The sequence below is a fragment of the Lissotriton vulgaris genome, chromosome 6, assembly GCF_964263255.1.
Source record: "Lissotriton vulgaris chromosome 6, aLisVul1.2, whole genome shotgun sequence".
NCBI lineage: Eukaryota > Metazoa > Chordata > Amphibia > Caudata > Salamandridae > Lissotriton > Lissotriton vulgaris.
This window is the reverse complement of record NC_141694.1, coordinates 1,887,352,333-1,887,424,421: the sequence shown is the minus strand read 5'-3', so window position 1 is coordinate 1,887,424,421 and position 72,089 is coordinate 1,887,352,333. Positions and strand designations below refer to the sequence as shown.

The following is a 72,089-nucleotide window of genomic DNA, read 5'->3' as shown; positions in this document are numbered from 1 at the left end:
AGACCATGTTCACTGCAAAATGATTCAAAAATAACCAATGCTCGCTGAAGGCCGCTTGGAGTTTTCGATAAGATAAGCGTATCGTCAGCGAACATTAGTATTGGGATTTTAATGGTGGCTAATGAAGGGGCATCCAATTCTGCCGACACCATGGGTGATACGACACCGTTTATAAACAGTGTAAAAAGAGTAGGGGCCATTGAGCAACCTTGCCGGACTCCCCGCTCTACCGGGAAGTCAGCTGTCTCCATGCCCTGAACCCCCCATTGTATTCTAGCAAATGTAGATTCATGGAGCCTCATTATTAGAGTCAGTAAATCATCAGGGACACCCAGGTTCCTGAGGACAGACGACAACTTCATCCACGGGACTAGGTCGAAGGCAGCCCGCAGGTCGACAAAAGCCACGTACAAGCTGCCTCCGCCCAGCACCACAGTCTTCCATTGCAGTAGATTGAAGCGGAAAACCTGGTCTACAGTACTTGTCGACCTACGGAAACCCACTTGGAATGGTGACAAAGCAACATTGTCCTCAGCCCAGTCAAAGAGCCTGTTCACAATCGCATGCCCTATTGTTTTTTGTATAGTGTCAATAAGGCTGATCGGCCTATAATTGCCGGACTTTGAGCGATCGCCTTTCTTGAACACTGGTTTGATTACAGCGCCCCGCCAAGATGCCGGTACCGCAGCACCCCTTGCAATACTGTTAATAAGGAGACTGATGTACCTGCACCACCTCTCCTTGTCATTAGTAAAGACATCGGCAGGAACTCCGTCCATACCTGGTGCACGGCCACTATTTACAGTACTCAAAGCCCCCAGGTTTTCTTGTGGACTGAAGAAATTATCTTTAAAATGGGTATAATTTATAACCGCGCTACATGCAAACTGATTTGAATCCGCATACTGCCTACTAAAAAATGTTATCCACTCTTCTTCCGGAACATTATTATTTGGGGTTTCGGGTATACCCTCTCCACCCCATTTAACAATGCTCCAGAACAATCTAGTGTCTTTCTTGTCACTGGCTCTTTTTAATTCAGACCAGTGTCGCTCATCCCAAGCTTTCTTTGCACTCGCTATACTGGCTTTATACTTCTTTCTAGCAGATTGAATAGCCATATTATCCCTGGTCTTTAGAGCAACACCCAAGGCGTTTCTGGCAACCCTACAAGGGGCATTATACCAGTTTACATTCTTGGGTACTCTCTCACCTTTGTCCTTTACCCGCTTTAAGAAATGGTGTTTAATAACTTTGAAAAGAGTATCATGAATTTCGGTCACACCCCTTTGCACATGCCTGGAGTGATTGAACTGCTCCATAGCTGTTATAGCTTTTTCAACCTCATTTATAATATCATCAATTGCCTGTTGGTTAGTGACAACGTTTGTCCATTTTAACCTACGCATATTATTACTAGGAACAATTTGAGGTGGGGCAAGGGCACTGGAACAGATTTGCCTATGTGGTATCGACCACCATTTATGCTTTATACACAGAGGATTGTGATCACTCTCACTCCTCCACACAAGCTCCATGTCACTTAGCAAAGGCCATAAATTCAAACTACAAAGAACATAGTCTATCCTGCTCTTATGCCTCCCGTTGTCAAATGTCATAGAACCACTTTTATCACTTTGCGTCCTATCATTTAATGCGCTTAAGCCTTTCTCTAAACAAAGTGCATTCATGCTAATCACATCTTTAGTCCAGCGCACAACTGGTTTCAACTCTAATTTCGGGACCCCCCAGTGGCAGTCCTCGTCATCCCCGAGGTAATCTTCGTCTGTCACTAGAGGCTCAAAAGTTTGGTTAAAGTCACCTGCAATGACAGACGGGTGGTCCTGGGAGAAAACATCAAGTAAGGAACCCAAGGCCACCAGAACCTCTGATCTCCCACCCCTGCACTCCTCGCATATACATTGTAGATGTATAGTAAACCCACAGCATCAGAATTGATTGTAATTAGTTTATTGTCTCTGTGCCCATTTACTATTGCTTTGATATCCAGTTTTAATGTCTGACGAACCCAAATGGTTAGGCCACCCATTGGTCTTCCCCTTGGGCCTTTAACGGCTGGCACAAAGTAGTTCAGATATCCTTGAGCAACAAGTGGTTCACATGACCAAGCCTCCTGAAATATACATATATCAAAAGAATTGACAAATCGAAGCCAGTCTACAGAATCTAATTTGGAACTCAAACCTGCAATGTTCCATGAAAAGAGTTTCCCCACAATGTCCACAGTGCCATCCAGGTCCATCGATACAGGATTTTAAACATAATTCTCCATCCGAGCCGACTGCTTGCAAAGAGGTATTCTCGATATTAGAACTCAATAAAAGAACAGCAGCACCCTTATTAGCCTCAAGATTGACAGGAAATTTGGAGGGTAACTTAGAGGATTCAATCTTTTTACTACTAACCAAAGAGTTTGTATCGTTTGTTAGACTTCCTTGGAGAATAGAATTAGCTTTAAAAAAACAAAATCCTCTGCAATAGGGGTGTAGATTGAATTCTTTTCAGCAAAAACATTAAGTCTAACACAACCCGTCCTCTCAAGTCAGTCGCAATCATTCAGGTCTGACAGTGCTGCAAATCTATTTTCAACACTAATACCCCACTCACTTGACTGTGGAACCCTACCCCAGTTATTTGTCACCAAGTTCATTTTGTTTTTAAAATATTAGGATTCACTGTATTACTTCTCCTATAGAAAAAATCCAAAGTCAGCGGAACAATCTCAGCACTCCTACGTTGGGGTAGAAATATATGCCTTAGAAGCTCAGGGAGTTCTTCTGGACTTAAAAAATGGAGGACTACACAATCTCCCTTTAGTTTTTTTGCGGTAGTCCCTATCCAGTCCACCCTTCTAGCCATAGTGATCTCCCCTGCTAGCTGTTGTTTCCCTCTCGGAGATATCAACATGTTATTACATAGCCGATGTTAAGCTTTACTAATCAGAGAAGAAGTAGATTCTGTTTGGCCTGATTTTAACGGAGGCAAATTTGCCAAAACCAGAACAAATGGGGAGTGTTACATCCTGCATTATACATCTTTCCTTTTATTACTTCCCCTTTAATGGCATGAGATCTTGTTCATGGTGTTCGGGTTCTCAGAACTTTCCTGGTGATGCATTCTGCATCCTTGAGTCAGTTGTACTTGGATTTTGAAGCTGCTTACATGATGCTGTGCTGTTGAATAAAGCTTCTTTAATTCAACCTCTTTCCTGGATTATTACAGGGAGGCCTCCACAATCAGTTGAACAGGGCCTTGATCTACACTATTTACTGTGGAGTTTGGTGGCATGTCTTTCTTGGCTGGTACCCTAATTCCTTTATCTGCTACCTGGTGGGTAGGAAGCAGAATTGATCTCACTTCCTCACTATTACTCCCTATCCCGTGACTAAGGGTGTTTAACATTGGTACAGCCTTAATTGTAGGTAAAGTTGGTATAATATCCCCCTCCCCCACTGTCTTATTTAGCAGTCCCCCTAGTCTGTTTACCTCTGCTGTTAGACGGACAATTTTGGATACCAAAGGTTTAATTATTGAATTGATCTTTAAGTCAATCATACTAGCTAATTTGTTAATGATATCATCACTTAATATCTCCTTCTCTAATTGTTCCCCGTTCACTTCAGATATAGCAACGTCTTTCTGTGGAGATACAATTCTCTTCCTACTGGAACGCAGCCCACCCCGTTTACTCTGGCCCTTCCTGCATGCTCTTATAGCTCTAGTTACAGGCACAGATACGGGGGAAGGTGAATCGACTTCTATCAAATTTGACTGGTCACCTGGGTCATCATCTAAATTAACAGCCAAAGGTAAGATTAAGTCAGAATTAGGATCCACGTTGAAACATGACTCAGAAGGTGAATCATCGCCATTATGTATTTGTGCCGGTACTTCTAAAACTACAGGATCTAGAGGTAAACTTTGCATAGAAGTAGCCGGTGGAGAGCTCAATCCCAATGATATACGCCTTGTGCTGTTAATTCTGCTCACCACCTGTACTAAATAATTATCTATAGTTTTAGGCACAAATGAAGACCTTTGTTTAGACATTATAGGAGGCGATAGTAAATGATTTAAATCAAAATGTCACCCTCAAACGCTAACAAAGTAGAAAAATCCACAATGTATACCAGAATATTTTGACAATGGTAATTCTTACTGATAAGTGACACCTTAAGTCTCAATAAAACGAGCAGGGGTCCTGGCCAAGGCCAATTACGGCCATTCACGGACTGTCACAGACTGTCCGCCCTTTGTACGGGCTTCGTCCGGCACGTCCGGCGTGCGTCCTCGCGGGACGAGGGACCTGGTGTTGTTTTATGCGCCTCCTGGTGCGCTGGGTAGAGGCGTCGTCAATTTCCCCCGTGGGATCCTGGGGATTGTAGTTGGACCGGCGGAGCCAAGCCCGGCCGGTCAATTCAGGCAATGGTGGGGCGGAGCCAAGCCCGGCCGCTGGTCAGGGAGGTGAGGACACCGCAGCGAGTCTGGAAGCAAGGGACAATGAAAAAAGGGGAACTCGGCCCCTGGCGTTGTTTTATGCACCTCCTGGCGCGTTGGGTAGTGGCGTCGTCGATTTCCCCCGTGGGATCCTGGGGGTTGTAGTCAGAACGGCGGAGCCAAGCCCGGCCGGTCGATTCAGGCAATGGTGGGGCGGAGCCAAGCCTGGCCGCTGGTCAGGGAGGTGAGGACACCGCAGTGAGTCTGGCAGCAAGGGACAATGAAAAACCTATTGTTATTAGCTTTTTAACCTTTATTGCATAGTTATATATATTCTTATTCTTCCCACCTTTCTCTGCCCATATGCACCTTATACATTTACATGTTTTGCAGCGTAACATGTTTTTTTCACCATACTCATATATTTCAATAGGATTATACTTGCTATGTATTGGATTTTACATTTATTAATCCTGTCCTAATTGATTTTCTTTGAATATGTCAATTATTATGTGCTTATCCTTTTTTTTTATTTCAAAGAATTTTATCACATTTTTAAATACATTTATCATCACTATACCATTACTGGGTATCAGCCCAAACTGGCTGTCTTTGCCAAGGATACAGGTAAGTGGTATACATGTTTGGCTGTTCCCCTTTCCACTGTCTTTCTAGGAGAATACGAGTGGATGAAAGGGAAAAGAAAGAGAATAGAAGAGAGAAGGGAGGAGATAGTATACAAGAAGATTACTTTAGTTGTAGGTCTTTTCTGGGACTATGGGGATATGCTTTGTGGGCATGCTCCCTTCTTCAGCTGAGTTCACGGGAGTTCGTAGGGGTCCAGGGACTCGTCCAGTGATGCCCACATTCCCCTGGTTGATGGTCTCCAGGGTGAGTTCTGCAGGGCGGTCCTGTCTGCGCCTCTGGGTACGTCACCAAATTCATCCAGCCTTTGAATGTCGCCTTAGCTGTATTCTTCCATTTGGAAAATACAATTTTCACTGCTGAGGTCAGAAGGAGATCCAACAGGTCCCTGTCGTGCTGTGAATCTAGCCCTACGGTCATAAACACGGTGGCAAGGGTAGAGAACTCTGGTTTTAGTGTGCACCCCAGCGCTTTTTTATTAAAATTTATATTTTCTCCCAGAACCCTTTAATTTTTGGACAGTAGAAGATGAGGTGTGCTAGGTCCCCCTTTTCGTTGTCGCAGTTCCAGCACAGGTTGTTTTCCCTGAGGCCTAGGGCTGCTAGGCGAGCCTGGGTCTTTTCGTTGTCGCAGTTCCAGTTCAGGTCTTTTCCCATGAGGCCTAGCGCTGCTAGGCGAGCTGGGGTCTTTTCATTGTTCTAAATCAACTCAAATTAACACAAAACAAAAATGAGTTTCTGTTCTAGAGGGATATTTCCACGTCGTAATATAGCGAGAATGCTATACCTCTCATTGTACACTAGCGCCATCTTGTGGCCTTTGATAAACAGTTCTCAGAGTTTAGCTTTTACATGTCCCAGCTAAGTGGGGAATTGGAACTACACAGTTTTATCCCACTTCAGGACATGGTTCAACACACAGTTTTATCTCATCAGCTCTGGAGGCTCTACCAAGTGTAATTCTGTTGCGTGACAATCTCAGGTAATGTGGGCAAATTACCGAAAGTGTGTTATTCTAACGTGAGATGTGTGGCACTTGGCAGGGATTTTAAATATTATATCCCTAAGATCATAGGGCTTGTGAAAGATCCAGGCGTCATACCAAAAACAGTGCAGCACATGTGCCATGCACCTTCAGCAGAAGAGTGGCATGGGTGTGGCATGAAGCTGGTGATGTATTTATGAGCACTAGTGTAGTAGCCCACTTTCATCTACAGAAAGCACATTTTCTGTTGAAATAATGTGTGGAAATTGTGTTTCATGAAAATTAATCATTTGCACATCACCAAGTAAAGTTGTTAATCTGAAGAAAATCTGTGTTTCAATCACATTGCAGAATTACAAAAAACATATTTAATTGTTGCTTTCCTAATTGCTGATATAATTTGAAACATGTGTAATTACTGTAATGATTACCTACAAATAGTAGGTGCAATCCCGATAGCTGAGCCCCATTAAATTGTGTTCAGTTAGACCTGGCTCATTTTGCAAGGTTATCCCCAAACTTTTTGCCTTCCGACACCTATTTTTCTGACTTCTTTTGTTGTCATTAGGACTCTGGGCACTTTACCACTCCTAATCAGTGCTAACGTGCATGTGCTCTCTTCTCTAAACAAAGTATGATGGGTCATATTTGATTTACTTGTGAGTCCCTTGTAAAATGGTATCCCATATACTGAGGGACTGAAAATTAAATGCTACTAGTGGGCCTGCAACACTGCCTATGCCCCCCACAGATGTAGCCTTTCAAACCTGACTCAGGCCTGACACTGCAGGGCCTGTCTGCGCAGTATACTGACACTGTGGCCTGGCATTTAAAACTTAGTTTCAAGCCTTAAATTGCCCTTTATTACACATAGGTCACCTCTAAGGTAAGCCCTAGGTCGCCCCTGAGAAGGGGGTGGTCAACATAAAATTTAGGACATGTGCCTTTATTTGTGGCATGTCCTGGTAAAGATAAACAGTCAATTCTCTCACTGATGTGAGACCTACTCCTCTCATTGGCTAACATTGGGAATTCCCTTATAGATTATTTTGTGGTAGCTCCTGATCTGAAGGGAGTAGTGTTGCCATGTTTGGTATGTATAGAATGGTGGTGATAACATCTGGTTAATGGTGTAGTTAGATTTTATATTACTATTTTGGAAATGCCACTTTTAGAAAGTAGCCAATTCTCTGTGCTTATGGCTCTCTGTGCTTTGAAGCCTGACTCCAATACACAGCTAGGACAGGGTGACAGCTACACGTGGTGCATACTTTCCAGACAGTCACAACACAGGAAGGGCAAAGAGTGACATGGTTACATCTGCATTCACCATCATACTGATGGTCTCCCTGGGCTGGGAGAGAGAGAGGTTGTTCACACTTTACATTTGAATTGGTTGTGTCCGGCCCTAACACAAAGGGCTGATTTAGCCCCTATTGATCTTCTGGAGCCAGGGCTGGGCTGAAAGTGATTGTTTTTGCGCATCCAAGGGGTTCTTTGAAGTCACCACTTCGTCAAAGATATTTTTGAGTATAAGTACTGGGGCTCTGGCCCAATGTTTTTTAGACACTGTGTGGACTACTGGCTTTACAAATTGCACATTGCCAGAGGACAGTTGTACTGCCAGGAGGAACCACCACTTGAACTACTTGCTTTGTTGTACTGCCCTGCTTCCTGCTGAGGTGCAAGAGAGACTGCCACTCTGCTACAAGTCACTGTGTGCGCTGGCCTGCCTGCTCCTCTTTGTGCCCTAAGTGTTCTCCCACGAAATATTGGCTTTCCCGCTGTTCTCAGAGTTTCAGGTCAGAAAAAACTTGCACCATTGCTATTGCTTTTGAACTTGGAGTCTGTCAATTAAATAAATCATCAAAACCCACCAGAGCTCTACCCTGCCCGAGCACCGTGCTTTGTGCTACCTGGAATTCATGCGCTCTGGCCTGATTGACAATGTGTTTTGAGGAGCACTGAGGTGCATGAGTTTTCATGAGGTCCGAGAGTACTGGAAGGTGAAGCTAACCCAAAAGCACCAAAGAATACTCGCCAGCGTGACCCACTCTGTGACAACTAGCCTTACGGGTGGGGGTAAAGTTAGTGCTGCCCGATTGCCAGGTGGGTGTATCGCTTAGTTTGTATTTCACCCCAAAGAAATGGACCTCTGCCCTGGGTCCCGATGACAGTCACCTCACAGGGACCGAGCACAACACATCTCCCACATGGACCTACGCGAGGAGGACACTCGTCCCATGGTCTGTAAGATACATGTTGTTTTTGATTCTTGCGTTGTATAGGATTACATTTGTGATGTATTCATTGTGTTTCTGTGTGAGTGTGATGCACTTTACACATTGCCTCTGATGATAATCCAGCCTGCTCTGCGCCAGCCCACCGGAGGGTTAGCACAGGTTATCTTCGGTTTCTAAGAGTGGTGGGTTAAGTCTAGTTAGTATTTTTCTGGGCCCACCGGCTGCAGGTCAATTGGCCATGCTGTGGCTTGCTGATGGCCTAGGATGCTTGATTCCGGTCCAGGGAAGTCATGGCTTGGCAGTTCGGGCTGGACTGTTCCCATGAGGCACAGGGTCAGACTGATTTGCATATGGCCATGTCTGAACTGGGGTGGTGTGGAGTTCAAAAAAACGATGGATTTAGGCCCAGATCTCTGTACTGGGGTGAATGTATGACATTGTTCTACATTCTGTCCATTAACTGTTGTTTTTGCATTTCTCACCCAAGCCTCATTTTTCTTCTGCCCCGAGGTCTTTTTGTTTTCTCCTTTCTGAAGCTGCCGTTGATAGTCTGTGCAAGTTTCAGACTATACTGCATGGCATACTATTCCCCTACTTGCAGTGCTTGATTTGTAAAATTAGAATCAAGTGCCAGGGCCTTCGTCAGGAGGCCATGCAGCTTGCACCGCCCATTGACCCTGGTGGCGCTGCCTGTGACAGTACCAACACAACAACTAACCCTCACATTCCTACAAGTGGTGTAATTCAGACTATTCCAGGAGCCCAACACTACTAGAATGGCCTGGGAGGCAGGTATTAGTTCTTCTTAATGTATATTGAAGTAATAAACAACTGTTGTTGTGCTAACTTCTAAATTAGACAGACAGAACCACCATGTGGCAGTCTCTTGTAAGTGCCGTTGTTGACAATTAAGTGCTGGTGCTGAGCACAGGAAACCACTGGTTCAAATTAAGCTCTATCTACAGGCATTATCTCTTCAGTCCTCTCTAGTTTCGACCTACTTGCCTGCTGCTATGGAGAGCTGCTTGGGTTCAGCGTTGTGAAAGCCTGGCATGTGCCACCTGTGCTCCTGAGGCATTTTACCTGAAGGCGTTGGGTCTGAAAATGACACATTTTAAGCCGCTGAAAGATGTAGAGAATCAGTGCCCAGCCCCGAGCTCAGGTATGGGCGACCTCTTGCTGTGTATTACTCTTACGAACCGGTCCTGGTTCCTCAGTAACTCAAGGCTGGCGCAGGTGTCTAGGCGCTATATTAGTGACAGGAAGGAGGGCCCTGTGAGTAGCCTGCCCTCTGTCCTGTGTACTGTTTGCCAGCGTCACCTTTAGGTTTTATGAAGCCCTGGGGGGGGGCACATGGTTCCCCGTTCAGAACATCATCACATGTGTTACTTATCTTTAGCTTATCCAAGCCCTTGTGATTGGTGAGTTGAGGTAACGAGGGGCGGGAACTGGGCATGAGGCAGAAAGAGGCGACATTCTACAATGAGGAGGTACAGAGAGACGAGGTGGAGGACGGTGAGGTTGAAAGAGAAGAGACAGACAGAAGACATCAGGACATAAAAGTAACTTGTAGGGAGGTAAACAGTAATGTATGGAGAGAGAGATGAAAGAACCAGCAATGAGTGTGGAACAGAAAGAGAGGTCAGTAGAAAGGTAGAGAGTGGAGCTTCGGGGACTGGTAGCGAGAGGTAGAGAAGGGGGTAGGTAGAGAAAGAGAAAGTAACTGAGGAGAAAGAGGTCAACATAGAGAGGAAGCGGGAGAGGAAGAGAGAGAAAGAAAAAAGATACAGAGAGAGAGAGAGAGAAAGAAAGATTCAGAGAGAGAGAGAGAAAGATACAGAGGTAGAGAAGGGAGTAGGTGGAGAAAGAGAAAGTAACTGAGGAGAGAGAGGTCAACATAGAGAAGGAAGAGATCGAGAGAGGGCCATAAACAGAAAGAGAGAGAGAAATAAAGATACAGAGAGAGAGAGAGAAATATACAGAGAGAGAGAGAAAGATACAGAGAGAGAGAGAGAGAAAGATACAGATAGAAAGACACAGAGAGAGAGAGAAAGATACAGAGAGAGAGAGAGAAAGATACAGAGAGAGAGAGAGAGAGAGATAAAGATACAGAGAGAGAGAAAGAGGGGGAAGATACAGAGAGAGAGAGAAGGATAAAGATACAGAGAGAGAGAAAGAGAAATAGGCAAAGAGAGATAGAGACAGAGAGAAAAGGAGAGCGAGAGAGATGCAGACAACAGAGAGAGAAAGTGAGATACATTGAGACAAACAGAACACCAGAGAGAGAGAGAAAAAGAAAGATACAGAGAGACAGAGGGAGACAGACAGGTAGAGAGTTCTGACCATGGGTTTCCCCAGCCCCCCCCACCCCCCCCACCCCCATTCCCAGGCAGTTACCATGGGCAGCAGGGTCAAGACTGGTTTTCATATGGGGTGCTTAATGGAATGGTGTGGTGAGCAAAGAACAATGGATTAGCCCAGACCTCTGTCCTGGGGTGAATGTTTCTCAATGTTCAGCATCCCGTCCATCATGTCTTTGAGTTGCTTTGTCTTCACCCAACATCTGGAGCTGCATGTACTGGGCCACGTTAACCTGACCGGTCACCTTTATGCTGTCCTGTGTCTTGCACCAGTCCCCGTCAGGGCACGGCTGCACAGGACACACTGCGTCAGTGGCATGTTTCTATGGCTGTCTTTATCCTGACCGGTCACCTTTGATACTGTCCGTGTCTTGCACCAGTCCTCATCAGGGCACAGTTACACTGGACACGCCGCATCAGTGGCACGGTTCCCGCCTCCCTTTTCTCTAACATCTTCTGATGTGCCGCGTCGGCTGTGGCTGGAGATCAGGGCGCAGTGAAGCTCCGGCTCCATCCCCTTTATGGGGCACCACAGGGACAGACTAAAGGCTTTCATCGCCTCCTCTGACTTCGATCTGTGACTCGCAGGTCATCTCAAGACAAAATCAGGAACCAGTCAACACAGCAAGAAGAGTTACCATGAACAGCAGTGCGGTGGGACTAAGGGGTGCCTAGATAGACAGGGATGGTGATAGTGAGAGAGAATGGAAAAGACAAAAAGAAGTGTGAGGCAAGTGGATTGAGAAAGCAAAGAAAGGATGGAGAATAGAATGCAAATAAGGAAAGAAAGATGAAAAGACAGAAGAGGAGAATAAAAACATGGAAGGAAAACAAAGGCAGGATACTATGACGGGGAGAAGGAAGGGCAAAAGCATGATGAAAGAAGAAAGGAGCGAAAATGGATGAGAATAGGGAAATATGGAAAGGGGACAAAGTAGGAATATAAAGAAGAACAGACAGAAAGAATGACAGACAAGATGAAAGGACACAAACAGAAAGATGGAAAAAAGAACAAAATGAAACTGGAAAGAAGAAAGAATAGAACATATAGCAGAAAGATGGACAGAAAGAAGGACAAGATAAAAGAAGAAAATAAGGACAAAAGAAGATTAAAAAGAAAGAACGAATAAAAGAAACGTTAGACAAATTTCTTTCATGCTTTAACATTCAAAATCAAATTCAAATTTCCACCAGAGGATCAATTCTCACTGGCGTCCAGAAGGAAGGCCAGGGCCGCTCACTTTGCTCTGGTAATTAGTGTCATACAAAGTGGCAAGTATGTTATTGTCCTGGCTACTCCATCAGTGTGAGAACCTCCAGGCCTTGATCTGGTATCATATACTTTCCTAAACTGGCATGAACCCATCCATAGGGGTTCTACCAGCAGGCAGTGGCATCTTAAAGATTTAGGGGGGCCCTGTTTGTACAGCTTAGAGCTTATGATCCAGTTGAGCTCTTTCATGCCCTCTTTGTCCAGGTCACTGACAGTGCACTGTCCAAATTCTGAATCTAAACACATCTGATATTCAGAAATTGTGACGTGTGTTTTCAATGTTGTAATAGCGCGTCCCTCAGTAATACTTCTGACAATAATCTCTGTGGCACCCTCCTATTTCTCTGATGTGAGGTCCTGTTTTGACCTGAAAGAAACTTTTTTATGGATGTTGCATGAAATATAAACAAACATTTCTCTGAAAAATGTCTGTAATAAACACTCACACAACGGCCAAAATAAAGATAAAGGAAAGGAACATGGTCCTTAAAACAAGCTTATCAGGTCAAGACTCTGTAGAACAGAGCTGGCTCTATCAGGGCCCCCTGGAAGGCTGGGGTCCGGGCCAGAGCCTACTTTGCCCATGTCAAAGGTCTCTGCCAGCAGGAGTGTTACCATCCCTGACTCTCGAGCTTTGCCCCTGTCAAAGGTCTCTGCCAGCAGGAGTGTTACCAGCCCTGACTCTCGAGCTTTGCCCATGTCAAAGGTCTCTGCCAGCAGGAGTGTTACCAGCCCTGACTCTCGAGCTTTGCCCATGTCAAAGGTCTCTGCCAGCAGTAGTGTTACCAGCCCTGACTCTTGAGCTTTGCCCACGTCAAAGGTCTCTGCCAGCAGGAGTGTTACCAGCCCTGACTCTTGAGCTTTGCCCATGTCAAAGGTCTCTGCCAGCAGGAGTGTTACCAGCCCTGACTCTCGAGCTTTGCCCATGTCAAAGGTCTCTGCCAGCAGGAGTGTTACCAGCCCTGACTCTCGAGCTTTGCCCATGCTGTGGGGTGTGTGTCTTACAGTGGAACTGCGCCCTGTGGACACATCCTGCTGCGCTCTGCTGTGCGCTGGAAATGCTGGCACCGGCTCCAGGACGTCACACACCGGGACAGGCGAGGACAGGGGGCGGGGACTCAATGGGAGGCGGAATCAGAGGAAGAAACAGGTCCACCCCCCGCCCCCATTGGCCAGCCTTGCCAAACACACAGGCAGAGAGGCCTATAAATATGGAGGCTCCACCACTTGGATTTCAGAGCATCCCTCGGATATCAAGATGAAGAACACTGGCTGTTACCTGCTCGCCCTGGCCCTCGTGCTGGGCCTCGTGCTCCAGATGTGCGCAGCTCGTGAGTATAGACTCTGTGTGACTTCTCTAGTCCCTGTCTGTGCTCAGCCCTCGTCTCATTGTACAGACTGGCTCCAATGACCATGAAACCCTTCAGGGGCTGGGTCTGAATGATGAGGCCGCAGACTCACCGGTTCTTTCATTTTGTTTATTACAGAGGGAGCCGGCGAGTGTGCTCCGATGGATCCATCTGACATAAACGATTGCGTCGCAAAGGGTGGTGGTAGCAATAACTGCGGCCCGAACAACCAGAAGTGCAAAGGCAGGGAGATATGCTGCAGACAGGGCTGCAGCTTCAATTGCCGTGACACAGGTAAGGGGGCAATGCAGGGGTCTCCATGGCAACGCCTGGGGGGAGGGGGCTCACACACTTCCGGATGCTTTGGGTCCGGCAGCCCCACTGAACTGGCACAAAGCAGGGGCCTGATCTTTACCATAAGTTTCATACTGAACATACATTCAGACGGGTAGGGCTGCAGGCAGAGGGCGCATTCCATGGTATTGTCAGAGTAAACCCATCACAACTTCACACTTCACAGGTGAACCGAGAGCAGGCCCAGGCGCACCTGATGGATAGACGTCATCCCTGATGCTAAGGTTCGGGAGAAATATCTATATATATATATATATATATATATATATATATATATATATATATATATATATATATATATATATATATATATATATATATATATATATATATATATATATATATATATATATATATATATATATATATATATTAATGAACCTCAAGACATGGCATGTGTAGCCATGGTTAGGGGTCCCAGTGCAAAAAAGGTTCCTTCGAACTTTATTAGGGTGCAGGATACGTGTGTCTGCACACTGATGCTTTTGGTGCACACTGATGCTTTTGGTGCTCTGTGTAAGGCTGCACACTGGGGGTTTTGGTGCTCTGTGTAGGGCTGCAAACTGGGGGTTTTGGTGCTCTGTGTAAGGCTGCACACTGGGGGTTTTGGTGCTCTGTGTAAGGCTGAACTCTGATGCTTTTGGTGCTCTGTGCAAAGCTGGACTCTGATGCGTTTGGTGCACTGTGTAAGGCTGCACACTGGGGGTTTTGGTGCTATGTGTAAGGGTGGACTCTAATGCTTTTAGAGCACTGTGTAAGGCTGCACACTGGGGGTTTTGGTGCACTGTGTAAGGCTGCACACTGATGCTTTTGGTGCTCTGTTTAAGGCTGCACACTGGGGGTTTTGGTGCTATGTGTAAGGCTGCACACTGATGCTTTTAGAGCATTGTGTAAGGCTGCACACTGGGGGTTTTGGTGCACTGTGTAAGGCTGGACTCTGATGCTTTTGGTGCTCTGTGTAAGGCTGCACACTGATGCTTTTGGTGCTCTGTGTAAGGCTGGACTCTGATGCTTTTGGTGCTCTGTGTAAGGCTGGACTCTGATGCTTTTGGTGCTCTGTGTAAGGCTGGACTCTGAGGCTTTTGGTGCACTGTGTAAGGCTTTAGATGCTTTTGGTGCTCTGTGTAAGGCTGCACACTGATGCTTTTGGTGCGCTCTGTAAGGCTGCAAACCGATGCTTTTGGTGCTCTGTGTAAGGCTGCACACTGATGCTTTTAGAGCACTGTGTAAAGCTGCACACTGGGGGTTTTGGTGCTCTGTGTAAGCTGAACACTGATGCTTTTGGTGCTCTGTGTAAGGCTGGACTCTGATGCTTTTGGTGCTCTGTGTAAGGCTGCACACTGATGCTTTTGGTGCGCTGTGTAAGGCTGCACACTGATGCTTTTGGTGCGCTGTGTAAGGCTGGACTCCGATGCTTTTGGTGCTCTCTGTAAGGCTGGACTCTGATGCTTTTGGTGCACTGTGTAAGGCTTTAGATGCTTTTGGTGCTCTGTGTAAGGCTGGACTCCGATGCTTTTGGTGCGCTGTGTAAGGCTGGACTCTGATGCTTTTAGTGCTCTGTGTAAGGCTGCACACTGATGCTTTTGGTGCGCTGTGTAAGGCTGGACTCCGATGCTTTTGGTGCTCTGTGTAAGGCTGGACTCTGATGCTTTTGGTGCTCTGTGTAAAGCTGGACTCTGATGCTTTTGGTGCTCTAATTAAGGCTGGACTCTGATGCTTTTGGTGCACTGTGTAAGGCTGGACTCTGGTGCTTTTGGTGCTCTGTCTAAGGCGCGACTCTGATGCTTTTGGTGCTCTGTGTAAAGCTGGACTCTGATGCTTTTGGTGCACTGTGTAAGGCTGGACTCTGGTGCTTTTGGTGCTCTAATTAAGGCTGGACTCTGATGCTTTTGGTGCACTGTGTAAGGCTGGACTCTGGTGCTTTTGGTGCTCTGTGTAAAGCTGGACTCTGATGCTTTTGGTGCACTGTGTAAGGCTGGACTCTGGTGCTTTTGGTGCTCTGTCTAAGGCGCGACTCTGATGCTTTTGGTGCTCTGTGTAAAGCTGGACTCTGATGCTTTTGGTGCACTGTGTAAGGCTGGACTCTGGTGCTTTTGGTGCACTGTGTAAGGCTGGACTCTGGTGCTTTTGGTGCTCTGTCTAAGGCGCGACTCTGATGCTTTTGGTGCTCTGTGTAAGGCTGGACTCTGATGCTTTTGGTGCTCTGTGTAAGGCTGCACACTGATGCTTTTGGTGCTCTGTGTAAGGCTGGACTCTGATGCTTTTGGTGCACTGTGTAAGGCTTTAGATGCTTTTGGTGCTCTGTGTAAGGCTGGACTCTGATGCTTTTGGTGCTCTGTGTAAGGCTGCACTCTGATGCTTTTGGTGCTCTGTGTAAGGCTGGACTCTGGTGCTTTTGGTGCTCTGTCTAAGGCTGGACTCTGATGCTTTTGGTGCTGTGTGTAAGGCTGCACTCTGATGCTTTTGGTGCTCTGTGTAATGCTGGACTCTGATGCTTTTGGTGCTCTGTGTAAGGCTGGACTCTGATGCTTTTGGTGCTCTAATTAAGGCTGGACTCTGATGCTTTTGGTGCACTGTGTAAGGCTGGACTCTGGTGCTTTTGGTGCTCTGTCTAAGGCTGGACTCCGATGCTTTTGGTGCTGTGTGTAAGGCTGCACTCTGATGCTTTTGGTACTCTGTGTAAGGCTGGACTCTGATGCTTTTGGGGCTCTGTGTAAGGCTGGACTCTGATGCTTTTGGTGCTCTAATTAAGGCTGGACTCTGATGCTTTTGGTGCACTGTGTAAGGCTGGACTCTGGTGCTTTTGGTGCTCTGTCTAAGGCTGGACTCTGATGCTTTTGGTGCTGTGTGTAAGGCTGGACTCTGATGCTTTTGGTACTCTGTGTAAGGCTGGACTCTGATGCTTTTGGGGCTCTGTGTAAGGCTGGACTCTGATGCTTTTGGTGCTCTAATTAAGGCTGGACTCTGATGCTTTTGGTGCACTGTGTAAGGCTGGACTCTGGTGCTTTTGGTGCTCTGTCTAAGGCTGGACTCTGATGCTTTTGGTGCTGTGTGTAAGGCTGCACTCTGATGCTTTTGGTACTCTGTGTAAGGCTGGACTCTGATGCTTTTGGTACTCTGTGTAAGGCTGGACTCTGATGCTTTTGGGGCTCTGTGTAAGGCTGGACTCTGATGGTTTTGGTGCTCTCTTAATGCTTTTGGTGCTCTGTGTAAGGCTGGACTCTGATGCTTTTGGTGCTCTGTGTAAGGCTGGACTCTGATGCTTTTGGTGCTCTAAGTAAGGCTGGACTCTGATGCTTTTGGTGCACTGTGTAAGGCTGGACTCTGATGGTTTTGGTGCTCTCGTAAGGCTGGACTCTGATGCTTTTGGTGCTCTGTGTAAGGCTGGACTCTGATGCTTTTGGGGCTCTGTGTAAGGCTGGACTCTGATGGTTTTGGTGCTCTCGTAAGGCTGGACTCTGATGCTTTTGGTGCTCTGTGTAAGGCTGGACTCTGATGCTTTTGGTGCTCTGTGTAAGGCTGGACTCTGATGCTTTTGGTACTCTAAGTAAGGCTGGACTCTGATGCTTTTGGTGCACTGTGTAAGGCTGGACTCTGTAGAGCCCCTCTCTGTGCTCAACCATCGTCTGCATTGTAAAAACTGGCTCCAATGATCATGAAAACTCTTCAGTGGCTGGATCTGAATGATGAGGCCGCAGACTCACCGATCCTTACATTTTGTCAATTACAGAGAAAGACGGTGACTGTCCTCAAAATGATCCATCTGAGGAAGCAAAGTGCATCAAAGATGGTGGTGGCCGCCATGACTGCGGCCCTAACAACCAGAATTGCAAAGGGAGGCAGAGATGCTGCAGAACGGGCTGCAACTTTGATTGCCGTGAATAGGTAAGGGGGCAATGCAGGGGTCTCCATGGCAACGCCTGGGGGGAGGGGGGCTCACACACTTCCGGCTGCTTTGGGTCTGGCAGCCCCACGGTACTGGCACAAAGCAGAGGCCTGATCTTTACCATAAGTGTCATACTGAACATACATTCAGACGTGTAGGGCTGGAGGGCAGAGGGTGCATTCCATGGTATTGTCAGATTCCTGCCTGTGCCTCTCTGAGAATAAACCCATTACAACTTGACACTTCACAACTGAGCTCAGAGCAGGCCCAGGCCAACCTGATAGATAGACGTCATCCCTGATGCTAAGGATCTGGAGAAATATCTAGCTATGTATAATAATAATGAACCTCAATACATGGCATGCTGTAGCCATGGTTAAGGGTCACAGTACAAAAAAAGATTCCTTCGAACTTTATTAAGATATAAAAAAGGAGTGCAAGCTTCCTCCACACACAAAAAGGGCCAGAGTTGGCAGCAGCAGCCCACGTTTACTGCAGAAACAGAGCTAGTAGCACCAGTACAAGCACCCACAACATGTACAGCACTGGCTGCAGCAGTGCAAGCTTTCTCCATACACAGAACACGTGCAGCACTCGCTGCAGCAGTGCAAGCTTCCTTCATACACAGAACACACGCAGCACTGGCTCCAGCAGTGCAAGCTTCCTTTACACACAGAACGGGGACAGCACTGCCTTTAGCAGTGCAAGCATCCTCCTCACACAGAACAGGGGCAGCACTGGCTCCAGCATTGCAAGCTTCCTTCATGCATAGAACAGGCGACGCACTGGCTACAGCAGTGCAAGCTTCCTTCATACACAGAACACGCGCTGCACTGACTCCAGCAGTGCAAGCTTCCTTCATACACAGAACACGCGCAGCACTGGCTCCAGCAGTGCAAGCTTCCTTTACACACAGAAACGGGACAGCACTGCCTTTAGCAGTGCAAGCGCCCTCCACACACAGAACAGGGGCAGCACTGGCTCCAGCAGTGCAAGCTTCCTTCATGCATAGAACAGGCGACGCACTGGCTGCAGCAGTGCAAGCTTCCATCATACACAGAACACGTGCAGCACTGGCTGCAGCAGTGCAAGCTTCCTTCATACACAGAACACGTGCAGCACTGGCTGCAGCAGTGTAAGCTTCCTTCATACACAGAACACGCGCAGCACTGGCTCCAGCAGTGCAAGCTTCCTTCATACACAGAACACGCGCAGCACTGGCTCCAGCAGTGCAAGCTTCCTTTACACACAGAAACGGGACAGCACTGCCTTTAGCAGTGCAAGCGCCCGCACCACACAGAACAGGGGCAGCACTGGCTCCAGCAGTGCAAGCTTCCTTCATGCATAGAACAGGCGACGCACTGGCTGCAGCAGTGCAAGGTTCCTTCATGCATAGAACAGGTGACGCACTGGCTGCAGCAATGCAAGCTTCCTTCATGCATAGAACAGGCGACGCACTGGCTGCAGCAGTGCAAGCTTCCTTCATACACAGAACGGGGACAGCACTGCCTTTAGCAGTGCAAGCGTCCTCCACATACAGAACAGGGGCAGCACTGGCTCCAGCAGTGCAAGCTTCCTTCATGCATAGAACAGGCGATGCACTGGCTACAGCAGTGCAAGCTTCCTTCATACACAGAACACGCGCAGCACTGACTCCAGCAGTGCAAGCTTCCTTCATACACAGAACACGCGCAGCACTGGCTCCAGCAGTGCAAGCTTCCTTTACACACAGAAACGGGACAGCACTGCCTTTAGCAGTGCAAGCGCCCTCCACACACAGAACAGGGGCAGCACTGGCTCCAGCAGTGCAAGCTTCCTTCATGCATAGAACAGGCGACGCACTGGCTGCAGCAGTGCAAGGTTCCTTCATGCATAGAACAGGCGACGCCCTGGCTGCAGCAGTGCAAGCTTCCTTCATACACAGAACACGCGCAACACTGGCTGCAGCAGTGCAAGCTTCCTTCATGCATAGAACAGGCGACGCACTGGCTGCAGCAATGCAAGCTTCCTTCATGCATAGAACAGGCGACGCACTGGCTGCAGCAGTGCAAGCTTCCTTCATACACAGAACACGCGCAGCATTGGCTGCAGCAGCACAAGCTTCCTTCACGCACGGAACAGGGGCAGCACTGGCTGCAGTAGTGCAAGCTTCCTTCATACACAGAACAGGCGCAGCACTGGCTGCAGCAGTGTAGGCTTCCTTCACGCATAGAACAGGGGCAGCACTGGCTGCAGCAGTGCAAGCTTCCTCCACACACACAGAACAGGGGCTGCACTGGCTGCAGCAGTGCAAGCTTCCTTTACACACACAGAACAGGGGCAGCACTGGCTGCAGTATTGCAAGCTTCCTTTACACACACAGAACAGGGTCAGCACTGGCTGCAGCAGTGCAAGCTTCCTCCACTCAATGAACAGGGGCAGCACTGGCAGGAGCGTTGCAAGCTTTCTTTGCACACAGTAGAGTGTACTACACAAACGGAACAGACACAGAGCAAGTAGCAGCTGTACAATTATGATTCACACATCCATACCAGGGAAACACGTGGTAGTTGCAATGCAAGCTTCCTCCGCACATGGACCTCATGCACCATTACACATACACAACACAATGCAACACATTACACATACTCACAAAGCAAATACATCACACAAACACACATTCCACCTCCAGGTGTAAAACGGTGCAAACTTTCTGTTGCACCGTTCTGATGTTTTGTGACAATCAATAATATTCAGTTATGATTTAGTCACCCTTGGCATTGACTCATTCACCTTTAACATTCTGTTGCTTTAGCCAAATCTGCTATTCTTAGAGCAGTCAAGTAAGATTCATGCAGTTCCATACAGAGAAAAAAGAGTCAAAAAGAGGTAAAAGAATCCTATTTTAGCTCCTTTCGGAACTTTTGCTCTCATCTACAGCCAAACCCAATGAACATATTTACACCAACTTGACTGAATTTCAAACTTCACTCAGATAGTGTGTTTCATTGATTTGATCCAAATTCCCTCAATCGTTTTAGAGATAGTAGCGTTTGAAAAAGGTACAGAATAGGCCTGAAAGGGTTATCACTTTGTATACCTTCTTTACATCTTTTTTTTGGGAATTTATTTATTTTAAGAACAAAATCACATTACTCTTCAGTAACTTGACCCATACCCCAAACCCACTAAACAAAGAGATATAAATCCATAAATGACACTGGATCACCTGGACAAATCTACTCTCATATCAAATTAGAGCAGACAAACATCACAGACACATCTAAAAAGTATTTTCTTCTTTATATCTTGTTAGTTGAAAAGTCATTTATTGATTTGCTTTTTGCTTTGTCTTTGTTTGAGATGCATGACGTTTCGCAAACACATAGGGCCTGATTACTAGTTTGGCGGTGCGATGCCAGGTCAGCCCCGCAGCCGCACCGCCAAACCCGAGGTCAGGCCTATGTGATTGCGAAACGTCAGGCAAACATCGAGTCTCCTCCTATATGACGGGCTTATTTTCTAATGTTCCCACAGCGCTGCCCTGAAAATGGACACAGCAATGGGAACGCTGAAAACAGTTCCTGCAGGGCATGGACTGTAAAGTCAATCAGGAGCTGGTCTGCACGCACACAGGGGGGCACATGTTGTGCCCCCGTGTGTGCATCCACAGGGTGTGATGCATCCACAGGGTGTGATGCATCCACAGGGTGTGATACATCCATAGGGTGTGATGCATCCATAGGGTGTGATGCATCCACAGGGTGTGTGCATCCGCAGGGTGTGATGCATCCACAGGGTGTGTGCATCCACAGGGTGTGATGCATCCAGAGGGTGTGATGCATCCACAGGGTGTGATGCACAAGGAGGCCCTGAACGGCCCCTTTTGTTTCCTCTCTGCCACAGTTTTCATGGTGGAACCGCCATGAAAACCGTGGTGGAGAAGAAGCTATTAATATGCTTGGCAGAACTGCGGCGGTGCCACACCACCACCAGGGAATGGCTGATCCCTGGCAGCTACGGGGGCAATGGTGGTCTGACCGCCTTATTGTGATAGGGCGGTTGGGAGACCGCCCCCGCTGCTCCCCCATGAGTCTGGAGGTCAATGGACTGCCAGACTCGTAATTAAGCCCTTAGTATGTGGCGATTACTCTTGTATTTTCAACCTTGTGCAGATCCACCAAGGGGGGACTGGCAGGCTCAGAATAAAGGGGTGCTCGTGAACTTGCCACTGCATGACCCATCAGCAGACAATCTGGCAGATGCCAACAAGAATGAGTTTCTACTGGTATGTCATGTGTTACCGAGGTGGCTCTCACTTTACAACTCCAGGGTCACACCCTTCATGTTTTCTGGCCCATTTTTATTATAAGAAGAGTGAATAAAAGCTTATTATTCACTCTGAGTGTACAAATAAGTGGCATCAAGCAGCAGACTGAGGCAGCTAGTGACAGTGTCTGACGGCTGGCGCAGGCAGAGTAAGGCTCCAGCACCAGACATCAGAGAGACTATCAAGGGCTGGCGAAACCCCCAGGCCTCTCGTCAGGACCCTGGCACAACTCAGGGCCTCCCACCTGTTCCCCACCTTTGATGTGCTAAAGAGCCATATCTAAATGTAGCCATGGGCGTTGCAGGCTGAAGCCCTGCAGTGACCGTGGCTATACATCAATCAGCCAGTGGACCCACCCACTCCCAACTCGTCACATAGTTGGAAAACGGTGGAGTGAAAGTGAGGACTGAAAGCTCAGATATCTAACTGTGAGTCCGAGGTTTAAGTTTCATGCTCCTGCCCTGATAGCAGAAAGAAGGACTCCAACCAGGAACAAAGCAGGCAACAGGGAGAGTACAAAACAACCTTTAAAAGCTCTGTATGTTTGCATGAGATCGTGTTCTTGTGAGTGAGTGCATGTATGAGCGAAAGGTCTGTGTGTCTATGTGTGACTGTGTGAGTGTCAGTGAAGGAGTGAATCAGAGTGAGTGAGAATGAGAGACAGGAAGAGTGAGCACAAGTGAGGATGAATGAGAGTGAGAGAGAAGGACTGGATGAGTCACTATCTGAATGAGTCATAGTCAGAGAATGAGTGAGATAGAGTGAGATAGAGTGAGTCAGAGTGAGAATAAGTGAGATAGAGTGAGAATAAGAATGAGTGAGAATGAGTGAGACTGATTGAGTCAAAGTAATTGAGAATGAGGGAGACTGAGATTGCGTGAAACTGGCAAGTCAGAGTGAGAATGAGCGAGACTGAATGAAATTAACTAAAAGTGAGTGACACTGAGTAAGTGAGTGAGTTGTCGTGTGTCAAAGTAAGAAAGATTGTGAATAAGTGAGTCTGAGTGAGTCCGAGGGAGATTGACTGTATCATAATGAATGGATCTGGGTTTAAACTGAATGAATGAATGAATAATCAACTTGTAAAGCACTAACAATGCCCAAAGGCATCAAGTCGCTGGAACATAGATATCAGTACTTTAAAGATTAAAGGGCAAAAAGCCAAGTCTTTAATGATTTATGAAAGAGGGGATGTGACTCTAGACAAGAAATTGATATAGGTAGCGTGATCCAAAGTTTGGAAGCTGCCGCAGCAAAGGCTCTTCCTCCCCACTTTGCCTTTCTGAACCTGGTTACTACCAGCCAGTTCTTGTTGGCAGAACGCATCTGTCTGGCAGGGACATTGCCCTGGAACAGGTATTTGATGCCTTCTGGGCCAAGGTTAAAGGGCTTCATGAACGATAATTAGGGCCTTAAACAGAATTTGCTTTTCGGCAGAAAGTCAGCGCAGTTTTCGAATGGCAGGGAGAATCTAATGAAATTTCGGAAACTAATCGAGACTAAGCAAGAATGAGTGAGTCACAGTGAACTTGAGAGAGACTTATAGAGTCAGAGTGGGATTGAGGGACAGTAAATGAGAATGATTGAGACTGAGTGAGAATAAATTAGACTGACTGACATTTAGTAAGACTGAGTGAGGCTAAGACAGAATGTATGTGAATGAGTGAGACTCCGTGAGTCTGGGTAAGTTGAGGTGAGAATGAGTGAGTCAGAATGAGTGAGAATGAGTGGGACTGAGTAAGTATAAGTGAGATTAAGTGTGTATGAGATAATCAGAATAAGTGAGATTGAGTGAGTCAGAATAATCTAGGAAGAGATGGGTATTGTAAGTAGGTACACGCAGACAGAGATGCTTCTTCAATCTTCTTTATTGGATAAGTAACAAGTAGTACAGCGACATGAACACAGGTACATCCTCCGCCTTCCCTTCCAGTAACTGACTCCCCCACCACATTCCACCAGCATACCTTCCATGCACTTTACACGTGCACACACATACACGCGCCACACACATACACGCGCCACACACACGAGACACACACGCACGATACATAAATCAATACCACACACCCTCCTCCTCAAAAACTTAAGAACCATCGGAAAGAATCATCCTAATTTGAAATCAGAAAACCGGGCTGGCATCTTCCTTACTCTATCGCCACGGCGAAGACATTCACCTCTAATACCAACATTTGAACGAGATGATCCGACATCATCAACGTCTCTAACATCTCTAGCACCAGATGAACCAACGTCATCAACATCTCTAATACCGTTACCGGTCTCACAATTAGGCTTACATGTACCTGCATTGCCAGTCAACCCCAAATCTTTTACCAGACCAAAATCATCACCTAACAAGTAACCACTACAAGACCCACCATCAGAATGTACACCTACCACACCACTCCTCTCATTACAAAAACTCAATTGGCGAAAATTCCACCTTTTGCCATCTTCCAATTCAACAGCACTACCAAACACCTTCATTACCCTTAAAGGTTTGGACCATACACTTTCACCTTTCAATACCTTCCTAGGATTCTTCACCCTAACCATCTGACCAATCTTAACTAGAGGCCAGTTATGTCTGTTACCATGATACTGCTGATTGCGGTCTTGATACCTCCTGACTTCAGATCTGACTTCTTCATCGATGTTCTTAGTGTTACATTGCATTTTATCATTTCTCTTCCTCAACCACCTGGGAACCAACCCCGTAAATGGCTTCCTGCCTCTCAAAATCTCGAAAGGTGTCTTCCCCGTAGCTGAATGGGGAGTTACACGATAAGCAGTCAACCTCTCTTGCAAATCCTTCCTCCAGGGTAACCCTGCACTTAATGCCAATTCAATCACTTCCTTGACCACCCTGTTGAAGCGCTCAACCTGGCCATTACTTTCTGGGTGGTATAATGATGATTTAATGTGCTTAATGCCCATTACCAGTAAAAACTCTTCCATCTTTTGTGAAACAAATTGGGGACCATTATCCGAAACTAAGATTTCAGGTACGCCCTCTCTTGAAAATACATCCTCTAAAAACTCAATGACTACATCCGTAGTCATTCCACTCACCATTCTTACCTCGGGCCATTTCGAATAATAATCCACTAATACAATGGCATAACGATCCATAGAAGATAAAGCTAAAAATGGCCCCATGAAGTCGATAGCTACTTTCTGCCACGGGTATTCAGGTAGCTCCACCATGGTCAATGGCACACTTAATGGCTTAGCCACTTTATCACTACTGTTACAAATTTTACAATCCCTTACTAATTGGTCCACCATGGAATCCAATCCTGGCCACCAAAACCACTCCTTAACTCTCCTCTTAGAGCTGGACATACCACCATGTACTAAATGGCTTTTCTCAGCAATGTCTTTCCTTAAACCAACTGGAGGCACAATCCTGTCACCTCTTAAGATGATATCATTAACAATACACAACTCATCCTTAATCTTAGAAAAGGCAACACATTCGCCACGTAGATAGGACTCTCTTGGCCATCCTTCAACTATGAACCGTTTAATTTCTTTCAGGACCACATCATTCTCCATCTCGCTCACCCAAGATGCCTCAGAAATACTGCTAACAACATTCTGAGCACCTATAAGAAACACATCCTTAGCAGTAAATGCCACTTCACAGTCAGTGTTGGTCTTTGCATCAGTTAAATCCGCATTAGGTAATCTAGATAGGCCATCCGCAACAACGTTGTCTTTACCGGGAATGTATTCAATGTCAAAACTAAACATTTGCAGCTTTGAAGCTAAACGAGCCAATCTTGGAGTTAAGTTCTTTCCACCCTCAGGTCTTAAAATGTTCACTAATGGTTTGTGGTCAGTACAAATTTTAAACTTCCTCTCCCATATATACATCCGAAATCTTTCAGCTGCCCATGAAGCAGCCAACAATTCTTTTTCTATTACGGAATAATTCCGCTCCGCTTTGGTCAAAGTACGTGAAGCATACGCTACTACCCACTTTTCAGACTTGACCCGTTGGGAAAACACAGCGCCTATACCATACCCAGACGCATCCACAGATAGAACACATTCAGCCGTTGGTAAAAAGGGTTTCAAACAAGGCGTTGTAACTATTTCCTTCTTCACTTTCTCAAAACATGTTCTCTGTTGATCACCCCATGTAAACGTTACACCTCTTTTTAGTAAAGATCTTAAAGGTTCAACCTTTGAAGCATAGTTCTCAATGAAACGTGAATAAAATTCTGTCAGTCCAAGAAATGACATCAATTGTTCTTTGCTTGTAGGTTCTGGAACAGCTAAGATAGCATCTACATGACTAATTTTAGGCCGAATACCATCCTTAGATATGACATGCCCTAAGTATTCTACCTCAGATTTTCCGAATACACATTTCTCATTTTTAATAGTTAGTCCACTTTTCCTTAATGCTTCCAGAACTGCGAGCAAACTTTTATCATGACATTCTTTGTTCTTCCCGTATATTAAAATGTCATCTTGAAACACTTTAGCATTTTCAATACCCTGTAAAACCCTGCACATTTCCCTTTGGAACACTGCAGATGCACTGGCGAGACCAAAAGGCATACGTTTATACCTAAACATTCCTTCTGTGGTGATAAAAGCAGTGCAGTGTTTGGAATCGTCCTCTAACACGATTTGATGGTATACACTAGTCAAGTCTATCTTGGAAAACCAAGAAGAACCACCAACAGAGGATGTCAACTCTTGCAAATTTGGAAGAGGAAATGTGTCAACCCAGATAGCCTCATTTAAACATCTTAGGTCTACACACAAGCGCAAATCGCCATTAGATTTAAGCGAAATGACCACTGGCGAAACCCAATCAGAGCTTTCAACTGGTTCAACAATACCATCACTACACAATTTTTTAAGTATTTCACCCAATTTTTCTCTATAACTAATTGGGACATTTCTAAGTTTTTGCCGAATGGGACATGCACCTTCCCTTAATATTATTCTGTGCTTGAATCCAACCATTTTACCAATTCCATTTGAGAATACATCAGGAAATTTCTCTTGGAGATTTGAGTAAGCATCCTTTTCAACACACTCATCCTGAATAGAATAAACCGGGCATTCTAGTCTAGGGTAAATTTTCATACCTAAATCAAAAATGTGTGGCCACCCCAAAATAGTTGCACCTTTGTTGGCCACATAAATTTTACCCTGACAAGAGTTGCACCCAAAACTTATTTTGGCTATTATAAAACCTTCTAAAGGTATTCTGTGTCCGGTGTAACTTCCAGGATGTACATCAGGACCTAATAATGGCCTGCTGGGCCAAAGGGATTTGAATAAGTCCATACCCATAATGGTATACCAGGTACAAGAGTCAACCATGACCTTTACTTCTAACCCATCCATATCAACAAGGCATGATGGTAACTTTTTAACCTTACTCGTCCCTTTAGCTACTTCATCATGTATACTGCATATGTCGCCCACTACGTGGAAAACATCATCTTGATTTTCGCCCTGGACACAATTAATGTCATCCTGCTCATCATCTTGCAAATAATTAACTTTAGCTTTCAAATTTTGACAAACTCTGGTAAAATGTCCTTTTTTTTTACAGTTGGTACAAATTTTATCGAGAGCAGGACACCACTTATAATTTGCCAAATGGGTAGAAGACCCACATCTAAAACATGCAAACTTTTTCGGGTCATTATTTCTTTCAAAACTCTTTTCATTGCCTTTCTTACCCCACCACATTCTACCGGCATACCTTCCACGCACTTTACACGTGCACACACATACACGCGCCACACACATACACGCGCCACACACACGAGACACACACGCACGATACATAAATCAATACCACAATGGGCTTAGTGCGACTCAGTCAGTCAGAGTGAGATTAAGTTAATCAGAATGAGTGAGATTAAACGAGACTGAGTGAGAATAAGTGAGACAGAGTAACACTGGGTGAGTCACTGAGACAGACTGAGTCAGAGTGAGTAAAGCTAAGTGAAAGTGCTAATGTGAATAAGTAAATGAGGGTGAGGGAGAATGAGTGCCAGTAAGTGTGAGCAAACATCCCTCACCCTCTGAGAAGCAGCCAGGCTTAATCATTAGAATTTGGAACAAGGATTGTGTAGTAAATGTCCTCTCCACTGTTCTTCCATGGATAGACTGGACTATGATATCTGTGACATCATAGAATGCCTGGGTGTCCCTCTGGCTCACAGTGCCTCTCTCTTACTTACTGTGGCAGTTGGTCATCCCAGGCTGAGCTGCTAACAGCTGGCTCCTGGTGCGGTCTTTCTTAGGTTTTACTTACAATCTTAACCTGCCTACCTAACTTGGAAGGAACTTACAATAAAGGATCTTGACATACACAGTGGACTGTGCATCTTCCTTTACTACAGATTGCACTTCACTACTTTTAAAAATCACCAGCCACCACTGCTCCGCCAGCTCATCATAAGCAGGGAAAGACTGTCAATAAAGTGTTGTTTTGTTTATATCTTTGGTGTTTGATGAATCAGCATCGAATCCAACAAGCAGTATGCAAGATACACCAGGACCAGTGTTTCAGGTTTTATTATGCAGATCTAATGAGAGGAGAATAAAAGGAAGGATTCAACTATGTTTTAATGTACTTATAACTTTGGCACAGTTTCACGATCAACACAAATTGTGGAAGCCATCTTGTATGTTTAGCCTACTTCTGAGCGCAGGCTCTCTTCATTTCTATGAGCCCCCAGATGGGCCAGGTCCCAGGGGCAATGTGCCATACATCTGCGGGGGCCGCATGGGCCCCCAAAACCCCGAGAATCACCACCTCCCCAGGGCTTTATTTATTTTGCGTGAGACGGCGCCCCCCACAGCCTGGGAGACCGCCACCTCCCCAGGGCTCCAATCTTATTAGAGAAGTGTGGGGGGCCTCTTGCCCCTCCCCACACCGACCCGGGGAGCACAACCTCCTCTGGGCACTAATTATGTTAATGTGGGGGTCCGTTGCAGACCCTCGGGGACCACCACCTCCCCGGGGCTTCACACTTGTGGGAGCCCTCCTTGGTCCTGGGGACCGCCACCCCCAGGTCCGGCTCCAGTAATGGAGTGCCCACCCCAGGGACATTGCAGTTTGCTCCGCCCTGTCATTGCAAACTCTGCTTCGCTTCATGGAGCGAGAGCGGAAAACCTGCTCTCTCTTTCATGAAGCAAAGCAGATTGCTTTTGGACAAGGGGAGCTTCATGTCAGCAGCTCCCCGTTGTCCAAAAGCAATGCCGGCTCCCGCAGGGGACCACGGACCAGAGGTGGTCCAAAGCCATGCCCCTTTATACACTACTCTGCAAACGCGCCTCTTGGCATACAGCTCGAGGCGCGTTTGCAGAGTGGTGGCAAAAGGGGGCGTGCCCTGTGTCCACCTCTCATCATTCCCACTATCTGGGGCCTACTGGAGGTATCAGGAAGGCTATTTAGCCCCTAAGGACCCCCAGCTGCGAAGAGGACTTTAATCCCCATCGAAAAGCACGCCAGGGATCGTATTTGCAGACTGGTGGTCAAAGGGGGCATGGCCTGCTATGAGTACTTACCAATGCTGCTGTGTGGGTCTTACTGGAGGTAATAGGAGGGATAGTTGGCCTCCATGGTTGTTCTTGGGGACCAACTACCCCTCCTGTTACCTCCAGTAATTCCCACAGTGGGATTGCTAAGAGGTCTTCGGATGCCATGCCCCCCTTTCTCCACCACTCTGCAAACGCCCCTCCTGGCACACAGTGTTGGGGGATGAAGTCCACTATTCTCCTGAGGGACTTTGGGGGCTAAGAAGCCCTCCTGGTACCTCCTGTTAGTCCTACGCAGCGTAATTCCTGAGGGCTGGTCGGAGGTCCAGCCCCCTTTCTCCACCACTCTGCAAACACGACTACCAGTTAAAGAAGCATTTGTAATGTAATAGGTGTCGCATTTGCAAGAGTTAGTTGTTGGTGTTGTAAATGTAAACATTTTGACAAATTTTTTGGGGAGTGGAGGGGATGTATGTTGTGTGTAGTGGAATTATGTGGTATGTTGTGCAGTGAAATTATGTGAATAGAAAATATGTGGTATTTAGTGTATAGGTATTATGTAGAATGGGATTATGTGTTATGGAGAGTAAATATTTGGTATGGTAGTCTGTGTTATGGAATGATAACCCCAGGTTTAGTCTTCCTCGTTTCCATAGAAGCTAAACTATGAACTCAATGAGACAAAAAAAGAAGGAATCACTGAGGATCACTTCTGGACCTAGTCAGATGAAGGAGCAGGGCTACTGGAAATATGCGACTGTTTGGCTGCACTGACGTTCGCACAATTAAACATTTTCCGCATTAGCCACATAATCCATCTACTGCTGCCTAATCTACAGACTTGAACAAAAAAAGCCTTGTTTCTAGCTCAAACGGCTCAAATATTACCAAAAATGCAGCAACAAGTGTCCAGTTGCATGGAACGTCAGCTTGATGCCCGTGTGGGGCTGTGCCTGTGCATGCAAACAGCAGACATTCTACTGCCCTCCCTTGGTGCTGTGACTGCGTCCCCCCTCTGACCCCACTTAATGGAACTTTGCTCTCATGGTTTTTGGGTCTGGACCTGGGTGCATCTTGCCATCTTGAGAGGGTTTCCATCGATGCCCACTGCCTGGGTCCGCCATTTTGTAATTTCTCTTCTTTCTTCTTTAGCCCAACCTCCCCTTCCAACCCCCTACCCCTCCTCCCCCCACCCAGTCCAGAGCTTCCCATAGTTTCTTTACTGCTCATTGTCTCAACTTCTGTGCGTCTCATGCCTCAAGTACCTAAGGGTCTGTAGCTGTAGGCGCCGTCAGGCGCAACAATCTGAGATATCTGGGACACGTTAACTCCGTGAATTCAGTTAGCAGTAGGGCCCTAAAGGTTGCCAGAGTTCCTCAAATTGGTCCCCTTTCCCCGCTGCGGTGAGTGACAGCTTCTCCATACCCAACACGTGCCACATTCGGTGGAGCCAGCCTGTGGTGGTAAGGACATTGGTGGTACGCCAGTGTGTGAGGATATTCTGCAGAGCTGACCCGAGGTATATGGCCATTTGACAGCCCCTGCGAGAGCGCAGCGGGTAGGTTAGTGTGTTGGGAAGGCCCAGCAGAATATAAGCAGGAAATCAGGGTAGTTCTGTCTTGAAGTGTGCATCTACCTCGTCTAAAATGTATGTCCAGTATAATTGAATGAGCGGGCATTCCCACAAAAAGTGTATCAAAGTTCCAGTGTGCACACAACTTCTCCAACAGAGCTTATTTTTGGAGGGATCCATTTCGGATAGCCTCTCAGGGGTGTAGTACCAATATTGAGATATTTTAGTGAGTGTCTCGGTGAGTCCCATATGGTACGCTGAGTGCCGAGCCCTATATGCTATGCTCCCCTATTCCTTATCACTCAGGGCTCTACCCAGTTCCCTTTCTCATCATACCCTGCCCGGATTGTAGATGTGCATGGTTGGCGCCTGAATCAGTTTAGAAAGGTCTGAGATGAGCTTGGAGTTGGAGGTCCGTGAGAAAAGCCAATGTTCGTATGGGGTGAATTTCCTGTCAGCTGATTCTCAGACTTGTGGCTTTAATGGCCAGTGACGCACCTGCAAATATCTCATTAGCTCTGTTTCGGGGAGGTTATATTCCTGCTTAAAGAGCTGGAAAGGAAGGACCCCTTCCGAGCTGTATACATGATACAGGAAGCGACAACCTGCCGGTTTTCAATGTGCAAAGACCCCTTTGGCCATTCCGGGGGCGAAGTCGGGGTTGTCCACTAGGGGCGTGAGTGCAGAGGGGAACGTCGTCAAGCCATGAAGTATGTTAGTCGCATCCCAGATTTCTAGGGGAACTCGGGTTATAGAGGACGCATAAAGGTTGGCTGGCCTGAAAGCTCGTGGCAGAAACGGTATCTCCTGTAGTGGGCGTCCCGCCACTGCCTGGTCCTGAAGGAGCCAGTGCTTGTCAGACTCCCACTTGCTCCATTCCACCAGATAGCGCAATTGTGTTGCCTGGTAGTATTTGTACAGGTCCGGAACACCCAAACCTCCTTCTTCCGGGGCTAAAGTGGCGAGTGTCCTTTTCAGCCGGGGCTTCCGACCTTGCCAAATAAATTGGGCTAGGTCCAATTGGGTGTGTCGTATCCAGCCTGCCGGAGGCCTAAGTGGTAAGGCACAAAAGAGATACAAGATTTGCGGCAGAATGGTCATCTTAACTGCCGAGATGCGGCCCATCCAGGATAGGGGAAGGTGTCTCCACCGATCTACCTCTCCTCAGATGCGTGTGAGCAGAGTACCGTAATTTGCTGTGACCATTCTAGTCAGGGTCGGGTCTGTAGATAGGCTCGGGTCGAGGCCGTAAGGGACCTGTCTAACGCTATAGATTTCTCTGTGTTCATCTTAAACCCGGACACCGTAGCAAACGCTTCAAGCTCAGCTATGCACGCCGGCAGCGCCATCCGTGGATGATCCAAGGTAAGTAGAACATCATCCGCATAAAGGCTAATGGTGTGAAAATCGCCGCCGACTTTGATGCCCAGAGCGTCCTGCTGCTGCCGGATCCGATAAGCGAGGGGTTCCATATAGAGGGCGAAGAGGAGCGGTGACAGTGGGCACCCTTCTCTCGTCCCTCTCTCTATGGGGAACACAGTCGATGTGTGGCCATTGACTCTCACTACTGCAGAGGGCGCGCTGTAGCAGTTGAATATCAGGGTTTGAAACTTCTCCCCCACCCCAAACCTGGCCAGTACCAATTCCAGGTAGGGCCAGTGGACACGGTTGAACGCTTTTTTAGCGTCAACTGCCAATATCATGTGTTCCCCAGGTATTCGGGAAGCTTTTTTAATCAGGTGAGTGACCCTCTTTGTATTGTCGACAGTTTGCCGGTCAGGGACAAAGCCCGCTTGGTTGGGGTGTACTAAGCCTGGCAGGTGAGCGGCTAGACGTGCGGCCAGTACGCTGGTGTATAATTTGAGGTCAACATTAAGGAGGGAAATTGGTCGATATGCCCGGCATTTGGTCCTGTCCTTCCCTGGCTTTGGGATGACTGAGATAGAGGCACGTAGGAGATCCGATGGGATGGCTCCTGGTTCTGTGAACGAATTAAAGAGACGAGTGAGCAACGGCGCTAGGGTAGTGCAGAAGGTCTTGTCGAAGGAGGAGGAATAGCCGTCTGGCCCAGGCGCCTTCCTCGCTTGAGACGCGCGATTGCAGTGACCACTTCCTCAATGCATATGTCCCTCTCTAGCCATCCCGACTGTTCCGGCTCCAGGGATGGGAGTGTGACCGAGTCCAGGTACCTAGATGCGGCAGCGACATTCGGAGGCGTGTCTTTGTAAAGTTTAGCATAAAAGTCTCTGAACGTCTCTGCAATGTGCGTATCTTCCATCACCAATGACCCGTCAGTGCGTGCAACTTCCTTCACTCTCTGATGTTGTTGGGCTATTCTGAGCCGATTGGCCAGTAATCGCCCACATCGGTCTCCACCGGTATAATAGGCATGTTTTAATCGCAGTGCCGCATATTTGCCCGATCTGTGTCAAGAGCCACCAGGTGACTCCGCGCCACCCTGAGCTGTTTCCAGAATCTTGGAGGCCCCGGGCCGCTGGTACATGCGTTCGAGCTGCTGTACTTTTAGAGTGAGTTCCTCCCTTTTTTCTTTTCGCATTCGATTATCAGCCGAGGAGATTGCAATAAATACCCCCCGAAGGACAGCCTTCAATGCGGTCCATTGGGTTGCTAGCGTGGTGTCCTACATCCTGTCTATGTAGGAGTGTTTCTCGGAGTCGCCACACTCTAGGAGATGTTGGAGATGGTTACTTCTCTCTTTTATCACTTCTGTAGCTTATTTCTGCACCTCTGTAGCTTCTTTCTGTAACTCTCTTGCCTCTTTCTGCACCCCTCTTCCCTCATTCTGCACCTCTCTTGCCTGTTTCTGTACTTCTCTTGCCTCTTTATGCACCTCTGTGGGTTCTTTCTGTACGTCTCTTGCCTCTTTCTGTACCCCTCTTGCCTCTTTCTGTACCTTTGAAGGTTCTTTCTGTACCTTTCTTGCTTCTTTCTACACCGCTCTTGCTTTTTTCTGCAACCCTCTTGCCTCTTTCTGCACCCCTCTTCTCTATTTCCGCACCTCTTTTCCCTCTGTTTGTACTCCTGTTCCATCCTTGTGCACCTTGTTTGCCTGTTTGTGCACTTCTCTGGCCTCTTACTGTACTTCTCTTCCTTCGTTCTGCATCCCGTGTGCCTCTTTCTGCACAACTACTGTTTGTTTCTGTACTTCTCTTGCTTCTTTCTGCACCTCTGTTCCTTCTTTCTGCACCCCTCTTGCCTCTTTCTGTACCCCATTCCATTCCCTCTTTCTGCACATCTCTTCCCTTGCTTCTTTCTGCACCTCTGTTGCTTCTTCCAGCACTTTTCTTGCTTGTTTCTCCACCTTTCTTACTTCTTTCTGCACCCCTCTTGCTTGTTTCTGCATCCCTCTTTCTGCACCTCTCTTCCCTCTTTCTACAGTTCTCTTGACTCTTTCAGTACCTCTGATGATACTTTCTGTACTTCTCTTGCCTCTTTCAGCACCCCTCTTGTCTCCGTTTGCACCTGTGTTGGTTCCTTCTGCAGGTCCCTTGCCTCTTTCTGCACCTGTCTTGCCTTTTCTGTGAATCTCTTGCCTCTTTCTTCAATTCTCATGCCAATTTCTGCACTTCTCTTGCCTCTCTCTGTACCTCGTTGCCTCTTTCTGCACTTTTCTTGCCTCTTTCTGCACCTCTGTTGCTTCTTTCTGCACTTCTCTTACCTCTTTCTGCATTTCTGTTCTTTCTTTCAGTATTTCTCTTGCCTCTTTCTGTACCTCTGTTACTTCTTACATTCTCTTGCCTCTTTCGGTACCCCTGTTCTGTCTTTCTGAACCTCTATTGCCTGTTTCTGCACCTCACGCCTCTTTCTGTACCCGTTCCCTCTTTCTGCACCTCTCTTGCCTGTTCCTGCAACTCTCTTGCCTATTTCTGCAGTTCTATTTCCTGTTTTTTGCACCTCTCTTGCCTCTTTCTACTCTTCTCTTGTCTCTTTCTACACTTCTCTTGCCTCTTTCTGCACGTTTTTTACCTCTTTTTCTCTTTTTGCACATATATTACTCTTTCTGCATCTCTCTTATTTGTTTCTATACTTCTCTTGTTTCTTTTTGTACTTCTCTTGCCTGTTTCTATATTGAAATGGGAAGTGCAAGCTGTTAAGATTAAAGGTATGCCTGCTCTCGTGACTGAGGTATATGTCTACTTGTACATGTATTCTCACATGTGTTATGGCTCTGCAGATTGTAGCTTAAAATGGGGGTAGCTTCTCTAATAGATGGTCACATCTTGTTAGTTCTGCTCTGTCATTCGGTTGCACAGGCAGACACGTTTTATGTAGGTGTTATAGAGCCCCTCAAATGTACTATTGAATATGCATGTGCCCTGTATTAGGAGAAGAAAGAAATATATGCACCTTGTTGTACACATATTTACAGAGTATGCTGTTTGAAATATGGATATTCAAGTTTTTGTATGTTTAATTTTATGTAACATGTCACCAGGTAAAAGCAGAGGCACATGCATACTTTCACAAACTTGGTCAGACTTGCAAAAGTGATATGGTTAGGATTGCTGTTTTACATTTGGTAGGGCAACAAATTCAGAACTGTCGATGATTAGTAAACCTTTAAGAGAAAAGTGAGGTTTAAGACATCTTGGGAGAAGGATTAGTGATTAGGCTAATCATTAGTGATTAGTGAGTTGGGCTCCCCGAGTCGTTACACTCACCTGGGGCAAAAAGGGGCACCGCGGCTGGAGGCCCACATCACGGCTCTCCCTAACGCAGTGGGTGAGACGCTGCTATAATATTCATAAGAAGGAGCCTGAAGAGCCCCATAATGCCTTGCAAGGAATGGGAAAATCAGCGTTGTGGGTGCCTGGTGTCCACCAGAGGAGGGGGTTACCCTCAATTATGAATAAGGTGCTGGGGGAGGTGCTGGAGGAGCACAGTCTCCCCCCAACACAAAGAGAAGTCCCTCCCTAAGTCACATGGGGACTTGAAAGGAATAACCCCTCAAGGGCTCAGCCAGCATTTAACACCTTCTAGGCTGGAACCTTTGTTCTACAACTGAGGGTGTATTGAAAAGTGCATTAAGGAGTGAAAGGCTAAGTTGGGGATGTCTGCAGAAGGGCATTGCCTAGAGGTGAAGAGGTGTAATTGCACCAGAAATGCTTTTACTAACGTTATTTCTTTTAGAGGGACTGAAGTTCACATGTCTAATGTGAAGTACATGATAAAGGTGATGTCATAAGCAAAGGGGGGTTATGTTGCCAGACATTCCTGCTAGGGTGTCTGGCTGTATATGCGTAATCCTGAGATTTCATCTGTCATGCCTTTAGGGGCTGGAACTGCAATGCAGTCTAATGATACACAAATGTGATGAGTACCCTCATTCTAACGTGATGCTTAAACAAGTATTCTTTCTGCTGCGCTTAGGTGAAGAACCCAGATGGCTAGCCCTTAAGATGCAGAAGTGCATACTTCATGGTTAGTAGGAAATGTCAGGGTTGTATGTCACCAAGGCAGGTTACCTATTTTAAATGCTTGTTGAGATAATGGGGTGGGTCGCCACTGGGACGGTGCCAGTGGGCCGCCACTGGGATGGTGCCAGTGGGCAGGTCCCTTGCTCCAGGTTATGTTCAACTAATGCCATTGGGGGCAAGATAATGTGCATACATGGGAGTGGTGGTACTAGACCCCACCCCCACCCCCACTGTGGGAGGGATGGGGATATTATGCAATGTCACAAAGTAATTCCAACAGCTTATGTATATTTGTAATTTGGTGCATAGTATTGAGTAGTGTGTGTGTTTAATAAATAAATGTACTCTTACTTGTATAAAGCAAAGTACAGACTGGACAATGAATTATTCAGTGTTATTTCTGTGCACCTGCAAATGGTGATTACTAGCCCACACCACCTCCCTTGAGTAAGCCTCAGACTGCTCTGTAACGCTACTCTCTGAGAGTCAGGAGCTACAATTAGGTATTTGGTTCCAGTGAAGGATACATGTAGTCATGTTATTTTTGCAGGCCTCACAGATGCTGGCCTCATTTTCCTGCTGTCAATAACTTTATTTTGGGCGTTGAGACTATAAAAGTATCACATGCATACAATACCCCAGCAGCAACAGAATTCCCCCAGCAGCAACAGCTAGCACATGCGTTCCAGACCTACCAGATTCGTAGATCACAACACACGCATTGGATACTTCTTCATTCTGTGACGGCTACCAGCACGTGTGAGTTCTGGATCATGCCCAAGTGACCTACAAATATGTGGAAGGAACTCTGTAAGTCGCTGCAAATTGCACTCTACCGATGCCACTGGAAGGGGACTCCAACCCCCAGAAGGCCCTGACTTTGAGCCAGGAGGCACCAACGCTGCTGTGCGCATAGGGGGCGTTTAAAACAACTTGCGGCACCTGCTTTGCGGGAGCCGCTTTGCCGCAAATTGCACTCTACCGCTGCCACTGGAAGGGGACTCCAACCCCCAGAAGGCCCTGACTTTGCACCAGGAGGTGCTGACGCTGCTGCTGTGCACCCAGGGGGTGTTTCAAACAACGTGCAGCACCCGCTTTGCGGGAGCTGCATCACCGCAAATTTCTCCCTACCGCTGCCACTGGAAGGGGACTCCAACCCACAGAAGGCCCTGACTTCGTGCCAGGAGGCGCCAACGCTACTGCTGTGCGCCCAGGGGGCATTTAAAACAACTCACGGCACCCGCTTCATGGGACACACGCAGCGCGCACCGGGCGAAGCCCGGGCCAAGGGCGGGCCAGTCTGCACCCATCAGAGATAGGCAGAGGCTGAGCTGGGCCACCACCCTAACTTTGAGATTTTCAACGAAACCTATGGGTAAGCGGAAGCAACTCTGCAGCCAGGAGCAGGGGAGGCTAAAAGCAAAAATCCCTAGGGAGTCTGCGTCTATTATTTCATATCTAACTTCGGCGGTAGGAGCCTTAAATAAGGAAATAGCTAATGCAGAAAAAGAACTGGGACTGGGTATGAGTCAAGATCCTGGGGAGGAGAATATTGTAAATGTGGTCTCCCCAAAATACCTATACCCCTGTAGCCAACCAAGCTGATAAAAAGTCTGGATGTAGTGAGAGGAGAATCAACACATGATGTTGCTCTGTCTAGGGGTATGGATGGTGTAATCGAAGAAAATTTGACAAACTTGAACAGGGCAACAAAAGGGGCGATTATGGGGCCTCTAGGAAAAAGGAGGATCACCAAAAAAGCAAATAAACGAGATAAAGGTCCAAAAAAGAGCAATTCTACAAATGAGGATGTTGTGGACAAGAACACTGAACTAATATTACGGAAGCTGGTGGAGGACATATTTATCTCGCAGATGGAATCTATACTTACAAGCATTGCTAAAGATATAATTGACTCATTGAATACTTGTGTGGTGGGTATTGAGAAGAAATGTGAGCGTATTGATTCTTTTTTGGAGGGACTTGAAAATCTCATTAGATACCCCTAATTTAACTACAATAGCCCAGGTCCAAAGAGAGTCAACAATACCCCAGGTCCAAAGTGAGTCTAGGTTTCGTATGAGTGAGGAACGTCCTGGTACTCAATCTCAATTGCAATCTCTGGATAGGACAAAACCTAGCCCCTTGAATAGGACAGGAGTAGTCCAGGGGATCCAAGCGGGGGCAGGAGCTCCAATCAGGATGGTCAGAACCAAGGTATACGAGAGAGGAAAACTAGACCGAATAGCTGTAGGCGTAATCTTCCCCCAGAAGCCACTCCTCTGGTAGCTGTTCTTATAGCGGTACCTCCACTTGGGGACCATGACTATGAATACACCCGGGATTTGCTACGGAAAACTAAATATTTCGTTTGACCAACAGTGTAAAGGCAATTCCGAGGTTTCATCCTACATTATAATGGTTTGACGTGTGGGATGGGTGGGATACTGCCCCAAACAGGCTGAAGGTGATTGTATTATTTTTAATTTTGATAAACGGGATATTGCTGGCCGGTTGTTTTGGGACAGCTCTATGATAGGGAGGGGGGCATCAGGGTTATGCCCCTGGGTTTCTTTTACCCGCCAATAATTGGAATAGAAGTATTTGTTAGACCTCTAAGATCCCCTAGTGAGGCATACCCAATGATGTATTATCAGAATGGAGATTGTCTTTCTCGAAATAAAGAACTAGTGACCCATTCAGAGAGGCCGAGCTGGAGATCGGTAACAGTCCCATAGTGATTATCCTTGCTGACCGCGTGTGAAGGAGATGGTTTAGCTTTAAGAAATAGGTTTCTCCCACTGTCCCAGCTAGATGTGAATGACTGACTAGAGGCGTCCCATGAGAGCTCCCACGGAGACAGCTAAAATGGCCAGGTTAAAGATGTAGACACAGCCCCTAAATGCAAGATCATCAGCTGGAATATAGCGGGCCTTAGAAATAAAAGAGATGATTCAAGCTGGCTGGGTTTCTTAAAACAACACAACATGATCGGTCTTCAGGAGACGTGGGATAAGGTGGATAATTTTGGCTGGATGGGTATAAATCACATTGTTCCCCCGCACGATCTGCTCCGGCAGGCAGAGCTAAGGGGGGCCTTCTAATGCTTTTTTCGCTAAATCTGAAAGGGTCCCTTAGGAGGCTGGACGCGGGTTCCCATCATTGCTTCATAGTAGAACTGTTACCCTTAACTCCCCCAAAGTATTATTTGTTAATATTTATAACTTTGTGGAAAGTGACTTTGTAAATCAACCTTTATGTTTATGAAATTTTTCCTGGAAGGATATAGGCTGAAGCAAACTACTTTTTATAACATTGTACTTATGGGCGATTTTAACATTCATATTTGTGAATTGAACTGTTATGTTGATGACCCTTTAGTGCCAGCTCATTCTACGACACCGCACTTTGAGCACACACAACAGTGGGAAGCCTTGGTGGACCTTCTGGCTGGTGCAGATCTTTTTGAACCTAGTTTTAATGATCCAATTAATCGGATCCCCACTTTTAAAGCTAGGGAGAGGGACACTGTTATTGACTACATATTTATCTTCCCCCCGATGTTAGCTCTGGTAGTGTTTTACAACGCCAGGCTGTCACCTTTCAGCGACCACAATCCAGTAATACTAGTGCTAGATAAATATTGTGGTCTTTTGGGAAAAACAGGTGAGAAAGTGGGAGTTAGTTTCGTGGTAACAACCGATCAGGGGAGGAGGCTTAAATGGGCCAGGGTAATTTTGGAACTTTGTTTATCGAATCTCTGTGAAAAGGCCAAAGATAACTTTGCAATATGTGTTGATGATACCACTCCAGGGGTTGAGGTCCTTAGAGCCTTTGAAGGCATTTGTGGTTAGGTAGCCTCTGATCTGAATATGACATCCAAACCCAGATAAACTATGAGTGAAAGGTGGTTTGACAACAACTGCTCACAGGCCAATCGCAATCTGGCTCAAGCCCTGAAAAATATACCTCGAGATAAGGAGCAGGTAGTCATGCTGAGAAAACAGTATAAGACCTATGTGGAAAAATGAGATCAAAGAGGAGGCCTGGAATGCACTCTTATCTGTGGAAGTTTTAAAGGATAGCTCGAAATGTTGGGCCATTGTTAATAAACCTTTCCTTTATGGTAAAGAGAATGGTATTTTGGAATGTAATATTACAGAGGACCAGCGGCTCTCCCATTTTGAAGTTGTCTATGGACCTAATGTCACTGTGGATTCCCCCTTTAGCATGGAAGTTGATAGGTTTTTACCTTCTGTGGTTTTTAAGGAGGAGGATGTAGAAAGGGCGATTATACAGATGTCTACTAATAAAGCACCTGGCCCTGATTTTGTGCCTGCTGATTTGTATAAAAGTAACCTGAAATGTTGGGCCAAGATATTACCTAATGTTTTTAATGTTTCAAGTGCATAGGGGTTTCCTGCCTCACGTTTTTTCAAAAGGGCCAGAGAGGGGATCCACGGTGTTATAGACCAATATCTTTAATTGATTCTGCCGTTAAAATCTTAGGCAAAGTGATTCTAGCTGGGTGAATGATAACAAGGTCTTATCCAACCTACAATATGGCTTTAGACAAGGAAGAAGCATTATGGACCAGTGCCTTAACCTACATCTAATAATAGGCAAATATACATAGCCAATGAGGGATACCTTGCAGATGGCCTTGATGGACTTTTCTTCAGCGTTTGATCTCGTTAACAGATCGAAGCTGCGGTCTATTTTGCTTGATATGGGCATTGACTCCTGCATAGTCTATTTTTTTGGCAGATTTACACCGGGATCTCTCAGCAACAATTAGGGTCACCCAGGAAGGTAAATGCACAAGGCACTTTAAATTGGGCAGAGGTGTCCGTCAGGGGTGTATTTTGGCGCCAGTACTTTTTACCCTCTATATCAATAAATTAGATAAGACCTTGGATCAGGCAAGCTTGGATATTCGCGAGTAGGAGAAATGAGTATTCCGGTTCTCCTATACGCGGACAACGCCGTGTTATTAGCCCGTACAGCTATAGGCCTCCAGAGGCTACTGCATGCCTTTGGGGCCTGAATGAAGTCCCTGGATTTAGTAGTGAACATAAAATAATCTCATGTCATGTCAATTGGCCAAAGAAATAAAAAAGTGAAATCCTTCTACTTAATGGAGTAGAGGTGTCCAGGGTGTACTTTTTTACTTATCTTGGGGTCTCCCAACAAAAAGCCCCAAAAAGTGCAATGGTTAGTTCACGGCAGCTGTACAGGAATTTGCACAGCGCATGGGTGCTATGCCCCTGGAAGCCAAGCTTAACATTTATAGATCTAAATGCCTGGCTATTGCTATGTATGGCTCCGCCATCTGGGGCTATAAACATGTGGAAGGGGTGCAGACAGTTGAAAATAGATTTTTACGTATCCTTTTGTCAGTACCTCAATCAAACTCAACCTTTGCAATTCACCAAGAACTGGGGTTGGGATACGTGTCAGATTTGGTGAGGTTGGCCCCAGTGGTTTGCTGGTTTAAGACCTGGCTTCATCCAGATCTAAAACTGAATCATCAAATCATTCGGGACTGTGTTATTCTGGATAAAGCCAGTAGTATTCCGTGGTTGCACTATGTTAAGCTAGTGTTCTTTAAATTGGGGCACCTAGAACTCTTTAAGGATCCGGACGGGATTAAAAAAGAGGATGTGAAATGGGTTAAAACCGAACTTTTGAACTTATTGATGAGGGAGCACAAAAAACAGGAGTTAAGGAAACACTCAGTTAGGGCTCATTTCTTGTTAAAAACTACCCCACTAACTGAGCCATACCTGAGATTAGTTACGAAGCCTTTCCATCTCTGGCTTTTAATCAGGTTTCACTTTAATCCAATTTACTTCTCACTGGGTAATGTGCAGGGCTGGTGTAAACCAGAGGACATAGGTCTATGTCCCTGTAATAATTTCTCATCACAGGATACACTGCACATGATAATGTTCTGTGACTATTACAATGAAATTCGCAGGATATTTTTAGTTCCTCTATTGAGGGGAAAGGCCTTTTTACAGGTTAGACCGGCATTACTTTATCTCCAGCTGCTAAATGATACATGGGATATTTTTAATATTGCCAGTTTTGTAGCTGCAGCGGTTCGACTTAGGGAAAAAAGGAATCCAATGCTAAACATAACATGAAAATTTGTGTTTTATTTTTCTATGAAATTTCTCTTAAAAGAGTTTTTAAGCTTTGATGTAGTTTATTATTGATCCTGTTGTATTAATTCTTCTTTTAAAATCGCCCATACATTTTATTGATCATATGATTTTATTATATTGTGTATCGTGTACTGTACTGTTATGATTTTAATTAATCGAATAAAGTGGTTTGACTGACTGACAGTACAGGCATAGAAAACAATCAATTAAAAAAAAAATAGTACATAATAATGTGGATTTTCCTTCTTGGAGTCCAGACTTCCTAAAGTTCTGAGGGAGAGAAAGGGTCCACAAAAGTGCATTTGCATTTGATATAATGCATTAATAACCATCATACAAAAGCAGGAGCCTAGAGTTAGTAAAGTTTGCCTGACCCCCAATTGACGAATAAGAACCTTAAAAGTGCCAGTGCCTACTGTGCAAAAGGATCTGAAGATTGATTACAAAGATCCAAAGTCTGGTTTGGTTCAAACTATCTAAGACAATAATCAGAGCGATAAAAAAATTATAATAAAGACCAGGAAGTGTAGCAGCAAAAGTCTTTGCCATAAGAGTTAATGGCATGACCCATCATGCAGTACAATTCCATGTTTAGTACAAAACTAAATTAATAGATACCTACTTATACAAAATCATTTAAGAAATATTAAAATACAAAAGGGTTACGCCAGTTACATGGTCAATGCGTGTCATCTACTAATCCACATTTTACCTAGAAAGTTTGCAACTGCACAGAGAATCATGCTGGAATCAGTTTTTAAGACATGCAACTCATCATTGTGACAGAGGGTAACTATTCAATTCAATTCAATTCAATTAATTTGTATAGCGCGCTACATACCCGGAGGGTCTCACGGCGCTTGGAGAAGGGTGGGGGATTACTTGTCGAATATCCAAGTTTTAAGTTGCTTTCTGAATGCTGGGTGGCTCTGAGTGAGGCGAAGGTGAATGGGAAGTGAGTTCCAGGTTTTAGCCGCCAGGTAGGAGAAGGATCTTCCTCCCATGGTGGTTTTGTTGATGCGAGGTACATCAGCAAGGGCTTGGTTGGAGGAGCGCAGCTGGCGGGAGGGGGTGTAGAAGGAAAGTCGTGTGTTGAGGCAATCAGGTCCAAGTTTGTAAAGTGCTTTGTGTGCGTGGGTTAGGAGGCGGAATGTTATCCTCTTATTGATGGGGAGCCAGAGGAGGTTTTTCAGGTGATCAGATATGTGGTCGTTACGTGGGATGTCAAGTATGAGTCTGGCTGATGCGTTCTGGATGCATTGGAGTTTTTTCTGAAGTTTTGTGGTGGTGCCGGCGTATAGGGTGTTTCTGTAGTCCAGGCGGCTTGTAACCCGTGCGTGGGTGACCAATTTTCTGCAGCTAGGAGATATCCAACTGGATCTCAAATGGTGGTACCTAGTGCATGACAAAAGTATGTGACTATCATATGAACTCATACACCCATACAGACACTCGAACACCGCCACTCACCCATTGAATTACTCACACACCTAGGCAGTCATGCAAACAATCAATCACACTCCCATTTATTCACATATACAGTTATATAAACACCACCTCACTTATTTATACAGATACTAACGCATACTTAGGGGCATATATATCAAGCCCTTTTCCCATTCGCAAATGGGCCAATTCTCAGAATGCGAAAGGGAAAAGGCCTTTTGGGATGGATTTTCCCAAAAGGGCATAGCAAATTAGAGAATAGCAAAATTTGCTATTCTCTATTTTGCAATTACATTTGAGGAATCACAATTTGCGATTCCATAAATGCAGTGTAGAAAGCACCTAAGTTGTGCGAATTTGGAATAAGAAATCGCAAATTATCACCAACTGACAGTTGGTGGTAATTTGTGAAGTCTTTGAAAAAAGCACTTTTTTGCTTTTTCAAAGTGCCACACATACATGCCCTTAAGGCATGTATGTGCACCACATGTGCACACACATATTTCAGGGATGCAACAGGGTGTCCTTTTGACACCCTGGCACCCTCGAAATTGCATTCTCAATTTGCAATTCTCTAATTGCGAATCGCAAATTGAGAATGTCTTCCCATTCATTCCTATGGGCATCCTAGCCCATAGGAATGAATGGGAAGGAATTCCTTATTTGTGAATCTCAATTTGCGATTCGCAAATAAGGAATATGGAGGATTTGTTAAATTTTTAGCGCATCCTACATACATTGCATTTTGCGATTCTCTAATTGTGATTCCCTAAAAATCGCAATTTGAGAATCGCAAAACGCGTTTTTGATACTTATGGACTTTACTCTCTTATACAATCACTGACACAGGCACACACTCATCCATACAGCCACTCTCACAATCACTCACTCTCACATATAGGAGCTTATATATTCCAACACACACACATATACTGCCTTTCACATATGTAGTTACTCACATATGTACTACTGAGACATCTATTCACTCACCAACACAGCCATGCACACAGTCAACTATGCATATAGCCCCTCACAATTGCACTGTTGAACCCATACACCCAGTGATTCACCCACTCACACATCCATGCAGGGAGTCATACACAACCCACCCACCCACAAGGACACTCAGGCACTCTTACAGGTACCCAGACAACCAATCAATACCCCATATAGACACTCATGTAGCTACTCACCAACCCATGCAGCCACTTACACACCAACTGGCGGACTAATGCAGATATTCACACAGATTAGCCACTAACCCATACATTCAGTAAAACACGTTTAATCACTCACTTGTACAGTCAGTCAAACAACTACTAAATCATCCATTCAGACACTCATACACCCACTCATTCTTCAATACACCTTGGTGTATATATGTATATATATATATATATATATATATATATATATATATATATATATATATATATATATATATATATATATATATATATATAACAACTGCTTCTCAGGCACTCTCATATACAGACCCCCCGGCCCCCCAAAACAATTCCACAACCAACTAGCACGGATTGTGGCAGACCGTGTCAGCAGTACCGCCAATTTTACTTTGTTGGGTGAACTTAACTTTCATTTTGATTCCAAAGCAGACCACACGGCAGCTCTTCTTACTGACGACCTTGCCGTGTTACAATTACACCAACTGGTCAGCTCCCCTACCCACGATCAAGGGCACCTGCTTGACCCGGTTTTCAGTAATTTTACTAATTTGACAACTAGTCTACCTCTCCCCCTTCCCTGGACTGACCATCTACTGGTCCCTTTTTTATGGTATACCCCCAGACCCCCAGCCTCCAAACCCACGATAACAACAGCTAGACCGTGGTCCCGCCTCCCTACCGAGACATGGACCAAAAAACTATCCAGCAACCTACCACCGCTTAATGAGGACCCATGCATCGCAAACCTTTCTTATGAGGAATGGATTACCAAGTCTCTCGATCTTTCTCTACCTAAACGGAAAACCACCACTAAACACTGTCACAAATCAGCTCCGTGGTACTCTGAATCCCTCAGAACTACAAAACATCAGTATAGACAAGCGGAGAGGAAATGGCGTCTGGACTCTCTGCCAGAAAACAAAATCCAATACCAAAAACTACTCAAAACGTACAAAGAACAAATCAAGGCCAGCAAAACAGTTTATTTTGCCAACAAAATTATCCTAGCTAAATCTAAACCCAGGGAAATCTTCCGTATTGTGAAAAGCCTCACCAAATTACCACCTAGTCTAGGTGAGACTAAGACTGCAGAACACTGCAATAACATGGCAGATTTTTTCCTGCAAAAAATCACTACCATTTATGAATCTTTCCCTGCTCCACCTAGCACCCCGTCTACTCCGAGCAATTCTGACCTGAACTCCTCCCCCACTTTGGACTAAGCATGAGCGAATTTTGCGGATCTCGCGTTCGCGAATTTTGCGGATTTGCGGATTCGCAATCCGCAAAATCCGCGAATTCCCGCGAATTTGCGGATTTTTTTTTTTGTGTTCGCCCGTGTTTCTGCCAGTTCGCGAGGGTTTTTACAATTTCGCAATTTGCGAACTTACCTGTCGGGTCGCAAGTTTGGGACACTCTTCTTCATCACTGCCACTCTCTGTCACCACTGCCACTCTCTGACTACTCATGCCACCCTCTGGCCCACCCATGCCACCCTCTGTTTCATCACCACACCCTCTGGTTGTCCAGTGTACATTATTTTCGGCAAAGCAAAGCACACCTTCCCTGCCTCAAGTGACCTGAATTAATTTGGGGCTGATTAATGTGTCACAGAATATTTTTTTAGCTGGCACCTGCTTCCTTAGTGCGCCCTGATTAGTGATCTTTTGCACTTGCTAAGTGCTTTCATTGTTGCAAAATTAGTTACAACACCTGCCCTGCCCCAACTGACAATAATGAATTAGGGGCTGATTAATGGATTTTAACTTCCAGCCTGGCTCCTGCTTGTCTCTCTTAGCTGTAATTCAGGACCTTTGTGGCATATGTGTAACTATTCTGAGGTTCAGAGCAGGGTCACATAATAGTTTCAACTGGCAACTGAACTCTGGAGGGGCCCCTCAGGAAGCACTACAGGAAATGGCTACTAATGATGTGCCTGAACTTTTGAACCTGGTAAGTAGTTACTTTCAGTTTTGCTAAGATCGTATTTCTGCAATTTTGCACTTATTCGCGGGGCGCGAACTCACGCGGACAGTGCGAGCAGTGCGAGCAAAATCCGCTGCTCGCGGATTTGCGGATTTTGCGGGAAATTCGCAAATCTCGCGGATTGCGGATTTCCCGAAAATCCGCAAAATCCGCGAGCGTAACGGATTTTCCGCCCATGCTTACTTTGGACCACTTTGCTCTTCTTAACCTCCCGACTCTCGAGTCCTTGGCAAAAAAAGTCAAATCCGGGTCTCCAGGGGACCCAGCCCCGCCAGACATCATTATGTCAGCCTCGGCTATCACTCTGCCCGTCATAATGGACCTCCTTAACTCTTCCATTACTACTGGCGTAGTCCCTCCACAATGGAAACAAGCCATGGTCCGAGCATTACTAAAGAAGCCTAATCTGGATCCCTCTAACCTCAGCAACTACTGGCCAATTTCTCTCCTTCCCTGGCTTAGCAAAATCCTAGAGAGACACATCAACAGCCAGCTGATCAAATATCTCGAAAACCACCAGCTTCTGGATCCTACTCAAACGGGCTTCAGACCAAGACATGGCACCGAAACCGCGCTCCTCATGGTCACCGAGGAATCCAGAAACATCCTGGATCAGGGAGGATCAGTGGCAGTGATCCTCCTTGACCTAAGCGCGGCCTTCGACACGGTCAGCCATGACATACTGCTGGACCGCATGGCAAACATCGGCATAAAAGACAAAGCTTTGTCTTGGTTTGAATCCTTTTTACAGGACAGATCCTTTCAGGTATTTGATGGTACTTCTTCCTCTACCAGCAGACCATTAAGATGTGGAGTCCCGCAGGGCTCCTCATTGAGCCCGGCCCTCTTCAACATATATATGAGGCCACTGGCTGAAGTTGTCCGTCAGCACGGAATTAAGATCATTTCATATACTGACGACACTCAGCTAGTGGTCTCACTGGCACAGGAAGCCAACCAGACCTCGAAAGGAGGGCTCAAGAAATGCCTAGAGGAAGTCAAGGACTGGATGTCCTCCTCCTCATTAAAAATGAACGGAGACAAGACAGAGCTTATGCTCCTGGGCCCTGCCAACCCCAACTCCCTCAACACTCTATGGCCACCCTGCCTGGGTACCCCTCCGGCCCCAAAGGACAGTATTAAGAGCCTTGGGGTGTGGCTAGATAGATCTCTGTCCTTCGGCACCCAATCCACCAAACTGGCAGCCACCTGCTTCGGCCTTCTCAGAGTGCTAAGGAAGGTACTCCATCTACTTCCGATGGAGGCAAAACAAGTAGCCATCCAGGGCCTTATCCAGTCACGACTGGATTATAACAACACCCTTTACCTCGCTGCCCCAGAGTACACGATAAGGAGACTACAAACGGTGCAGAACTGCGCCGCGTGCACTTTGCTTCAGATCCCTCGACGTCAATCAGTCAAAAATGGACTGAAAAAACTGCATTGGCTACCCATTCCCCAAAGAATACAATTCAAAGCCTTATGCAATGCGCACCAGGCGTTCTGGAAAATGGGCCCTCTTATCACCCGCAACCTAGTGTCACACTACCAATCCACTAGGAATCTGCGATCCAACCAGACCTACACGGCCACTATTCCCAAATAAAAAAATCCAGAACTGGCGGTAGGACTTTCACCTACAACGCCTCCAAGCTATGGAACACCCTACCCCTCCACCTAAGGAAAAACTCCAATCTTACCTTATTTAGGAAACAGCTAAAAACATTCCTCGTCAATGCCGCCCAATAACGCCCTGGCTACCTAAAGCGCTCTGATACCCACGGGTCTTGTCCGCGCTATATAAAACACTATAAATAAATAAATAAATAAATACCTCCTCTTGTTCTGTTGGTTTTTAGCGCTTGGACGCCCCCGGGCAGCAATCACGCTCTACAAATCGACATACAAATACAAATACAAATACAAATATATATATATATATTCACTGAAAAAACCATAGGTTTCACACCAGTTATAGTTAGGAATTAGCATTTAAAAAACCTATTAAATTCACTGAAAAAACCATAGGTTTCACACCAGTTATAGTTACCTGGAAATTTTACTGACATAAAACCATTGAAATTCCCACGTTATAGTTAGTTGGACTCACTATAACTTGCGCGCCTGCAATGCACTGCTGATGACGTCACATATTACATCACTCATGACATGGTCAGTGACATCACTCATGACATCACTGATGACACCATCCAGTGAATATTTGTCTTTCTTAAAAAAAAAAAAATTTTATATGTATTTGTAAAGTACGATGCAAGAATAAATGGTTAAATAAGTGTGTAAATGGATGTTTGTTTTTAAAATAATTGATTGGTTAACTGCCTTATTAAGTGTATTTTAGTGAATACATATATTAGCAAGTAAACTTTATATATTGAAATGTATGTATCAGTGTTTCACTTTGTGTATAAGTGGCTGTATGGGTTGGTGACTGACTCACTGTTTGTATGTGTTTTGAAGACAGCATATGTACAGGACTTTATAGATGTATGAGTGTGTATATGTGTATGTTAGTGAGTAAACGACTGTCTCACTATTGTCTTTTTCAGTAACGACATATGTTTTAATCTAGTATATGTGAGTATTGATTTATAAAACTGAGTATATGTGAGAGTGAGAGATTATAAGAGTTCCTGTTTAAATTAGTATGTGTTTATATAAGTGATTGTTTAAGAGAGTAAGTATGTGTAAGTATTCTTAGAAGTAAAGTGGTAGTGTGTGTATAGCTGTATATGCAAATAAATGAATGTTCATTAGTTTTTTTGCATGTGTGAATATGTGTGTGAGTAACTTTTGGATGACTGTCAGTGTGTAGCAGGATGTATAGGTGTATCACTACATATAATGAGTGAGTATATGTATGAATGACTATATAGAACTGTTTGTGAATGAGTGGATGTGTATATAGATGGTGGGATTACTGAATTGTTTGTTGTAACTGGTATGGGTATCTCCACTTTTTGAAAATGTTAAATACTATTTTTGAATATGTGTTTCAAGGCTTACATTACACTGAAAGGAGGTCTGTCACTCTGTCACAAGGATGGTGTCATCAGTGATGTCATGAGTGATGTCACTAACCATGTCATGAGTGATGTAATATGTGACATCATCAGCAGTGCATTGCAGGCGCGCAGGTTATACTGAGTCCAACTAACTATAACGTGGGAATTTCAACGGTTTTATGTCAGTAAAATTTCCAGGTAACTATAACTGGTGTGAAACCAATGTTTTTTCTGTGAATTTAATAGGTTTTTTAAATGCTAATTCCTAACTATAACTGGTGTGAAACCTATGGTTTTTTCAGTGAATTTCATAGGTTTTTTAAATGCTAATTCCTTTCTAAATCGAGTATCTAACCTTTTTTTTTTTTACAATTTGCTGTTTTGTGTAAGTATTCATTTTTGAGTTTTTTTTAATATAATTTTTTCCTTTTGCGCTCTGGGTGCGCGCTCCGGTAAGCTCTCCGGTAAGCTCTCCGGTAAGCTTTCCGGTAAGCTCACCGGTAAGCTCACCGGAAAGTGCACCCAGAGCGCTACTTTCGTTCGTGAAAAAAAATATGAATGAAAAGTTAATAATAATGCAAAACATTTCGTACCATACAAATAAAATCAGTTTTTTTTCAATAAGGAAAATGATTATGCATTTCCGTAAAAGTATGAAGACGTCACTTCGGCGCGCAACGTAAGCTCCCTCGGAAGCGCCTACGTTCGTGCCGCGTATAGGCCCCCGGAAGCGCCTACGTTCGCGCCACGTATGCACCCCGGAAGCGCATACGTTCACGCCTCATGTGCGCACCCGGAAGCGCTCCGGAGCGCGTAGCGTAAGCGCGTCGGGTCATGTGACCTTAAAATAACACTTTTCATTGGTTGCTAACAGTTTTTTTACAAAGAATGAAATCCCCACCCATTTCCTTCACTTCTTCTTTCACTTTTGTGACTGCAAGACCTGCCTTTTTGCTCCTGGATATTTCTTGGTTTTACAATGGCTGCCAGACAATCCAGCAGTGAGGATGAACCAGAATTCATCAATGAAGAGCCTCCTCAACGAAAAGTTAAGGAACATTTCATTTGGAAATTTTTTAAAATCCCACCTGGCCAAAAAAGGTGAATGCTCCAAAAGTGGAGTGCAGGATCTGCAAAGAAGAGCTGTCACGGGGTAACCCTTTAAAAAAGTACTCTTTTGGGAACTTCACAATGATCCGGCATGTGGAGAGGTAGCACCCCCAAAATTTTGCCCGGGAAAGTGTCAGGGCTCTGGCACAAGAGGTTCCCAGTGATGGGGCCTCTACATCAACCGGAGGAGCAACTTCTTCTGGGAGGGGGAGATCACAAGAGCTGGTTCCGAACATTCAACCTGCTTTTAACCGTGGTGCCCTCAGATGCAGATACTGCAATCAACTGCTTACCTTTGGAGAACAAAGTGTACAGCTCATGGTTCGAGCATTAGAAAACCATCACTGCCCTTCCCACCCCTAATTTTTTTTGTTTTTTTTGCTCCTGTTGAGCAGTTTCCATTCCCTGTTTTTCTTCCTGTTTAGAAAAAAGAAGAAAACCAAAAGTTCTTTTCAGAACTACCTCCAATTCTCATCAAAGAGCTATATTCTTAAAAAAATGAAAAAGAGTAAGTGAAATAGAGTGTATTGATAATGGAAAGGAGAATGAGTAAGAAAGAACAGAAAGGTATGAGAGGAAAAAGGAAGTGAAGTAGGAGGACTGAAAGAAGGTGAGTGTTAGGAAAGAAAGTTATGAGAAGAAGAGTGAATATGGGGAATGTTGATATTCAATGAAAATGTTGAAAAGGAACAGGGGTGTGGAAGGATAAGAAAAGATGCATTGCTGGACTTGAAGGCAGAAGGCCTCATTTATGAAGCCATGCGTCACTTTAACGCCACCAAAGCATCACTTTTTGTGACACAACAGTCCAATAAAAAATGCACCTTATTTATTCATATTTACAAAGTGGCGTTTCTAGGTAAATACATTACTTTGTAAACCCCTGTGCCACATTATTCCTACGTCAGGTGTAATGTATGCAAAAGGGACGTATTGACGCAAGAAAGGGCCGTAGAGGTGACACAGTGAATAAACTGGAGGCCTCATTTCTGAAAAGTGATGCATCGCTACGTGAAAACAGCAATGCGTCACTTTTCTGGGCGCACTCCTTATGATATTCCAGATGTGTCGTATTTAATTTATGACTAATCAATTCGCAAGGAGTTACAGATACGTCAGTATTTCTGACGTATCTGTAAACACAAAATTGACGCATTACTGGAGTGCGTCACAAAAGTGACGCAACTCCAGTAATGCATCCTTTCACATGGGGAAAGCAACATGTGAAAGGTCTTGCGTCAGTCTTACACCTGCTGTGAGGCAGGCGCAGATTTTGACGCAACAGCATCCTAAAAGTGACGCAGTGAACTCTCATAGATTTCACTGCGTCACTATTACAAAGCTTTTTGCGGGGGAACGCCCCCTCTGCATAAATTATACCTGACGCAGGTATAATGTGGCGCAGGGTTTTAAAAAGTGACCCATCTACCTAGATGCGTCACTTTTTAAATATAGCACAACGAGGTGCATTTTTTTACACCGCTGGTGCGATGCGTCACTTTTCTGTGCGCACTCCTTACGACATTCCAGATGTGTTATATTTAATGTATGATGAATCATGTCGCAAGGAGTTACAGATACGTCAGTATTTCTGACGTATCTGTAAACACAAAAGTAACGCATTGCTGGAGTGCGTCACAAAAGTGACGCAACTCCAGTAATGCGTCATTTCACATGGGGAAAGCACCTTGTGAATGGTCTTGCGTTAGTCTTACACCTGCTGTGAAGCAGGCGGAAGATTTTGACGCAACAGTATCCTAAAAGTGACGCAGTGAAATCTCATAGATTTCACTGCGTTGCTATTACCAAGCTTTTTGCGGCGGAGCAACCCCTCTGCATACATTATACCTGACGCAAGTATAATGTGGCGCAGGGTTTAAAAAAGTGACCCATCTACCTAGATGCGTCGCTTTTTAAATGTAGCGTAACGATGCGCATTTTTTTACACCGCTGGTGCGTCACAAAAAGTGACGCACAGGCGGCGCAAAACTGGCGGCGCAAGGCCTTCATAAATATGGTCCTGGATTTTCCCCTTACTTCGCTCCCCGGTGCGCGTACCGGGCGCTCCCCCCGCGCAAATGGAAAAAAAATATTTTTTTTAAATGCCCTGCGGGACCCTATTTTAGCCCCCACATTAAACCTAGGGGGTCAGGAGGGGGTCTACCCTGCCCCCTTATGGTCAATTCCCCCCTTTGTTTTTGCCACCTTTTGTGTCTCGATTTTACCGAGACACAAGATGGCGGCCGCTCCAGACTGTTTAGAATGTTTACAGACACCCAAGAGCCAATCAGCTTTCTGCGCGCAAGTCGCGTGGCGCGCCCGGTGTGCTCCCCGGTGCGCGCCTATAGATATATATATATATTTTTTTGAACCTAAATTACTCAAAATCCACTGGAGCACATATCTTGAGACATAGCAAAAGCACATCGGGCTACTAGTCCCTACAATGTTGCCAAGTTTGTGTGAATCCATTCAGCCGTTCGAGCTAAAAGTGAAATCGACCGCCCTATGGAAATTAACATGAGGAAAACGCGTTTTGGGACCCCCCTTTTATCTTGGACCACGCTTGCGGAATCGCCCCCAAACTTTCAGGGAAGGACCGGGGGGCTTCGAGGCCATTTTGAGGAAATTTTCAGGCAGATTTGTCAACCGAAGCCAAAGTTATTCCAAATAGAATTTTGAGATTTAACATTGAAAAAAATCCTAACTATAACTACCTACTGGCGACCGCCAGTAGGTAATATATATATATATATATATATATTACCTACTGGCGGTCGCCAGTAGGTATATATAGTTAGGACCTAGTTTCCATAGGAAATCCGCAACATTCTATTGGGAATAACTTTGGCGCCGGTTGATCAATCTATGTGAATTTCTCAAAGAAGATGGCGTGTTACGCTCCGCTCCTTCCCTGAAAGTTTCGGGGGGATTCGTGAAGCAGGGGCCGAGAAAAAAGGGGGGTCCCAAAACGTGTTTTCCCCATGCAATTTTCCATAGGACCTTTAGACACGGCTACAGCCCGAACAGCTGAACGGAATTACAAGAAATTTGGCAAAATGGTAGAGTCTGATTCGCAGATCACGCTTTTGCTTAAATGGTGTAAATCCCTCCAGTAGTTGCTGAGAAAATTCAAGTTGAAATCAATTATATATCTATAAGCGCGCACAGTGCGAGCACGGTGCGCGCACCGTGCGAGCACCCCGCGATTTTTAAAAAAAAAAAAAAAACATTTTAGGGGCCTTGGGGGTCCTTGTGGGACCCCCTGAGCAGGCCTAGAGGGTCAGGGTGCTTCTACCCTGCCCCCTTTTTGAGTTCTACACATTTGTTTTCCTGCTTTCCTGTGCCTTAGTCTACTGAGGCACAAGATGGCTGCCAACTGTTTCTGTTTTGGAGTGTTGATAGACAGTAGCAGCCAATCAGCATGCCTTCCAGAGAAAGTTGCATGCTCATTGGCTGTCAACACTACAAACCAGGAAGTGTTGGCATCCATCTTGTGCTAGGTAGACCGAGGCACAAAAGAAGCAGAGCTCACAGCCCACACAGCTCTCACAGCCCACACAGCTCTCACAGCCCACACAACTCTCACAGCCCACACAGCTCTCAGAGCCAACACAGCTCTCACAGCCCACACAGCCCTCACAGCCCACACAGCCCACACAGCCCTCACAGCCCACACAGCTCTCACAGCCAACACAGCCCATACAGTTCTCACAGCCCACACAGCTCTCACAGCCCACACAGCTCTCACAGCCCACATGGCTCACACTCTCGCAGCCCAAACAGCTCTCACAGCTCTCACAGCCCACACAGCCCTCACAGCCCACACAGCCCACACAGCCCTCACAGCCCTCACAGCACACACAGCTCTCACAGCCAACACAGTTCTCACAGCCCCACAGGTCTCACAGCCCACACAGCTCTCACAGGCCTCACAGCCCACACAGCCCTCACAGCCCACACAGCTCTCACAGCCCACACAGCTCTCACAGCCTTCACAGCCCACACAGCGCACACTCTCACAGCCCAAACAGCTCTCATAGCCCACACAGCTCTCACAGCCCAAACAGCTCTCACAGCCCACACAGCTCTCACAGCCCACACAGCTCTCACAGCCCACACAGCTCCCACAGCCCACACAGCTCTGGCAAAGATAATACCAGCAGAGAACAAGCACTGGCAAAGACAATAACGGCAGCAAACAAACACTGGCAAAGACAATAACGGCAGAAAAAAAAAGGCAAAGACAATAACGGCAGCAAAAAAAAAAACACGGACAAAGGCAATACCAGCAGCGAACCAACACTGGCAAAGATAATACAATCAGGGGGGCAGGGGCACAAAAAACGGCACAATCAGGGGACAGAAGGCCCGACAAACGGCACAATCAGTGGGCAGAAGGCAAGAAAAATCGGCACAATTAGTGGGCAGAAGGCAACAAATATGGCACAATCAGGGAGCAGAAGGCAAAAAATACAGCACAATTAGGGTACAGAAGGCAAGAAATATGGCACAATCAGGGTGCATGAGGCAGGAAATACGGCATAATCAGGGGGGCAGAAGCCAAGAAATACGGCACAATCAGGGGGGCAGAAGGCAAGAAATACTGCCCAATCAGAGAGCATCTTGCTCCGGTCCAAAAATCGGATCCCTAGGGCTGCTCAGGTGGTCCCACAAGGATATTAACATATTTAAACGTTATCCGCTAATAGAATTTGCATTTTCAAAACCTTGCAAATTCACTGAAAAAACCATAGGTTTCAGGCCTTATTCAGGTAGGAATTGGCATTTAAAAAACCTTTGAAATTCACTGAAAAAACCATAGGTTTTAGGCCTTATATAGTTAGGAATTAACATATAAAAAACCATTGAAATTCACTGAAAAAACCATAGATTTTAGGCCTTATATAGTTAGGAATTAGCATTTAAAAAACCTTGAAAATTCACTGAAAAAACCATAGGTTTCAGGCCCTATATAGTTAGGAATTAACATGTAAAAAACCACTGAAATTGCTCCTATATAGTTAGTTGAACTAACTATATATTTCGCGCATTCGCAATCCACTGCTGATGATGTCACATATTACATCATTCATGACATGGTCAGTGACATCACTGATGACATCACTGATGACATCTCAAATGATATCACTGATGACATCACTGATGACATCATCCAGTGTCTGTGTGTTTTTGTAAAGTTTAAATATGTTTTACATATTGAAGAATGAGTGGATGTATAAGAGTCTGGATGAAGGATTTGATTGTATAAGTGAGTAAGTATGTGTTAGTATATCTGTGAAAATGTAAGCTGTTCTGTGTTTAACTGTATAGATGAAGAAATCAAAGTGTGATTGATTCTTTACAGGACTGACTAGTTGTGTGAATAACTCCATGGATGAGTGGCAGTGTGTGAGTGTCTGCATAGGTGTATGAGTGCATATGATAGAGTTGTAATAATGAGTGACTGTATGTACGAGTGATTGTATGGCTGAATGAGTGAATGTGTGTGTAGACGTAGGAATCAGTGAGTGCCTATGTAGTAACTGGTATTCGTGTGTCAATGGTTTCAAAAATGATACTCTGTATTTAACACTAGGTGTAACAGAGGTTATATTAGAGTGTAAGGAGGAGCATTGTATTATCAGAAGAAGTATATCATCAGTGGTGTGATCATTGATGTCAAATTAGACGTCATCAGTGATGTCATCAGTGATGTCATCAGTGATGTCATCAGTGATGTCACTGACCATGTCATGAATGATGTAATATGTGACATCATCAGCAGTGGATTGCGAATGCGCGAAATATATAGTTAGTTCAACTAACTATATAGGAGCAATTTCAGTGGTTTTTTATATGTTAATTCCTAACTATATAGGGCCTGAAACCTATGTTTTTTTCAGTGAATTTTCAAGGTTTTTTAAATGCTAATTCCTAACTAAATAAGGCCTAAAACCTATGGTTTTTTCAGTGAATTTTCAAGGTTTTTTAAATGCTAATTCCTAACTATATAAGGCCTAAAACCTATGGTTTTTTCAGTGAATTTCAATGGTTTTTATATGTTAATTCCTAACTATAGAAGGCCTAAGGTGAATATATATATATATATATATAGCAAGAAATCTTCAAACCTCCACTGAAGCGGCGAAAGAAGAGGCGGACCCCACGATATCCAGGCAGGTTATCTTTATAAACAAGCCTTCAAAATGCAACGTTTCGAGTACTGGCATACTCTTGTTCACACATATATATATATATTACCTACTGGCGGTCGCCAGTAGGTAGTTATAGTTAGGATTTTTTTCAATGCAAAATCTCAAAATTCTATTTGGAATAACTTTGGCGCCGGTTGACGAATCTGCCTGAAAATTTCCTCAAATTTGCCTCGCGGAGCTCCGGTCCTTCCTTGAAAGGTTGGGGGGGATTCGTTAAACGGGGGTTGAGATACAAGGGGGGTCCGAAAACGTGTTTTCCCCATGTTAATTTCCATAGGACGGTCAAACTCACTTTTAGCCCGAACGGCTGAATGGATTTCCACCAAATTTGGCAAAATTGTAGGGACTGGTAACTTGATGTGCCTTTGCTATGTCTCAAGATATGTGCTCTAGTGGATTATGAGTAATTTAGGATCAAAAAAATATATATATCTATGGCCGCGCCCCGGTACGCGCACCGGGGAGCGCAGCGGGCGCGACCCGCGAGGTGCGCACGGAAAGCTGATTGGCTCTCGGGTGTCTGTAAACATTCGAAACAGTCCGGACCGGCCGCCATCTTGTGTCTCGGTAGGATAGAGACAAAAGAGGTAGAAAAAAAAGGGGCAAATGACCATAAGGGGGCAGGGTAGACCCCCCCCTGACCCCCTAGGTTTGATGTGAGGGCTATAAAAGGACCCCGCGGTGCAAAATATATACATATATTTTTTTGGATTTGCGCGGGGGGAGCGCCCGGTACGCGCACCGGGGAGCGGACCGGGGAGCGGCACATGGGGAAAGAAGAATGACAGAGTTATTAAAAAATGTAGCCTTTTTTTATAAATTGGAGGTAGATCTAAAAAGAACTGTTTTTTTTCTTCTTTTTGTTTTATTTTTTTTTGTGTTTTTGGAACATTTTGTACTTTTTTTGGCTTTTATGAACTATTTTATATTTTGTTTGGTATTTTTATGGGGATAAACGAAAAAACAGGGAATTTAAAATTGGCTGAACTGGAGCAGAAAAAAAAATAAGAAAAAATTAGGGTTTTTTGGGGCATTTGTGGTTGTCCCCAGCAAGGACGATGAGCTTTATGCTCAGTTCACCATAGGAGATGGTCTTACCACAATGTATACATGTTATACGGAAATCCGCAAACAATGGCTGAATGCAAGGGATCGTCTCCCTTGCCTCTGGTCCCGTTGGAGTGGGCTGATTTCTTTGGGAGGTGGAGCTTGAAGATTGGGGAAGGTTACTGGCCAGTTCCCTCATCTCTGCAGCAGAATAGTTGATTGGATACCTGTGCTGCATGTGGCGAATCATGGTGTTGTTTCCGAAAGAGTATTTCTTATTAGGGTTTCCCCTGGAAAGTTCCACGCCACAGATTAGGCAAGTCATATATATATATATATATATATATATATATATATATATATATATATATATATATATATATATATATATATATATATATATATATATATATATATATAACTTAGCAAAAGCACTCAAGCTTTGAGAGGGAAACACGACGCTGCTTCAAACCATCCAGCATTGTTCAGCCTCGCTGTTACTTGGTTGCAAACCTCTTTGATTTCTTTGTAGCCGTCCGACGCGTTTCGAGGCTTGGAACGCCCCGTATTCATGGAAAAGCTCAACTAAGGACATGACGGCTGTGTGCAGTGTTCGTATTTATTGGTTTTCCTCCTCGAACACTGACGCCTTGGGTGGGAGATGAAACTTGGATGCCAATTACTTTTTGTCCTACTCAAGGCAGATAAATACAGCGCTAATACCAATTAAGGAACTGAGCCTACTCAAGGTATTAACTTTTGCTGTGTGCTACAGGGACTTCAGATACCAGCATGCCAGGAGGCAGCTGGGAAGACACACCCACCCAAGGCGTCAGTGTTCGAGGAGGAAAACTAATAAATACGAACATTGCACACAGCCGTCATGTCCTTAGTTGAGCTTTTCCATGAATACGGGGCGTTCCAAGCCTCGAAATGCGTCGGACGGCTACAAAGAAATCAAAGAGGTTTGCAACCAAGTAACAGCGAGGATGAACAATGCTGGATGGTTTGAAGCAGTGTTGTGTTTCCCTCTCAAAGCTTGAGTGCTTTTGCTAAGTTATTAATTACACGGCTGCCTCGGCCGTGGAGAGGTGAACCAGTTACTCCTAAGACTGCAAAGTCGATTGAGAAACAGCTTTGGAAACGAACCTTCATTTCCACAAAGCACGCTACTTCAGTGGAGATGAAACTTGGATGCCAATTACTTTTTGTCCTACTCAAGGCAGATAAATACAGCGCTAATAACAATTAAGGAACTGAGCCTACTCAAGGTATTAACTTTTGCTGTGTGCTACAGGGACTTCAGATACCAGCATGCCAGGAGGCAGCTGGGAAGACACACCCACCCAAGGCGTCAGTGTTCGAGGAGGAAAACCAATAAATACGAACACTGTGTAAAATAAGGATCCACAACTTGTAGGTAAAAAGTAGAGGTTTATTCCAAGAAAAGATCCCATCCACAGGTGAACATCCAGCCAGCAATAAAGTAAGATAGCAACTGCTTAGTGGTCAAAGGATAACATTCCATCTGAGAATCCAGTGTCTCATGACATCAGCGCAGCTATGTCATGAGGCACAGACACACAGGACCAGGATGCCACACATCTCCCTTCTAATAACAACAAGACAATTATAAGAGAAAACAAAACAAAGCTAAAACAATAATCACACAGTGACGTAGTCTTTTAAATATTTAGGAGAATGAGAAACCCTTGCAGACTTGCGAAGAAGTGAGGAGGACTCAACTCTAGGAGTTTGAGAATGACGACTGCAAGAAGCTTCCACAAGATCATTTCTAACCACCACCACCCTGTTCAAATTCCAAACACGATGATCAGCAGTTTTGATGGCGTTCTTGAAAACTTTGATGACACGAATAGGCTTCTTAAAGGTAGCAGAAAGAGCCTTATTGTTTTTGCAGGGATTCTTAATAAGTACCCAATCTCCCACTTTAACAGGTGTGACCTTAACAGAATGTCTCTTATCAAACATCCTTTTTCTAGACTCAATTCTAGAAAGTTCACGCAACATCCACTCATCAGAGTCATCACGAGGAGGTGGTTGCAAGTCATTGACCCATGCCGGTACCACAAGGGTATTAGGAGTGCGTGATCTAAAAAGTTCAAAAGGAGTCTTTCCAGTAACGGCATCGGGAGATAACCTGTAAACCTTAACCTTCTTAAAGACATCTGTTCTCCAATCTGTACCAGCAGACTTAGCCATTCTAATAGTCTCTTTAAGGACACGGTTAAATCTCTCAACCATACCGTTGGTTTCTGGGTGGTAAAGGGAAGACCTTTTGTGTTTAACTCCTTGCCCTAACAGAAAATTCTCCATCTCTTTAGAGACTAATTGGGGACCATTATCTGTGAGGATGGCGTTAGGGATGCCCTCTCTAGCAAAAAGTTTAGTTAAAAAATCCACTACATGCCTAGTCTCGATACCACGAGTTATGGCAATTTCTGGCCATCTAGAAAAGAAATCAACCAGAACAAGAACATACCACTCACAACCTGCTGAAGTAATAGGCCCCAAAATATCCAAACCCACTTCTTTCCAGGGCGCATCCGGTCTGTCTCTAATCACCATGGGTTGGACTTTAGGTTTTACTACCTTCTCACTAAGAGCACAGTCAATGCAATCCCTAACTTTGCGCTCTACTTCCAAATCCATATTTGGCCACCAATATGAGCTCCTTAAAATCTCCTTAGTCTTAGAGATTCCTAAATGACCGATATGTGCTAAAGACATAAGCTCATCCCGAAGAGCTAAGGGTGGAACCAATCTAGTTCCTCTGAAAAGTAAACCATTTTGTTCAGAAAGCTGATCCTTGACATGCCAAAATTTCTCAAGACCTTCATTACATTTAGGTTTAATCTTCCATCCTGTCATTAGGAGTTTAAGTACCTCAACCAGAGTCGAATCTTCCTGAACCATCTTCAACCACCTCTCTTTATCAACGACAGCCTCTTCTACAACACAAACCATCCCATCCTCGTCGCCAAATGTAAAATAAGGATCCACAACTTGTAGGTAAAAAGTAGAGGTTTATTCCAAGAAAAGATCCCATCCACAGGTGAACATCCAGCCAGCAATAAAGTAAGATAGCAACTGCTTAGTGGTCAAAGGATAACATTCCATCTGAGAATCCAGTGTCTCATGACATCAGCGCAGCTATGTCATGAGGCACAGACACACAGGACCAGGATGCCACACACTGCACACAGCCGTCATGTCCTTAGTTGAGCTTTTCCATGAATACGGGGCGTTCCAAGCCTCAAAACGCGTCCGACGGCTACAAAGAAATCAAAGGGTTTGCAACCAAGTAACAGCGAGGCTGAACAATGCTGGATGGTTTGAAGCAGTGTTGTGTTTCCCTCTCAAAGCTCAAGTGCTTTTGCTAAGTTATATATATATATATATATATATATATAATGAAAGAATGAAGCTACAAAAACAGAGGAGCGTATTAAATAGAAACACTCATGTTTGGTAAAAGGGCCCTCACTCACCAACCTGGTTGGTGACATGCTTCTTCATTGGGCCCCAGCAAAGAGGCCGAGTGCCTCTCTGGTGTGCTTCGACGCCTGATTACAGAGTAGCAGGTTTTTTTGGGTGACAAGTGCTGGTGCATAGGTTGAGATTAAAATGGCTTACTGCTTCCCAAGAACATTTTAATTAGGTGGAGAGTAAGGCCATGTTAGAAAATGTTAAGGTGGATAATGTGATTAAGTAATTGCTCAAGTACATCCAAGGTTTAGAAGGTCAGGTCGACATGTTTCAGCCTTTTAATGGTAATTGGCAAGCTTTCGTCAGGACCGGAGACTATGGCCGTGTGCACACGCTAAGTCGCACCCTGACCAATGGTCTACAAATGGGACCGTATTACTCACGGTTCCACTTTATTTGTCATACAGATATGGCCAGATCATTTTTCCTATCCTTTACCATTGGGAGTTCACCACCGAGCTAAGGATTCTCACTATGGTAAATTATAAGGAAAGGAAGAAAATTTAACTAACTCTTATTCACTCCTTCTTTGGTGCAGCTCCTGTTTTCTGCTCTGAAAGGCCTCTGATGTCTTGGGAAAAAACCTACCTGTTTAAACTCTATCTTGACCTATAAACCCCGCTCACTGACTCTTCCCTTTTCTCCTTTCCTAGTCCCCTCCCAACTGATTTTGCTTCCATCTCTTCCTCTCCAACTTAACGCTCTTTCAGCCTGGGTAATTCTGCAATTTCACAGATGCTGAATTTAGGATCAGTCTTAACATATTTTTTCCCTCTTACGTTATTGTAATGACATTCCTTTCACCACGAGGTCTGAGATCCAGGTGCACAGCAGTTGATCCTTATATAAAGCGCATTGACGCCTACTTTGATTAGAGTTGCACTATATAAAATTGTGAAATTAATAAATAAATAAATATTAGTAACCTTCATCACACAAGTACTACCTTCCTCATCATGTCTCTTGTGAGTGAGGGAGATGAGAATGGGGGGGGGGGGGTGATGTACCACTGCCATGGTTTTTACCAACAAGCATATATGCATTTCAAGAGAGAGTGCAGAATCTGTAAACCTGCTTCCAGCCAGTGGGAATAGAAAGGATGTCAGCAGGTTTGCTGGCCCTCCTGATCCATCCCCTCCAGGTGCACTCCCTCCCATTCTTGGGCATGAACAGGATGCCTCGGTGGGTACTGAGGTGCTGCAGACTCTTCTTTACTCAAGGCCAACACTCACTTGGATCTCGGACATGTTTATGAGACAGATGTGTGCCTTCCAAAGGCCCTCTCTTACTGCTGACTCTACATGGGAATGATTTACACCAGTGGTGCATTCTGTATAAAATGGTGCTTGATCAATCCCCTCTACAGTTTTCTGAAGTTATGTTTTTCTCCCTCAAGCATTGGTTTTTATAAACTCTAGTGCATATACATTGTGGGAGCGAACAGTAAGTAGATATGGAAGGTTGTTACACTGTAGGGTTGTTAGCTTGTCTATATCTTTACAGCTTCATAATTGTATTGATTTTATTCTTTATTAGCTCCTTAGGTGGTTAATCTGCTCCTCCACCATCCCCTCTTAATGACAAGCTCCTGCTCCGCCTGCGCTTGTCACAGGAGGCACCAGACAGATCTCGCTCTTCTGCACCAGCATCAAGAATCATTTCCAGCGTCCACTGCAAGAAGGACTATCGATGAGGGAAGGATGTGCTTCGCTGACACCTCTGCAACTTGCTGATCATACCGCGTTAGACAGAATACTCGATTGCCCTGTGTGAACCCAAAGCATTCAGTAACTCATTGTACATTGCAGATTACTTGTGGCAGACAGACACTTATGTCTGGCTAAGATCTACCCCTGGTCTTCTGAAGATAGATTTACATAGCCCATTTCCGACAATACCATCTAGCTTGCTTAGTAGTGGGGTGCTGTTTAGGGATCATATGGAGACTGATGCACATCATGAGTGTCTGGTAAGAGTATTAGTTGAGCCAGACACAAAGCCTGATTTACTTTTGACAATACCAGCTGACCCCCTTGACACTGTCCCTTGGATGAGGGCAGAGGATCCCCTTGACATAGATGAGGGAGGAGGATCCCCTTGACACTGTCCCTTGGATGAGGTCAGAGCTCCCCTTGACACTGTCCCTTGGATGATGGCTGGGGCTATGAGTGGATTTAGATCCAGGTGTTGTGTTACTTTGCCTTCTGTCTGTCTTCCATCTGGATCCTTGTCTTGTACACTGTGTCACTGTTTCAGAGGAAAGAGAGAATGCGTTGCTTGTAGTTCTGTAATTGATTAAACCAATGTTGAAACTTCAAATACGCAATAAAATCTTAATGCTTTACCTTAGTAGGGTGTAATTCTTATGTGCACCACACAGAGCTTTCATTACTGTACATCACACTAAATTAAACAGTGAGGTTTTAATGGGAGCCAACAACCTTTACACTATTGTTTACTCTGGTTCATTGGCCGAGCAATTAAAGTAAATACAAAATGTATGCCACATTTTAAACGTACAAAATCTTGACAATTAGTAATATGTTTCAGCTAAACACATTATTTTGCTTCATAAATGCTAAAAAACAGTATACACAAATACAATACAGTCACCGCAGTCAAATTATTCACAACATAAAACATTCCATTACCCTATCTAAAACCTTGGCGTTCAATCGAAATTAGGGCTTTATATATTTTATTTTTGTACCGCATGCTGACTGTAAAAACTTGGATATAGCAGACACTATGCAAGAAGTAGTATCTGTCTCACATATCTTACATGCCTCCCTCCACTTTGACATCCTCATAAGTTAGCACAAAGGAGAAGTCCATTTAGATCTTATTTAATTGCAATCCCCGGCAAAAGAATACGATGTGTTCTTCACTTTTCAGTTGAGACTATACACACCAAAAATGAGAGCTGGACCAATTACATGTCCATTTAAAGTTCAAAGTAGCCAATGGAAGTGTACCAAGTCTAAATCTGATGGAAAGTATCCTGGTCTGAGAGAGAGTGAGATAATTTACGAAATCCTCAAATTGTAGATCTCATTCAAATGTTAAAAAAGACAATCTTTAAGACTAGCAATTACAAGTGATGCAAACCATGATCATGTTGCTATATCCCAATATCTAGTCATAATATATTTGAACCGTTTCTAGGGATCTGTTGAGGATCCGACAAGAATGTGCCCATGCCCAAAGTATTTAAAAGGGATTTACACAGGCAGCCCACATAATCTCTAGGATGCCTGGGCTGATATTGACATCTTGTACTGCTTCTCAATAGTCAGTCACCTCATCCACTGTCCAAATGTATATCTAGTACAAGAGAGGTTTCAATGCCTATGAAGTGGAAATCTAAGAAAAGCTATTTCAGAGAATATTATCCTGCACAGGCACACAATGAGATGTGTGTCAAATGTCAATGTTCAAGGAAAGATGTCAATTTAATGTGAACATGCAAATTGGTGGTGCTTTGCCCGGGCCTAGAATGTGACCACATGACACACCGACTCCTTAGACGTGAGTGAGGTGAATAAAAACCTTCCCAAACAATACACTAAAATATGAGTTTAAACGTACAATAAAAACCTAAACTCTAAAAAAGCATTATGCTTCTTTAATATCAAAAAGCCTAGTGAAAGCCAAATAGTTAAATATTCGAAAGCAATAAAAGAGATGGTGTTTTAAAAGCAATTTACCATAAATAAACATGGCAGAATGAGAATATCCCTCAACTGGAAACTGGCGGATTGTTTATGTGCTCTGAGAATTAGACAAAACATTGGTGTTCCTAGCAACCGCAAATGATTTTCCCAGAGGCACCCATCGGATCACATCAATAAAGCAAATACGTTTCAGTCCATCCTCCTCAGTAACTGCCAAAGGAGGAACAGCCAGTGCAAAATCCACAGTAGCCAAGCCAAGATCCAGATCGCCAGGAACTGAAGCATCCCAGGAAGGCTCATAGAACGCGTTCAGAAGGAACAGCAAGCAAGATGAACAATGGTGTAAGTGAGCTTTTAGAGGTCTCACCAGCAGTTCTATGTCCAGAGATCGAATCTGTTGCATTCCTAGGCATATGACCAGGGTGCTATCGAACGTGCAAATCAACCAGCACAAAATGGTGCCACACACAGTGTAGCCCAGCAAGCCAAAAGGACAAGAACAAATGTTAATTTAGTTCCAGAAGCAAAGGTGTGCCAAAACACGGTATCATGCAGTCACGACACAGGAGTACAAGTGGTAGTGCCTGTTCTATGTGGCCTCATGATGGGACATCCATTGTGGAACAGAAAAAATAAAAGCACAGTCCAGACAACTAGGAACAGGACAAGCGGAAAGTCTCCCAAACAGGTTCCAAGTACGGAGTGTTGAATGATGGAATAACTCCTCGGACTCTCTGGAAGGTACTAATCAACTGAGAGCCAATTGACTAAATAAAGTGGGCCACCCCTGCATCACTAGACATGTTAAAAATGCGGTGCACAAGCTCCCCAAAATAGAGTGGGGAATTAGGGCAGAGTAGCAACTGTATCTCAGAAGAAGACCTTGCAACTTGAAGATGAAACAGCTTCCTTGTAGATGTTATGGCCACATCCTTCTGAAACAATAAGGCTTTCAGTCTGCTCAAAGCATCAAAGTGCACATTCAAAAGCTTAACCGAAGGCCAAAGTGTTGCATCCCTAACTGTGTGGCAGGTGGAAACAGTACTTGCTTACCACAGGTCACAACCTCTTTTACCGGAAAGGCAATTCATGGTTTCATCCCACAGCAGCCCTGATCGTACAACATCAAATAATTCCAGTTAGAGAACAATCTGAAAGCCGGATGGATCACAGCAGTCAGACAACCCTCCAGATAACACAAGTTCGCATTAGACGTATTACATGGGCCATGGAGGGAAATCTCCTTACAGGCCAAAGAATCACCCATGGTTCTCTCGCAGATAGTCCCGCTAAGAAAACCTCAGTTTTGCTATTCCTACATCGATGTTTGAAAAGTAAGATCCATGACTCATGCACAAACACCTCTCCCCGCGCTTCATATCTGCCCACATGATGGGGTTTTATGCAGTATTGGTAGTGAAAAGTTAAAAAAAGCTGTGGATTGTCCAATCCGCAGAAGGTATTTCTTCAACAGTGAATGGAAGTTTCTCCAATTTCTCCATGTGTAACATAGTGTACTTTGCATTCTTCTTAGCCATGATGGTCTGTTGTTTTGTAAGATTATAAGATAAAAACAAGCTAGTGGCATTAAGGTGTTTCCATGGAATGCGGCAAGCATGAAGAGCATGTAATGTCCAACTCAGCAACATAATAGATCTAAGCTGTGACTGCCCATGTTGTAATGAAGACATGTCATGGTGTATGGTCTCTATTGCAGAAGACACAATGTTACCTAGAGAGTATATCCTAGCGGGCAAATTAGTCATACTATTATCTGCTACTTCCAGAGCCCTCTCTAAATTCTTCCTGTCAATTTCACACAGTCTCTCAGCAAATTCTTGCTGTGAATTCTTCCACACTTCATTGTATAGAGCATAGAGAAAGCACTTTTAACGTGGTTTTCGAGAACCCAGTAAAACGTCCTGTAGTCCCTTGTCATCAGAAATAAAGGGCAAGTGTTGTTTCACCTGAAATAATGTTGAGGTTCTAAGGCAATCTAGGCATAACTTCCGAACACTGTATTTTGTTACTACCCCTGAGTGTTGTGTCTGTACGTAACGTGGGTTGGACCTATTGATCCTAAACACTTTGGTATTACCCAGGAAACTTTCATGACATCCGTTAGTGCCTAGCGGCCACACTAACCATCCCTTGTGATTGGTACGTGGAGAATTGTACGTACTGTTGCAAAGCATCTTGTCTAATGTTTCCTCCAAGTAGTTTGTAAAGCATTGCCAATTCGCAAAACATGCAAATATGGGGATGTTTTTAGTGTTCAAATATTTTATCTTAGCCAAGCTAAAACAAGATTTTTGTTGCACAGATTTGTTCAGGAAAATCAGTTGGTGTGGTATAAGGCATGCTCTAAATAAAGCCTTGTTCCCATGAACCTGCCAATCTTTTGTTCCCCAAATGGATTTTAAGTCAACAGTATCCCTCCAAAAGTCAAACTGGGAAAGAAAAGATGCAGAATAAATCAGCTTTGTGTCAGTGAGCATATTCTTCCTTGCCTGTGAAGGTGTAAGCTTATAGAAATAAGACTCTGGGTCAGCTGGATTGCAAAGGTTTTTGAGCTCTCCAGTGGTAGTGTAGGGCTGTGTTCCCATCACGTGTAAATAAATATCGTACGTGAAGTACTTGCTTTATGCAAGAAATGTTGACCACAATGTTGAAAACAAAACATTTCATCATTAGTCATGCCATCATGCATTTCTTCAGAATTAAAAACAGTTGAATGTTCTAGATCATCTGCCATTTCATGGACGGTATCAGTATAGTACTAGGGGTTCAAACACACACAAATGGGGATGGAGTTACTACTCCTTTTCCATCATCCCTATATTAGAACACTTGTACCCACAGAAAGAGGAAAAGGAGGAAAATGTGAACGTTTCTATTGGAGCTGACACCCAACCTAGGGAAAAATGCAAGGATTTGTAAAAAAATGCCCTCACCCACTAATATTAGCATGCTTCATCATCGGGCTACTATAACATCCCTACTCAAACCAACATTTGGGATGGAGCAAGGAGAGGGGGAGGACAGTGCAAACAAATATGTTGGGATCCATGCAGTAAAATACACAGACAAACAATAAAGATGGAGTAATAAAACTATCTCAGAGATGCCCCCAACAGTCTTTAATCATGGACTCCCAGGATAGGTTTAAAAAGGATATATAATGGAGATGACTGAGGGGGTGTTAGTGCCCCTTTATCACTCCTTACTGCCTATTTGGTTGACATGTTTCAGCTATTCTTTATTGCCCACTCAGGATCATTCGGCCTTCCTCAGGACTAGCGATCCAACTAGTTATACTCCCCTCAGGAACAAACATTTTGAGTTTGAATGAAATATTAATCCGAGTTATAATGACCTTACTTGTCACTTTCAATGTACAAACACACACCGATTTCCTGAAATGACAAACACCATAGATAGTTACACCACCAAGCATTTTCCTACTACCCAGTTAGTCTTGCTCCCCATGGAGCTATGTCAGCTTTTTTTTCATTCCCTAAGGAGGGAGACATACAGTAGACACAACCATTATCAAGGCCCATATTTGCCTATTTATATGAGGATACCACCACCACAACACACCAACACCCAGAAGTAGGGTGAATTAAAGGATTTATAGAAGGGAACACATTGTTATGACGCTTAGCAAGTTTCACTGTATTAATCAATGAAACTGTAGTGCAAGCGGGAGCGTCCCCTATAGTCACACGCTGTAGAGTTGAAAAAAACATAAATTAAAACATCTGCGTACTCACAGGACATAGCCAGCTTGATTTGTTTGTTGCGTGTACTGGGTCCGATCTACCACTATCACAGGCAGAGCCCATTCCCTGATTCATGCTTCTGTATTCACCATGCGAGAATCACCGAACCCTCGCAACATCATGGGGAGTACGGCCCCTGTAAGCTTTCTCTACTTATGTCTTCCATGGTTGGACACCACCAATTCAAGGCCCTCACTGCGCTGTGTAGGTGCCTCTGCATTGTTTTTCCTACTTAAGTATGTTTAGAACAGATCAAAAGTTTCTGCGTCTGCCTTTGCCTTTGGTACATCCAGTCACCTGATTGGGGCCGACACTAGAATGCTAACCACAAACGCTGAATATACTCCAACTTTGACAAGAACTGGCTGAATTATTTAGACAAGAAATGGCTGAATTATTTAGGAAAGTATGCCTTGGAATCTATTTTGACAAGAATGCTGAAGTACTCACACAGAAGTGAGATACGGCCTTCCTTCCAAAGTCAACGTTTCTACCCTAGCTGTCTCAATTACCACCTGAACTTGTGGTCTGCTGACCCCAGCTGGCCACCATCTCCGTGACTTTTGTGATTCCCAATTGGTATATTTGTGACTCACTGGGAGTCACAAAATCTGTCAAATACACATTTGTACATGGGTCTTCGCGATTACCAAATAGATATTCGCATAAATGTGCTATTCAGTAATCACAAATACTTAAAACTGCTTATGAGTCAAGTTAAAACTAAAGGCACTAAAATTGTTGACTGAAGGGATTGTCAGGAGCTAGGTTTCCTAAGTGTTTTAAAATAACTCCTAAAGATAGGCGCTGAGCTCTAGACCTTGTGGCCAGTACTTGTTGAAAACTATCAAGATAAATCTCATGATTCAGCAGTTCAAGATGGGGTCATTGGGGGGTGTGGCTAACCTCCAGTGGCGGCTGGTGACATTTGTAAGTGGTATGATGTAAAATGATTGTCATACTGCACCGTAGCGAGCAAGCATAGCGAGCGAGCCCGAACAACCTACGGGGGATTCTGGGTGGTTCTCCCACGAGAACATTTTGAAAAAAGAGTGGACAAATGTTGCATTTTCAAGGACATTTGAGAAAGCAGGAAGGTTAATAAAGCAATTGTGAAAGTGAAGTTATTACATTAATAAAGAGATGTCATATAACATAGGCAACTGCTTATTCAGTATAAACACAGAGCTTCATAACAGACTTTGAGATACAATGTATTTCTAAGTACCTCACAGATTTTATTTATTTAACAAACAATTAAACAGGTCGCAAACTAGCAGCATTCAACATATTGTTCACTTTTTGTAGATCAAATCAGCACGTCTGTCTTTAAGAGCAGCAAACTTTTCAATAACTTGAACGTTAAAGTCTGGGATTCTTTTAACTAGGTCACTCTCTATAGAGAGTATTGCTAAAACATTCCGTCTTTCCTGAATCACTGTGTTCCTCAGGAATGTCTTAATTCTGTTTAAGGTGGAAAAACATTGTTCCGACTCTGCTGTTGTCATAGGAGTGGTAATGACATTTTTTAGTAAAGCCACTGTCTCTTTAAGTGAGTTTTCCATTTTAAGTTTCTGAATTAAAGCCAGCAAAGAAATGGCACCAGTGGCTTTCCGGTATACATTCATTCCATACAGTACAGTCACTTCAGTCCCCTCAGTTCTCAGATCCTCTTTCTTGAGCATAGGATAAGCTTCCACAGCCTCATTCAAAGCTTGCTCAGAGAAGGATTGATCATATTTTGCAAAGTGTTCACTTTGCAATAATGCAGCACTCACCAAATGTTTTGAGAAAGAAAAACGTCCTTGTGCATGCACAATTATAATGTCACAGATCTCCTTTGCAATTCAGACCAGACTGCTGATGTTTTTCCTGTGGTTTGAAAAAGTAGAATCCTCCGACAGTTTGCTGTCTGAATTGTCAACCCCATCTCTCACTTTGCTCATGTTGCTGACAAACATACTGGCATCTCTTCACACAGAGACAGTATCTATGGCTTGTGCTTGTAACTGATTGTATAATATGTCGACAAAAAACATTATGTCATGAAATAAAAACAGAAAGAACTGAAACTCTCTGCCTTGTAGTGTTCTAGCAAAGCCACGGGCTTCATTCTGACTTTCGTAATCGTCACTGAGATCTTCGATACTGTCTGTTGCATAATAAGATTAGGTTGATGGGCGTAACATTGTACATAATGAGTACTGGGTATATATCTCTAATTCTTTTCTGTACTCCACCAAGGCTTCCACTCCTTACTGCAGCACCATCACAGCATTGTGCGATAAGTTTATTTTTTTTGAGGCAGCTCTGGAAAAATGAAGTTCAGTTCACGCAGTATAGCTGAAGTAATGGTTTCTGCACAAGAGTCTCTTAAATGTGTGAAACCATAGAACCTCTTCACTACTTTACTGTCATTGTCAAGGTAACGAAATACTAATGTGGATTGTGTTTTTGTGGTCACATCAGTGGCGTCAGCAACCTGAATAGCCACAAAATCTGTGCTTTGCACCTCTCAATGTGGCTTCTCATAA

The 72,089-nt window shown here is 44.7% G+C and overlaps 1 long non-coding RNA gene across 1 annotated transcript; it reads left to right on the top strand.

The window, feature by feature from the left end:
- Window positions 1–13,199: 13,199 nt before the first annotated feature.
- On the top strand, window positions 13,200–64,445 carry LOC147709780 (uncharacterized). Its single transcript, XR_015296730.1, has 4 exons — window positions 13,200–13,294; window positions 13,451–13,606; window positions 17,397–17,551; window positions 63,633–64,445. It is a non-coding gene; the product is annotated as an uncharacterized LOC147709780 (long non-coding RNA).
- Window positions 64,446–72,089: the final 7,644 nt, after the last annotated feature.